The sequence below is a fragment of the Artemia franciscana genome, chromosome 17 (genome assembly GCF_032884065.1).
Source record: "Artemia franciscana chromosome 17, ASM3288406v1, whole genome shotgun sequence".
Taxonomy (NCBI): domain Eukaryota; kingdom Metazoa; phylum Arthropoda; class Branchiopoda; order Anostraca; family Artemiidae; genus Artemia; species Artemia franciscana.
Window position 1 is genome coordinate 3,567,967 of NC_088879.1, and position 60,948 is coordinate 3,628,914.

The 60,948-nt window shown below is 34.1% G+C and overlaps 3 long non-coding RNA genes across 5 annotated transcripts in view; 1 reads left to right on the plus strand and 2 right to left on the minus strand.

Annotated features, from left to right (window-relative positions):
* The window catches only part of LOC136037703 (uncharacterized), a 185,385-nt gene extending 171,320 nt beyond the window's left edge, over window positions 1-14,065 (minus strand). The window contains exon 1 of the long non-coding RNA XR_010620025.1: window positions 13,897-14,065. This is a non-coding gene — a long non-coding RNA (uncharacterized LOC136037703). The remainder of the gene's footprint in view (window positions 1-13,896) is intronic.
* Window positions 14,066-28,832: 14,767 nt separating this feature from the next.
* LOC136037701 (uncharacterized) lies at window positions 28,833-41,599 on the plus strand. 2 transcript variants are annotated; one of them, XR_010620022.1, is made up of 2 exons: window positions 28,833-29,323; window positions 41,331-41,599. It is a non-coding gene; the product is annotated as an uncharacterized LOC136037701 (long non-coding RNA). The 2 variants fall into 2 exon arrangements; XR_010620021.1 differs by lacking the exon at window positions 28,833-29,323 and adding an exon at window positions 38,299-39,422.
* On the minus strand, window positions 35,415-56,918 carry LOC136037702 (uncharacterized). 2 transcript variants are annotated; one of them, XR_010620024.1, is made up of 3 exons: window positions 56,811-56,918; window positions 45,218-45,395; window positions 35,415-36,531 (listed from the first exon to the last, which is right to left on the minus strand). It is a non-coding gene; the product is annotated as an uncharacterized LOC136037702 (long non-coding RNA). The 2 variants fall into 2 exon arrangements; XR_010620023.1 differs by lacking the exon at window positions 35,415-36,531 and adding an exon at window positions 43,018-43,459.
* Between the last annotated feature and the right edge of the window lie 4,030 nt (window positions 56,919-60,948).

The following is a 60,948-nucleotide window of genomic DNA, read 5'->3' on the forward strand; positions in this document are numbered from 1 at the left end:
ACTGGCTACTGAAATACGGTGGCCTTTTAACTGGAGCAGAAATAAATTTAAAAATGCTAACAGGTTGAGCGTAAAGAGCAAGATATTGAGGATGTGGCAACCCTTCACATATGGAATAAATCTGCTAAAATTTTTCAAAAGTGCGGTGAGCCAAATTCTAACCTGCATTAGTTGAAAAAAGTTCAGAAATTATATGAAAAATAAGTTTTTTTATTAAAAGTAAGGAGCCACATTAAAACTTAAAACAAAGAGAAAATATTACCCACATGAAAGGGGCTGTCACCTCCTTAACGCCTCACTCTTTATAATGAAAAAAGAAATCACCATTGCAATAGAACAAACACAGAAATGAAGATACACCATACAAAAAAAAAACAGAAAAAAAACATGTAAACAAAAAAGAAAGACAGAAGGAGAAAGGAAGACTGTTTTCCTACTTTAGTAATTAATATAGATCAGTACTTGAATGAGGCCTTAGCCCTACTCATCCATCCAATTACATAGGTCAAACAGCATAGCCAAACTCAATCAAATATAAAGAATAATTCATGGACAGGCAGTCATGTCGTAAGTAGGTATAAGTCGTCATTTAGCAAATATTAAAAACAATAAAAAAGACAGATAATTCAGAGGCGACAACCCAACGCCAATGCTCATCAGGAGAATACACACTTCCCTATAGGTTTTCGGCACTTTAAATTCCCTACCCAGGCAAGTGGCGTGCCTAACGTAAATTCCCCATGGTATCCCCGTGCTAGGTATCACCCCCAAATATATGCTTATGAAAAAAACACATCTAAAACAACGAAGTAACTCCAGAGCTAGCTTACCATACTGAAAGAAACTAAACATCAGGAGATGCAAGATCTAAAATATGTCATTAAGGAGGTTAATAAACAATCAAGAGAGATAAAACTCTAAAAAATAAAACTTCAAAAGAAACGACGGCCAGTAGAATTAAAAGACTGAAACAACGCGGATATTTCGCCTGTATAAAACAAGGCGTCTTCAGCACAAGATAGAAAATTAAAAGAAAACTAATCTAAAAACAAATAAAAACCACCACCAAATATAATAAATACAATTGTCGCTGCTTATCCACGTAGGGAAAAGCAGCTATGCGAGTTACTTCAATGAGAATCAAAGAGCAACTGAGGAAAATTTATGAAAATTGAAACTTAGTTAATTATTCTGTTGCGAAATAATCCTTTTGTTATCTAACATTGAAGCAACTCTTTTTGGTCTAGTGGGTAATCTTGTCCCCTGGTGATTGTGTAAAATTTTAATTCTCCCATCGACTATTGGTTCATTTTGTAAAAGAATATCATAAATTGGGTCAATATTTAAATTCCCTGTGTCTCTATTTATTGAAATATTAGCAAATATATGTTTTTTAATTTCTATAGCCTCCCTCGCCCACTGAGAAAAACCTCTATCATTAGAAATAGCTGTAGCCTCATCAAATTGTATAAAATGTTGAGGATAAAAGAATGTGTGTTCAGCTAGAGCCGAAACAAAAGTTTCGGGAGGCTTTCTTAGTTGTAGGTTTTTTTTTATTGAGTAGCGATGCTCAATAAATCTTTCAGTAAATTGTTGGTGAGTTCTACCAATATAAAACTTTCCACAGGAACAAGGAATTTTATATACCCCACTAACTAAATCCCCCCGGGTTAAATCCTTCCCAGAATTAAGAAAACTACCTAATGGTCTCACTGATTGGAAACAAGTATCAATGTTATGTTACCCAAAATTCTTTTAAGCATCTCCCCCAAAGTAGGTACATAAGGTAAAGAAATGAAACGTTTCGGTAAGTCTAATTCTGTGTACTGTGAAACCCCAATAACCCTATTGTTGTGTTAAATGCGTCTATCTTTTATTATTTTATCAATGAATTTAATCGGGTAACTATTACAAAATAAAACATCCCTCAAATATAACAATTCAGAATCTAAAAACTCCCGGGAACAAATTCTGAAAGCTCTATCCACCAGTGCAATCACAACCCCTCGTTTCACTGAGATAGGGTGGCAATAGTGAAAGTTCAAATACCTATCACTGTGGGTAGGCTTTCTATAAACTGAAAAAAGTAAATGGAACTCACTTTTGATCAATAAGATATCCAGAAAAGGTAGTTTATCACTTTCTTCAAACTCCACTGTAAATTTTACGTTTTTGTCAAAACTATTTAAATGTTTATGGAAAAGGTCTAAAGACTCTAAACCGTGTTTCCAAATGCACACCATATCATCCATGAATCTGCCCCAAAAACAAGGAGAGAGCCTAAAACTGTGTATGGCGGAGGTTTCAATAGATTCCATGAAGAGATTTGCCAACAAAGGGGAGAGAGATGCCCCCATAGCCAAACCAAACACCTCTTTATAAAATTCACCTCTGAAACCAAAATAAAGAGAATTTTCATTTGCAAGAATAACCAATTTCATAATGACTTCAATCTCCAAACTCGCCATGGTCACATCTTGTATCAAATCAAAGTGTTTTGTAATTTAATCCTTAATATATCCTCGCACTTTTTTACGTTACAATTTGAATACATGGACACTACATCAAAACTACAGAAGATTGAATTCTCCTCCAGTGTGAAATTTTTTAAATTATTAGTAAGATCAGTGGAATTTTGTATATATGATTTTTGTGTTCCTAAGAGTGGACGCAATGCCACCGACAACCACTTTCCTAATTTTGCCACTGGTGATGAAAAAGTTGATACAATGGGACGGAGGGGGACTCCCGTCTTATGAATTTTGGGTAGACCATAGATCTTTGGTGCGGAACAACCTCTTGGATAAAATTTATTATAAAATTGTGGGGTAATGTGTAAATTATTTTTCAGGGACTCCAATTCCTTTCTAATCGATTTTACATATTTATCCGTAGGATCGAAATCCAATTTCTTGTAAAAAGTGGTATCCGAAATGATTGTATTCATTTTACGATCATAATCATCGGTGTCCATAATTACAATAGTATTGCCTTTATCTACCCTAGTGATAGTAAGGGTCTTATCCTTTTTCAAATCAGAAAGTATTTTAATGTCATTTTTTATTATATCATTATCAATTTTTTTTCATGTTAAAAGTCTTAAGTTTTCTTACGATTTCAGCTCTAAGTTCTTGAGGAGCTTCGACTTTATCAATAGAAGCCATAATTCCTGACTCTACCTTAGAAATTATTTTTGAATAAGAAATTGGGCTTGGAAAATAGAATCTAAAACCCTTCGACAAAACTGCCTCTTGTTGACTACTAAGAGCTTTAGACGACAAATTCTTAGTAGCAGGACCCAGACAAAAACGAGGATAAAAAGTATCCGAATTCTGGAACTTTTCAAACAAAAGGCTATTGAACTTGTCGACCAAATGAACCTTTGACAAATGGAAATCATGATGGAAAGATCTAACGGCCATTTCCTTAATCTTCAGAAAAATGTCAAATGGAAGGTTATTCTCAAAGAATTTTCGACAAAATTTAAGTCTTTGGACAATTTAAAACGTCTTTGTTTTTGCTCAGAAATCATGTGATTTAAAGCCATGAGGCTTAATTTGTTTTTTAATTTTGATTCATTTTCAGTACCAAAACGGGTATTGATTCTAAAAGATTTAGGAATCACTGATTCCTTCTTGCAATTTTTTAAGAAAATTTGCTGATTTAACAAATTTGCATGTTTTTTAACCAAAGAAAAATAATAATTGACAGAAGCGGCTAATTGCTGCCCGTAAGCTTGACAAATGAAAGTTCTTAAGCCGAACTGGCCAGACATGACAATAAACAATCAAGAGAGATAAAACTCTAAAAAATAAAACTTCAAACGCGACGACGGCCAGTAGAATTAAAATACTAAAACAACGCGGATATTTCGCCTGTATAAAACAAGGCGTCTTCAGCACAAGATAGAAAATTAAAAGAAAACTAATCTAAAAACAAATAAAAACCACCACCAAATATAATAAATACAATTTTCGCTACTTATCCACGTAGGGAAAAGCAGCTATGCGAGTTACTTCAATGAGAATCAAAGAGCAACTGAGGAAAATTTATGAAAATTGAAACTTAGTTAATTATTCTGTTGCGAAATAATCCTTTTGTAAGCTAACATTGAAGCAACTCTTTTTGGTCTAGTGGGTAATCTTGTCCCCTGGTGATTGTGTAAAATTTTAATTCTCCCAACGACTATTGGTTCATTTTTTAAAGAATATCATAAATTGGGTCAATATTTAAATTCCCTGTGTCTCTATTTATTGAAATATTAGCAAATATATGTTTTTTAATTTCTATAGCCTCCCTCGCCCACTGAGAAAAACCTCTATCATTAGAAATAGCTGTAGCCTCATCAAATTGTATAAGATGTTCAGGATAAAAGACTATGGGTTCAGCTAGAGCCGAAACAAAAGTTTCGGGAGGCTTTCTTAGTTGTAGGGTTTTTTCTATTGAGTAGCGATGCTCAATAAATCTTTCAGTAAATTGTTGGTGAGTTCTACCAATATAAAACTATCCACAGGAACAAGGAATTTTATATACCCCACCAACTAAATCCCCCGGGTTAAATCCTTCCCAGAATTAAGAAAACTACCTAATTGTCTCACTGATTGGAAACAAGTATCAATGTTATGTTTACCCAAAATTTTTTTAAGCATCTCCCCCAAACTAGGTACATAAGGTAAAGAAATGAAACGTCTCGGTAAGTCTAATTCTGTGCACTGTGAAACCCCAATAACCCTATTGTTGTGTTTAATGCGTCTATTTTTTATTATTTTATCAATGAATTTAATCGGGTAACTATTACAAAATAAAACAACCCTCAAATATAGCAATTCAGAATCTAAAAACTCCCGGGAACAAATTCTGAAAGCTCTATCCACCAGTGCAATCACAACCCCTCGTTTCACGGAGATAGGGTGGCAAGAGTGAAAGTTCAAATACCTATCACTGTGGGTAGGCTTTCTATAAACTGAAAAAAATAAATGGAACTCACTTTTGATCAATAAGATATCCAGAAAAGGTAGTTTATCACTTTCTTCAAACTCCACTGTAAATTTTACGCTTTTGTCAAAACTATTTAAATGTTTATGGAAAAGGTCTAAAGACTCTAAACCGTGTTTCCAAATGCACACCATATCATCCATGAATCTGCCCCAAAAACAAGGAGAGAGCCTAAAACTGTGTATGGCGGAGGTTTCAATAGATTCCATGAAGAGATTTGCCAACAAAGGGGAGAGAGATGCCCCCATAGCCAAACCAAACACCTGTTTATAAAATTCACCTCTAAAACCAAAATAAAGAGAATTTTCATTTGCAAAAATAACCAATTTCATAATGACTTCAATCTCCAAACTCGCCATGGTCACATCTTGTATCAAAAATGACATTAAAATACTTTCTGATTTGAAAAAGGATAAGACCCTTAGCCTACTATCACTAGGGCAGATAAAGGCAATACTATTGTAATTATGGACACCGATGATTATGATCGTAAAATGAATACAATCATTTCGGATACCACTTTTTACAAGAAATTGGATTTCGATCCTACGGATAAATATGTAAAATCGATTAGAAAGGATTTGGAGTCCCTGAAAAATAATTTGCACATTACCCCACAATTTTATAATAAATTTTATCCAAGAGGTTGTTCCGCACCAAAGATCTATGGTCTACCCAAAATTCATAAGACGGGAGTCCCCCTCCGTCCCATTGTATCAACTTTTTCATCACCAGTGGCAAAATTAGGAAAGTGGTTGTCGGTGGCATTGCGTCCACTCTTAGGAACACAAAAATCATATATACAAAATTCCTCTGATCTTACTAATAAGTTAAAAAATTTCACACTGGAGGAGAATTCAATCCTCTGTAGTTTTCAAGGTTCAAGGTTCTTTTATTATAACCTATATATACAGAATATTAGGTAACTCAAGGCTGAGAGTATAGCTCGAATGCAATTGAGCTACCTTTAAGAAACACTAAATATGCACAAAATTAAAAATAAATACTTCTCTTAACCAAACTTGACAGAAATAAATAAAAAACAAATCCCGTGCCGTACGATACCACTTCCATCCTCCGCGTACCATCCTGAGACACAATTAAATTTACAACTTAAAACCAAGTGAGTCATAAGACATCTGGAGGCCTCATGGGCGAACCCCAGAGACCAGCCCAATACTAAAAAAAAAATATGAACATCCTTAAAAAAAAAAAAAAAAAAAAAAAAAAAATCATATTATTTAGATTTATAACTTTCAATCAGCACTCTTTTCAACTTCCGTCTTATAGCATCTATCCTTACATTAAAATCAATCTCATTTTTCAATCTTTCCCAATGTAGAGGAATCAAATACCTCAGGCAAAAACGCGACCTCTCTGTAACTACCTTAGGAGTCCGCAGATTATATTTACCACGGGTTTCAACTTGTGAAGATGAAGGAGAAGAAATAAGACCCATCGATGCAAAATTTCTGGGGAGCTTTTCTCGTTCAAGCTTAATCTTAAACATAACACTTAAAAATTGGATACTTTGCCGAACAGGAAGAATATTATGAAGTATAAAAAAGGTCTCTGTTGTGGATTTTAAGGGGAAGTTTGATGGCGATGGCAGAAAAGTTTAAGTATACGAACTGCTTTATTTTGGATAATCTGTAAAGGGGTAACATTACTTTTAAAAGTGTTCAAAAAAATAATAGATGCATAATCAAAATGGGATTGCACAAGGGAAAAGTAAATGGATTTAAGAGCGTAATATGGAAGAAGGTTTTTCAGTCTGCACATTATACCAACTCCACGGGCAGACTTTGCTCTAACCTGATTAATTTGCTCTTTCCATGACAAATTCTCATCAAACACAACTCCCAAATATCTTATCAATACAACCCTTTCAATAACAGACTCAGGTTCATTCGCAGAAAAGGAAACTGATTCTATATCTGGAAACTTGTGACCCGTCCTGCTGTAAACAATAAACTTCGTCTTCTTTCTGTTCAGAAGTAGTCTATTATCAGAGAGCCAAGTAGACAATCTATCATATGCGGATGTTAAATTGACCAATAGCTCTTCACGAGATTTACCAGAAACGGTAGCTGCAGTGTCGTCAGCAAACTGAGTGTCTATAGAAGAAACTCCAGTAGCTGAGCACAAATCATTAATGTAAACTAGGAAAAGCAGAGGTCCTAATACGGATCCCTGGGGAACACCAACCTTATCTGACTGCTGTAAAGAATCAGATCTAACATCATTATATATAAGTATCTGCTGCCTCCCATGAAGATACGATTCAAGTAACCTAAGGCAATTACCACGAATACCAGCATTCGAAAGCTTATACAAAAGAATTTCATGAGAAATGGAATCAAAAGCTGTCTGTATGTCTAAAAATATAGTTGCAGGCTTTTCTCCACGGTCAAGACAATCATTAATATGTTGGACAATAATAGCCATAGGATGATCACTGCAATGCTCTTTTCTAAGTCCAAACTGAAGTTTAGAAATGTAATCAAATTTCTCAAAAAAAGAATAAATTCTGTTATACAGTGCTCGCTCTACAACCTTCGAAAAAGCAGAGAGTATCGATATAGGACGATAATTAGCAGGAAGCCTCGGGTCATCACCTTTATGTGGGGCCACAATTCTTGCTGATTCAAATGTTGAAGGATAGACACCAGTTACAAATATAAGATTAATAATGTGGCATAAAACCGGTGATATAACTGGGAATATTTCTTTGACCAAATTAGTCGAAGATTCAAGGGCTTCAGATGAACCGTTCTTCATTTTAGATATGATCTGTTTTAGTTCAATTTCAGTAACCGGGGAAAGGAACATGCTTTTATCAGAGGGAGGGGGCTTGTGATCTTTGAATAAATCATTGTTATTATTTTTTGGAGAAAATGAGATGCATTAGCTGTTTTTTCACCGATGCTTACAAAATGAGCATTGAGGAAGTTCACTATTTCCTGCTTATCGGAAGAAAAAGTACCATCACCACGTAACATTTCATTCGGAAATGAAGATTTTTGAGACCTTCCCAACAGAGAGTTAATAAGTCTCCAAGTATGTTTTTGATCCCCACGAGCTTCTACAAATGATTTTTCAAAATATCTAACTTTTGCTTTCCGAATTAACTGTGTCAGGACATTTTTATACTTTTTAAACTCTTCCTTATTTTTAGTAGATGGGAATGACATAGATATTTTAAATAGCTTATTTTTTATTGAAATAGAGTGTAGAATCCCGCGTGAGATCCATGGTTTTTTAGGGAGTGTATATTTTTTTTTTAATGCGTCTCAATGGACATGCTTCATCCAAGCACTCACGGAAATAATTTAAAAACAGAGCCGTAGAAATCTCAGGGCATTCACATTCTAGAATTGCAGTCCATTCATTTAAATACAAAAGGTTCCTCAATTTATCCATTCCTTCTTTATCAATTTTTCGAGTTTGTTTAAATTCCGAAAATTTTGGTCTGTGATTAATTCCAACATCCGCAACTACCACACAATGGTGAGAAACATATGTAAATATAATATGCGACAGAGTAACGGGGATAGTAGAAAAAATATTATCAATGAGAGTAGCCGTATCTTCCGTAACCGGGGTCGCAGACCTGCATGATAGTAAAAAGTGATTTTGATAGGTTCATGCACAGAAACTCAAGCGATTTTTCATGCAAATGATTAGAAATTCCCGGTCTATTTGTCTGAGCTAACAATAAATTAATATTAAAATCACCCATTACCAGAACTTGTTCAGAATTCAAATTAGTCACATCTTCAGTGAAGCATTCATAAATTCGCAAAAACTCTTGTAACGAAGCCGATGGTGATCGATAAACAGCACAAACAAGAACTTTCCTATTATCAATCACACACTCAATGCAAATGCTCTCAAAGGTCATCTCTTGGTCATGCTTAGATAGTTGCTTCTTCACAACAAATGGAATATCATCCCGAACAAAAAGTCCAACTCCGCCACCCTGTCTATTTTCCCTATTATTAGATATAAATTTAAACCCATCACAATTCATGAATTCTGCATTTTCATTACTTAAAAACGTTTCACATAGGCCTAAGATACTTACCCTGTGGTTACAAAGTAACTGCGAAACAAACTAGTGGCTACTAGCCAAACCTCTGCAGTTAAAAAGTGCTGATCTTAAGTTCCCATCAAATACAGGTGTTCCTAAATCCCCTTCAAATAAAAAATCAGTAGCAGGAAGGCTAGCTAAATGATCATCATAAACACCTTTAGCAAAAGGGGAAAAATCATAATAAATATTTTTTAGATCAAGCTGATCATCGAGGCGGCTCCCCAATCTTCCCCCAGACTCCCTACTACTCACGTGCTATATATAAATTTAATCTTTACCTTATGTCCCAGGCAGGCACGACGGAAAAATGGAAATGGCATCGCACCACTAATCAGGCAAATCGGGTAAAAAAGTGGCAGAGAACAAACAAGACCTCGAAACCTGATTTTTTTCACTAGACCTACTAACACTAGAAAACTAAAAAAAAAGATCATACGCAAAAAACGAGGTTGTAGAACCCAACATGTACACAACACTGTGACAGAAGTGGCAAGAAAATCAATCAAAATTTCTATCACAATACTAATAATAATCACAAAGGGACAGCAATAACTAGTCCATCACTTTTTCCCAGGGTGACGAGGCCGTGGATTTGGATTCAAGCCAAAGCTTCGAGCCCTTCTGTTTAACACGCGTAAACTTTGCGGAATCTGATTTACGTAAATCCTTTGCTTTCGCAAGAAGTTCATTTCGAATAGCGTTTAGCTTGGGGGGAAGATCCGTGCACACACGAATGCCGCTCCCCTTCAATTTACGAACTGAGTTGAGAATCCTCTGAATGTTCTGTTCGTTTACAACCGAGATAAATATAGGTGCCGGACGAGGCCTTCGATTAGTAACGTTAACGGAACCACCAAGCATGCGGTAGCACTTCGTAATCTGAATGGGGTCGCTTATCTCCATTGTATTTCACATTTTCTTCCACTGTTTGAGACGGCCGCTCAGTAGGCATGCCATGAATTAACAAATTTAATTTGCGGTCCTTGATATCACTTTCCAGTACCTGATTCTCCAGTTGATCACACCTTAATTTTTGATCCTCCAACTCCTTTTCCAGTTGGCCAATTTTTATATCTCGATCGGAGGCATCCTTTTTTAGCGTAGCTATTTCCCCTGTAAGGGACTGAATGGACTTGTTGATGTCTTTTTGAGAACGGATTACGGCATCAAGTTTTTCCGTTAAAATCTTCACTGCTTCATCAAAGTTCTTTTGTGATACTGCCATAATGATTGCAATAAAGCCACTTCCTTATTGATTTAATGCAGCATGTAATCAAGCACAGGTAAACAGTAAATCTCCGGGTGAGCCAAAACCGGTTAGTTATTTCACTTTGCAATGCGACAATAAAATCCAGTCAAACCAGTCCAATTAGTTTTATCCTTTTTAGACTAAATGGTCTTCACACCACAAAGACGAATGAAAGACTGTAGTGTCCATGTATTCAAATTGTAACGTGAAAAAGTGTGAGGATATATTAAGGATTAAATTACAAAAGCACTTTGATTTGATACAAGATGTGACCATGGCGAGTTTGGAGATTGAAGTCATTATGAAATTGGTTATTCTTGCAAATGAACATTCTCTTTATTTTGGTTTCAGAGGTGAATTTTATAAACAGGTGTTTGGTTTGGCTATGGGGGCATCTCTCTCCCCTTTGTTGGCAAATCTCTTCATGGAATCTATTGAAACCTCCGCCATACACAGTTTTAGGCTCTCTCCTTGTTTTTGGGACAGATTCATGGATGATATGGTGTGCATTTGGAAACACGGTTTAGAGTCTTTAGACCTTTTCCATAAACATTTAAATAGTTTTGACAAAAACGTAAAATTTACAGTGGAGTTTGAAGAAATCTTATTGATCAAAAGTGAGTTCCATTTACTTTTTTCAGTTTATAGAAAGCCTACCCACAGTGATAGGTATTTGAACTTTCACTCTTGCCACCCTATCTCAGTGAAACGAGGGGTTGTGATTGCACTGGTGGATAGAGCTTTCAGAATTTGTTCCCGGGAGTTTTTAGATTCTGAATTGTTATATTTGAGGGATGTTTTATTTTGTAATAGTTACCCGATTAAATTCATTGATAAAATAATAAAAAATAGACGCATTAAACACAACAATAGGGTTATTGGGGTTTCACAGTGCACAGAATTAGACTTACCGAAACGTTTCATTTCTTTACCTTATGTACCTACTTTGGGGGAGATGCTTAAAAGAATTTTGGGTAAACATAACATTGATACTTGTTTCCAATCAGTGAGACCATTAGGTAGTTTTCTTAATTCTGGGAGGGATTTAACCCGGGGGGGATTTAGTTAGTGGGGTATGTAAAATTCCTTGTTCCTGTGGAAAGTTTTATATTGGTAGAACTCACCAACAATTTACTGAAAGATTTATTGAGCATCGCTACTCAATAGAAAAAACCCTACAACTAAGAAAGCCTCCCGAAACTTTTCTTTCGGCTCTAGCTGAACACACATTCTTTTATCCTGAACATTTTATACAATTTGATGAGGCTACAGCTATTTCTAATGATAGAGGTTTTTCTCAGTGGGCGAGGGAGGCTATAGAAATTAAAAAACATAAATTTGCTAATATTTCAATAAATAGAGACACAGGGAATTTAAATATTGACCCAATTTATGATATTCTTTTAAAAAATGAACCAATAGTCGATGGGGGAATTAAAATTTTACACAATCACCAGGGGACAAGATTACCCATTAGACCAAAAAGAGTTGCTTCAATGTTAGCTTACAAAAGGATTATTTCGCAACAGAATAATTAACTAAGTTTCAATTTTCATAAATTTTCCTCAGTTGCTCTTTGATTCTCATTGAAGTAACTCGCATAGCTGCTTTTCCCTACGTGGATAAGTAGTGACAATTGTATTTATTATATTTGGTGGTGGTTTTTATTTGTTTTTAGATTAGTTTTCTTTTAATTTTCTATCTTGTGCTGAAGACGCCTTGTTTTATACAGGCGAAATATCCGCGTTGTTTTAGTCTTTTAATTCTACTGGCCGTCGTCTCGTTTGAAGTTTTATTTTTTAGAGTTTTATCTCTCTTGATTGTTTATTGTCATGTCTGGCCAGTTCGGCTTAAGAACTTTCATTCGTCAAGCTTACGGGCAGCAATTAGCCGCTTCTGTCAATTATTATTTTTCTTTGGTTAATAAACATGCAAATTTGTTAAATCAGCAAATTTTCTTAAAAAATTGCTAGAAGGAATCAGTGATTCCAAAATCTTTTAGAAGCAATACCCATTTTGGTACTGAAAATGAATCAAAATTAAAAAACAAATTAAGCCTCATGGCTCTAAATCACATGATTTCCGAGCAAAAACAAAGACGTTTTAAATTGTCCAAACTTAAATTTTGTCGAAAATTCTTTGAGGAATAACCTTCCATTTGACATTTTGCTGAAGATTAAGGAAATGGCCGTTAGATCTTTCCATCATGATTTCCATTTGTCAAAGGTTCGTTTGGTCGACAAGTTCAATAGCCTTTTGTTTGAAAAGTTCCAGAATTCGGATACTTTTTATCCTCGTTTCTGTCTGGGTCCTGCCACTGAGAACTTGTCGTCTAAAACTCTTAGTAGTCAACAAGAGGCAGTTTTGTCGAAGGGTTTTAGATTCTGTTTTCCAACCCCAATTTCTTATTCAAAAATAATTTCTAAGGTAGAGTCAGGAATTATGGCTTCTATTGATAAAGTCTAAGTTCCTCAAGAACTTAGAGCTGAAATCATAAGGAAACTCAAGACTTTTAACATGAAGAAAATTGATAATGATATAATAAAAAATGACATTAAAATGATAATTGTAATTATGGACACCGATGATTATGGTCGTAAAATGAATACAATCATTTCGGATACCACTTTTCACAAGAAATTGGATTTCGATCCTACGGATAAATATGTAAAATCGATTAGAAAGGAATTGGAGTCCCTGAAAAATAATTTACACATTACCCCACAATTTTATAATAAATTTTATCCAGGAGGTTGTTCCGCACCAAAGATCTATGGTCTACCCAAAATTCATAAGACGGGAGTCCCCCTCCGTCCCATTGTATCAACTTTTTCATCACCAGTGGCAAAATTAGGAAAGTGGTTGTCGGTGGCATTGCGTCCACTCTTAGGAACACAAAAATCATATATACAAAATTCCACTGATCTTACTAATAAGTTAAAAAATTTCACACTGGAGGAGAATTCAATCCTCTGTAGTTTTGATGTAGTGTCCATGTATTCAAATTGTAACGTGAAAAAGTGAGAGGATATATTAAGGATTAAATTACAAAAGTACTTTGATTTGATACAAGATGTGACCATGGCGAGTTTGGAGATTGAAGTCATTATGAAATTGGTTATTCTTGCAAATGAAAATTCTCTTTATTTTGGTTTTAGAGGTGAATTTTATAAACAGGTGTTTGGTTTGGCTATGGGGGCATCTCTCTCCCCTTTGTTGGCAAATCTCTTCATGGAATCTATTGAAACCTCCGCCATACACAGTTTTAGGCTCTCTCCTTGTTTTTGGGGCAGATTCATGGATGATATGGTGTGCATTTGGAAACACGGTTTAGAGTCTTTAGACCTTTTCCATAAACATTTAAATAGTTTTGACAAAAACGTAAAATTTACAGTGGAGTTTGAAGAAAGTGATAAACTACCTTTTCTGGATATCTTATTGATCAAAAGTGAGTTCCATTTACTTTTTTCAGTTTATAGAAAGCCTACCCACAGTGATAGGTATTTGAACTTTCACTCTTGCCACCCTATCTCAGTGAAACGAGGGGTTGTCTCACCTTTTCATATTTTACAAAAAAATAGAACCCTAAAAAAATTTTCTAATCAATTTTCTTTTTTGCTCATCCTTCACCTAACGAATTTACTGCTCATTGAAGCTGTGCAATTATGAGGCCTCTGCTCCTGCCAAGGAACCCCTTCCTGACTCAACATTCAAGACCATTTTTTTTCCTTATTTTAATAGAAATTAAATCAATAAAATATTGCTTCTTTGCATTCTTGCAAACTACTTGTTGATCCTAGAGTTAGGGATAGTTCATAGGAACGGAGTACAAGACAGATAAAATACAAAACGGCGTTCATCAAAACAATTAATGAAAACCACTTATTATACACGAACATGTGTTGGATACTTATAAGTTTAAACATCCCCTTTTAAGATGGGGATGTCATAAAGGAAAACTGGTTTTGTGGTTATGTCTCAAAAACAGTTTCGACAGATCTGTTTCTGGACCCACCATTTTATATTTACGGATTAATGCTAAACTTAAAAAGATGTAGCTAGGCTTTTTTATTTATAGAGTGAACCTTGATAAAAGTTGGGAAGGCGATCTTGCTTGTCGTAATGCCAGAATTTACCGTATCTATATGCTTACTAACGGCGAAATAATAATAATTATGAAATGACTAAAATAATTCATTCTCTCAAATATGTTGAAAAACCGTCGGTGAAAGAATAATTTCTGTTGAAAATATGTTCCGTATTCATTAAAGAGCCAACACCACTAGTTGTTTGGGGGAGTTAAATGAGAGTTACGCAACTCATATTTATGGTTTTTTCGTTTTTGTTTTTTTTGTGCTCGATATCTTCATTCAGTGTAGTCTGTTTGGTTTAAGATTGTTAACTTAGAGGATTCGGTTTATGTATTTAATGGCAAAAAGTTGGCAATGCGGAACCAATGAATTTAATATGTTTTGATTATGGACGTCTATGCTGTATTGATAATCTCAGATGTGTTGTTGTCAAACTGAAAAAACCATTATATGAATATAATTCTGCCTTTTCTTGGGAGAAAATACATCGTTTTCATGTATTGGATTTCCAGTGAAATGATATTGCATATATTACTTTTGTGTAGCTTCTGGTGTATAGAAGAGCATCCTAACCCCCAAAAACCTTGGGGTATTTTCTTGGGTATCTAGGCTTGTATGAGAAGGCTAGAGGAATTTTTTCAGAAGCTAATAAAATTATTGATGAAGAATTTTGATCATCCTTCAAAAGATAAATACAGTGCGGCCGTGCGAAATACAAAAGGGATTGTATGACATTTTTGAAAATGTTATTGATTAAAGCGTTTCCAGTTGAGTCATAGCACATGTGAAAGCTTTTGAAATTGTTGTGAAAACTTTGCTCGGGTATATAGATAGAACATGACAAATAGATTCATTAGAATGTCAATAACCAGGAGAGTATTTTCAGTATCGTTATTTGATCTCTAACGCCAAAAAGAAGAAGAACAATAAAGAATTTTTTAAGACAGCGGGAAACAAATTAGAATGAATATTTCGGCCCTATGTCCAAGAGCCGTTCTTAGCAATACAAATAAGAAAAAACAGTTTACAAAAGGATAAAATCGATAAAACTAAAATGAACAGTTTTTAAAAACAGTCCCAGCATCCTTACTTCAGCGAAGTTCAACCAGGACTCTGGTTGAGGCGTTTCCTTTTTGCAATCAATGGAATTTTTTTTAGCGGCTTCTCACGGTAGGGTTTATGCCTGTCCACTCGTAGTAAAATTAATTTTTCATTGTCAGCAATTGTCATATTGTTGATAAATTTACTTAGATTGCCCTCAAAGTGCTGTTTTGGCAAAAGGACCAATTCTATAGGTGTCAGCTTGTAGGGATTAGCCATTTTTTAGGAAATAGTTTTTAAAAGTCCAGCAATTAACGGCTGTAAAAGTGCAAAGAAGCTCTTTTACAGCCGTTGGAATTTAGTGGAAGGAAAATTTCCCCCAGCCTCTTTTTCTTAAATGCGCCTCTTTTCTTAATTTAGACTCAAATATTGATTATATTAAATGTCAGCTGTGCTTACAGACCATTGTCTAAATCTTAAATCGTGAGTAATGTAAAACACTTTTGACTTATATTGCTGAAAGTGAAGGTAGAAAACTATTGCTGAAAGTGAAGTCTGTAGGGGTAAAATATTTGGACAGTGTAGGTGGGAAACTATTCTTACTATATAATACCATTGTCTAAATCTTAAATCGTGAGTAATGTAAAACACTTTTGACTTATATTGCTGAAAGTGAAGGTAGAAAACTATTGCTGAAAGTGAAGTCTGTAGGGGTAAAATATTTGGACAGTGTAGGTGGGAAACTATTCTTACTATATAATATGCAGAATAATTGTAACTAACACCTTAGGCATGCAAACCCGCTATACTTACCCCCCCCCCTCCCACCTAATGTTCAAATATATGGCCCGATTTTTTGAAGAACACTTTCAAGTGTTCAGGACAGCCTACATGAAGAACACTTTTCCTTTTAAATTTTTTCCCTTGTTTTTACCTGCTATGGCACGCACTAGTGAACAATTTAGCTTTGTCTGTTCCTAAAATACTTCTAGCAGCAGAACATCACTCTCAGTTAAATTTAAACAAAGCTCTGATAAGAGATTATTGAATTCTTTTTCATCCTCACGTTTGAGTGTAGCTTTCCTAAGCCTTGGTTTGGAATTACCTATGACTTAAAATAAATGTCAGTTTTCTTGTAGTTTCTTCAGCAACTTGATGTCAACTAATGACCTTTTACTGTTCACTGGTAAAAATAGGGTAATTTTATTGTCAAAAATGTTGGTGACTACAGTCAAATGCTTGGGTGTTTTCTGATTGAGATGCAGTACAATGTAACTATAGGTCTATTTTAAGCCTGATTGTGTGCTGAGAGTAGAAATTTCGATTCACTGGGATATATTTGTTATTTAAACTTATGAGGGAATGTTAATCACGAACAGTCCTGTAGGTAATATATTTAGTACAATTCAAAGCAAGTGACCTCATAAATTTGTTCTGATGAAAGAGTTTGTGGAGGACAGCTTTTACAGATATATTTTCATGATGAGATTGGACCTTGAATAATTGTAACATCTCTTGAGACCATTCTTCAATTGATTCAGATAAATTATTTGGTTCAGTTAATTAGTTTGGTTCAATAACGTTAAATACATCAAGCCTTTGTATGAATTTTGTGTCTGGTGCAATGGTCTTTATTTTATCATACGACTCTTGCCACACGCTATAAAAATAGCAGATATTTTTCGAATTTTATAAAATATTTTTTTACGATATTGAATGATTTTCGTTAAAAATCTTGTTTTGCCAGATATTGATGGCCCACAAAGAAATGATCTGAATGTAGAGTTTGCTCTTCTCAATTTTAAAATACAACTAACTCTAAAATGCCTCAATTCGTTGAATAAATATTAATTTCCTATGTTTGAGAATACAAAAATTAAGAATAATAAATGGTTTCTTTATTGACAAAAAATTCACTACAAAAAATATAATGACATTCGAATATCACATTTATTTTTAATAACACACAGTAGGCACTTGGGAAAACAACAAACATTTTTATTTAGATAAAATAGACACTTAGGAGAAAAATAAACAGCGACACGATATAAAAGTTCTTGAAAGGGGACCTTGGAAAGCACGGCGGTCGTCTCGGTGGCTAAAGGACGGAGCTAGGCAGTGGCAGATTCCAGGTAAATAATAGTATAATAGTAAACACTTTATGTCAAGATATAGAAAAATGTACCGACACATAAAAAACAACAATAAAAACTCTGCCTTACACGGAACAAACATACACATGTAAGAAAAAGCACTGGTGGAATGAAAAAAAGAACTCCGTCCCGCCTACTACTGAATTTATTCCAGACCCAGATGTTGCCTGTATTTGACACATTCATCTCGGTTCGAAGTAAAGTAGTGTCCATGTAGAACTTTCCCACCATCCGCACACACACTGACTTTGTCCGATATGGAATTGGGATTTTTCTCTAGTCTAATCATGTAGTTTTTAAATTTTAAAGAGCAAATTGCCCTGACTCACTCTTGGAACTAGATTATTTTCTACACAGTTTCTATAAACAGTTACACCAAAATTCTCCTTCACATAGAGTATTGGTACTTTCTTAGAGAGTGTGTGAATTTTCTCATCGTGTGTTTGCACAGAGTACACCTTCGAACCTGCAAGAACAGCGTGGAAAATCATCACTCCGCGTCTCAAATTTTACAAATAAAACTTTATTTGGGCATGGTGCTTAACTAGCTCCCGGTAAATGGACTCTTTCCAGTGGGTAAAGTCCATTCGAGAGCTAATTTCCCAAATCATCGTATATAGTGTCTGTTTTAACTTTTAACAGTAGTGAATCAGTGTCTCCATAATATACTTGAGCTTCCCCTCCCTCAGCTATTTGAGCCTACACATATTTTAATAAAATTAAAACACGAGTTTTTTTTGGAACATATAAAATGGCCACGCCAGTGGCAATATTTTTATTTAACGAAATTTTCTTTTTTCTTTTCTATGTAAAAGGACAATATTTGAGCCTATGCTGGAAAACAATGTAAAGCTCAGCTCAACAGTAATTTAAGCACATTCCTTTGAGTCGCTTACAACGTCACAGCAACTGCTATTCCGTACACTCTCGCACCTCTTACCGAAGGCTGAACTGAAAATGAGCTTAAAGATATTTTTTTTCAACCTTCGTTGTGTGCTTAAGAACTTTTAATGACGGAGGTATTACTAAAAATTTTCATCTAGGGCTATTGGTCAGATTATTTGGCCTTATGAATCTTTGTGACCTTGAAACTGTTTCCTAGCATCCATCTCCAAAGAACTTGGTGTAAAAAAAAAATATTCTGTTTCGGACGAAGGTTGGCCATTAATTTTTGTTTTGAAGGTTTCCAGAACATACCCCCATCCTTTAACGTAGACTCAGGGGGTCCTCAGACACCGATTTGTTTTTACACAGGAAAATAAAATTCTTTACCGAGTCATGAAGTTCAAAAGGCATTTCACTATCAATTTCAAAAACTATCCTTGTGGCCCATTCATCTCAACAGTGGCAATATACGGAAAAATTTGGATCACAAAGACTGTTAAGCCATTTATACTTCCCACATGGCAAAGAGTAGTGAGACATTACCGACATATGAAATAAGTTCATATTATTTGCATATAAAAAAGTTAAGGCTGAATACTGAAAAGAGAGAAGTTGTTATTTTAAAAAAAAGGAAGGTTGGGGACGATGAAAAATACACATTTAAATTTAATAATAAGAACTATTTATAAGTAAAAGAATAAAATATTTAGGCTTTATCTTATCGGAAAATGGAAGCCTAAGGAGTCATGTTGATGAAATAATTAAGAGAGGTAGGGTGGCCATGTCAGCTATATTTAGAAACCCGACGATAATGGGGATCAAAAACCTAAAAATGCATAAAAGAATATTTAACACAAAAATTTTACCCGTGATAGAATATGGAGCAGAGGTATGGGGTGGAGAAACTGTACAGCAACTGGAGTCCCTTCAGCTCCAGTATTATAAAAGAGTGTTTGGTCTACATCAGACAACTCATTCACAGATTCTGAAAGGTGATATGGGCCTGTTTTCTTTAAAGCTACGTAGGTATATTTTAATGCTTAGATTCTGGTTGAAGTTAACTAAGAGTAATGAAGATAGACTAGTAAGAATGGCATATGAAGAGATGTTGAAATGTGGTTTAAAAATCTCGTGGCCATCCCAAATTAAATCATTACTAGAAAAATTAGGAATGCCTTATTTATGGATTAATGGTCTTTGCTCTCGCGATGTACCAACAAATTTAGAAAGCCAGGTACGATTTATATTAGAGAGTCAGGAAATTCAGCATTGGCAAGGGCTGGTTCTTGATTCTACAACCCTACAACATTATAATCAGGCAAAACCTAGTTTTGGGGAGAAATTTTATTTTAAATTTAATTTACCGGCTATGATTCTACGTCGTTGGAGCTTAGGGCAAATTGTCTTCCAATCCAGAACAGGCAAAAAACGTTCGACAAAAATAAAATGATAGTTGGTCCTGATAGGCGGTATGTTTGTCCCCTTTGTAAAGATGATGATGAAGACTTGGATCATTTTCTCCGGAAATGCCCGGTGCTCTTGGATTTACGGGAAATTTATTTGCATGGGATTAATTTGATGCTTCCGGGTATTCTACAAAATAGTAACCCAACCACAATATTTTGAGTGGGAGTATATATAGATAAATCTTTATTAAGAAGAAAAAGTTTTATATGATTAATTTCTTTTGTAGTTAGATTAGGTACTTTTTGCGTTGAATTCTGTTTTTTTTTGTGCGTGTTCGTACTGTTGTTAATTTCCTTGCTTGTTTGTTATTTATTTATATTTTTGTGTGTATATGGCCCACGGGTTTTTGAAATACAGTTCTCTATCTATCTATCTATTACGAAAAACTATGTCAAATTTTTCACTGGTGCGTTTTCCGGTCGGGTCAATTTCCATGATACGATTCCCATGGAAAACATACCCTCCTCTCAAGTACTTCTCTACAAATAAGTTCTTATTCACAGCGGTGGTCAAACCTCTTTTCTCTTTGCTAATTTTAAGAATTAAATCCCTTACACGTTAACAAATATATATGTCCTTACGCAGTAACAAATCATGCATTTCATCATCTGGAGAGCGCTGTTTCATGAGGGGAAAACTATTAAAATCATTGCTTTTCTGTGCTTGAATTAATAGACTTACAGATTTGAGGGGAAAAAATAGGAATCTAAAGAACGGATCATATTCGAGCACGTATTATAATAATGTTTTGTTTACCATTTTAAATCTAAATGTAGCAGCTTCTAAGGAGATTTGGGTAAGATATTATAAGAAATAGAACCATCCATCATGTGCCATATTCAACCTCAGCTCTCTGCAAACGTGCCAACGCTGGCAGTATCAAAAGTAAAACAGTTCAAAATAGGGATGATACCTTTTTATTGACAGTGAAATATAAAATTATTTAACTGGATATTTCGAACACATATACAGTGTACTGCTGATGATGAACACTGTATATGTGTTCGAAATATCCAGTTAAATAATTTTATTTTTCAATGTCAATAAAAAGGTATCATCCCTATTTTGAACTGTTTTACTTTCGTCATGGAAAGGCAGTGTGGTCTTCGAAGTTATCTATGCTGGCAGTATGAATTTCAAATCGTAGTTGGAATTGTGTATGTTAAACGGTAGAATAACTATTGCTTAATGCTTAAATTACAAGATTTATGGGCCAGTCCGAGAAAGTTATTACCACGATAAATTAAGATTGTGTAAATGATCATGAGCGTGAACTGGTGTCTGCCCAGGACTCTCAATAAATTTCAATTCAGACACTGAATACATTTTCTTATTTTTAATGGCCAACTTGTCCTCTGATTAAAGGGTCATTGGATAGGCTGTATTGCCCACCTATGAAATTGACTAATTATGAGTTTTAATAAGTGCAATCATGGCTGCAACCACAAAATCTTTCCCGCCCAATGCTTCAAAAATCTACCAATTGCATCGTATTTCTCGAGTCTCTTTTTCCATATGCAAAAGAGGCAGCAATGGCTTCATGTTCTTTGACACTATTTAAATTTGATGTATCATGTCCATCTGTGAGTTTGTCCTCGTAAACTAACGCCATCTTGTCACTAGTGAATTCTAAAAGTTCTTGAATCACGAGATGGCATTGTCGCCCGAAAATGTCTCCACAGATTGATACTCATGACGCTTATAGTGCTTAAAAGAGTGCTTTGATATTAATTTGGTGTGGAATCTAGACTGACACATTAGATAATAGTAGCTCGTCCCTCTCCCCGAAAAATATGTATTATAGAAAAAATGTGGAACTGAATTAGCCTCTTTAGCAAGCTCGAAAAGAAGTCATACCCAGTGTTTCACTGATTCAATGGACAGAGCCCTCACTGAATATACTACCCTCTTTTTATCCTTACATCCCCCTCCTCAAACTCTGTATCATACTGTAAAATAGTAGCACCAATCCTTAAATGCTCATTGGCCCGCTTAAAAATATTTACTCCTTTAAGTGTTACTGATATTGACCATTTAAACAGTTAAAGTTTACCTTAGGAAAATCTGCCCCTCTCTGGGCCCATTTACTGCCAAATCACCCAAATCTACCCTACTAGTACCCTTTTGCAATTTGTTGTGGGCTGCTATGACAAATGCGCATTGAAGCAATGCAACCTTGTTTCAAAACAAATTTCTTGAATACTACTACACTTCCTCAAATCTGAATTGTATTTTGTACCTGCCTTCCCCTCCCACCTCTTAAACAAAATCTATTTTGAAATTACTCAATATAAATTCTCAATAAATAATACCTCTGACCCACTCCCCTTTCCATTACAGCCATCCTATTTATTCATAATACTATCTACCCAACCCGAAAGTACCCCTTCAGAATTGTGCAAGTCCGGGTCAAGTGATTTTCAGTTTGCATGCAATACTAATACAAATCACCCGATTTTTGGTTTAATTAAAAAAAAAAAATGTGAGATGGATGGGTTGATCCTATCCCTACCTCCCCAATCCTGTATCTGTTTTTCAAGAAGGGCTCGAATCCTGCCCCCATATGAGAAGACTATGTCTGTAGAATTCGTGATTCAACAGCCCACTATAATTAAGTTAAATGGATCCCAACGTCTGCCCTATAGACATATATTTTGCAGAATGCAGAGTTCAACAAGTAGAAGTATAGTAATACAGGGGATGAGCCACTTTCACTTTGTCCCACACCCCCAGCTTCTCCTTTTTACGGTCACTGTGAGTGTTTAGGAGGGATAGCCACTCTATCGTCTCTGGACTGAGTCTCTGGACTGTGTTGGTTGTTAACTCCTCTTGTACCCAATCCAAAAATTCTGCATTAAGACCAAGATTGGCTGGAAAACTATCCAAATCAAAGTTGGGGGATTTATACTATCTAGGATCATCTCACAAAATATGTTTAATCCCTCTCGTTCACTCTCCTTTGGGGCCTTCTCTGTCTCAATTTGGGCACAGATACTGTCATAAAATGCTGATGGTGCAACAAGACAGGTGTCTTCATACCGTCAAAGAGATTGTTGACCCTTTAAGTTGATGGCGCTGATAATGTCGCTCGCTGGAAGAAAAATAATACTACCAGCTTATTTTTTTTCAAATCTATAATTTTCATCGTTTTAATAATCTATTTTATTTTTTGAAGGCCAGGGGCTCTCAAACCTCCCCCCTGTCTCCCCAATACTATCGAACAGGGGTGGGACCAGCAGTCCAAATTATTTGGATATGATTTTCGTTTTATTAGTCTGAACGAGAATATATTATTCAGCAGTATTGAAAAGCCTATAAAATTATTTTTTTAGGGGACTTGGTGGAAGGGGCAGTAGCTATCTGACAGGGGGTTACTCAACATCTGTTTGAAATGGGATGGTTTTATTAAATTGAAAAAAGAATGAATTCACCATGTTGAAAGGCTTGTAACTATTTTTAGGAGTGGTAGAATCCTCGATAAAAAGCCCCAACATAATTGTTTAAAGGTTTATAGCTTTATTTTTTAGAAGGGGCAGAACTCTTGAACAGGAGGTTCCGACATCATGTTTAATAGTCTGTCATTATATTTTTAGTGGAGCAGAACTCTCCAACAAGGGCCCCAACATAATATTTAACAACCTGTAACTTTATTTTTTAGGAGGGTCAGAACTCTCGAACAAGAGGCCCCTCGATACCCAGGACCGGACATACGCAGGACCGGGTTGTAATTTCTAGGCAATTCAAGATTTTATTTTCCTCTGGACTTTCCTTTGAAAAAGCCTGTTTTCTTCAAAATTAAATTATACTCATTCTCCATCATATCCAGGACTATCCAAAATATAAGGAGTGGAAGCTCTCTCGGATGTCAATTCACAAAAATGTAGGGGGATAGTAAATGTATTTGCAAAACCTAAAGGGAGGAGGGAATTTTCTCTATGGAATTCATAAGCCTAATATTCTTTCTCTGTAAAATTCTAATCTCTGGTACATTTCAAAACCCAAGGGGGGAGAGGAGCAAAAATTATAGGGGGCAATTTTGCCCTACTGCCCCCAATTTGGGCTTTTCGGCGCGGGTACATATACAAATGTTGTCTGTTCTTTTACACTCGAAAAAGTTCTGTGTTAATGTATTCGTTGTCAGTTTTTCAGCCCCCCGTCCCCAGGGGCTGAATGGTCAAAATTTAAATTTTTGTAAATGAGGGAAGTTTGTTTGGAAAAATCTTACTGTCAGAAATACCTCTACCTCTGCGTGGGTAATTTTATGAATGTTATATTTTAGTTCATACTCAAAGAAGTTATGCGTCTATGGATTAGCTATTACCCCTTCAGCCTTCACATTGTAGGCTTAATTCAAGTAGGCTTGAGAGGTTTAATCTCTCCGCTTCTTTGACCTGCAGGATAACCCAGAAAACTTGTACAGGAGTCCAGCCCCCCCCCCATTAGACAACAAAAGGATATACAAACTCTCCCGTAATAGCTGGTGCACATTTAATGCAGCTGTGTAATAACAATTCATAAATTTAACAAAGCGAATTTAAAAACTATTTTATTTGACATTAGTCTTATGATTCGGCATTACCACTAAGCTGACCCAAATAATAATTAATGCTTCTATTTGCCCCTCGAGGAGCCCTTTGAGGAGGGTATTCCCACCATATTCGCTGTAAGCTTGGGTGATTTACATAGAAACTGTTTCATTTGTTCTTGAAATAGAATTGACCCATGTATGTCACCTTTCATGCTTATTGCCCTATCTGAAATATAGCTATTGATCAAACAGTTTGTGGTAATGAACTGCAAGTGAGAAACGACCCGGCTCAATAGTAACCGAAACTCTAAAAAACAGAATTTTGATACAAACCGATATATCAGTGAAATTGGCTTATTATCCTGATATTAAATATATAATTAAGCTTTCATTATGCTTAGTCTTACCAAATAAAGACTACGAGAATGAGAAAATATGCCTGATTTTCGAAAAAAGAGGAAAAGACCCTTTAAAAGTACTAGAATCTTAATGAAAATCACACCATCAGATTTAGCATATCAGAAAACCCTACTTTAAGGGTTTCAAGCTCCTATTTGCAAAAATGTGGAATTTTGTATTTTTTGCCAGAAGAAAGATCACGGATGCGTTTTTTTTGTTTTTTTTTCAGGGGTGATCGTATTGACCCAATGGTCCTAAAATATTTTGAGAGGGCTCATTCAAACGAAAGTGAAAGTTCTTGCGACCACAAAGAATGGAGGGTATCCTGTCCCCCTCCCCCGCCTTTTTTTCTAAAGTTGTCTGATCAAAATTAAGTAACCAAAAAGATCGGAGGCTATCCTGTCCCCTTCCCCCACCTTTTTTTCTAAAGTTGTCTGATCAGAATATTTAGATAGCCATTTTGCCCAAAATAGTTGAAAGGCCCAATAACCATGCCTTTGGATATAACATGACCCCCTCACAGCCCCAGGGGAAAGATCTTTAAGTCATAAAATTTGCCCATTGTTTACACATAGTATTTGTTATTCTGAAGTGTGTATACATTTCCAGGTGGGGGGGGGGAAGCAAATTGTTTGATGTTTATTTTCCACGGGGGAATTTTTTATGGGAAGGGAAGTTTCAAGGGGAGTGAACCTGTCAGGGGTTCACTCCCATTATGCACTGGGGGAATTTGGTGGAACTCCTATACAAAACGCTTTTTATATGTCTTACATTCTCTTTTCCGTCTCAATTTTACGCGTGGGGTTGTTAAGGGTAATAGTCCGGGGTAAATTCAAACCGGGATTCAATTTTCTAGAGGATATTTCTGTTGGGAAGGTGAATGAAGATGAAACAACATTTTTTTTTCTAAATTTAATTAACTTCAAGGCCGACAAAATTAAACATATAGCAATTGCTTTGTTTTCTTAGTTTGCTATTTTATTTTATTTTGTACGGAGTCGGTGTAGACCTATTGGGTTAGACAGTCTATTACACTTGATGTATTTCTTATCAATGTACTATTTATAAATAGGATGTAAAACAAAGGAGTGAAGTCACTTGGGGAACAGGGACTTTACTTTACTAACTGTGTTTATACTTTAATTACTAACTGTGTCTTCAATAATCATTACCGAAAGTAACAAATTCAATTTTTGTTGCTAAATTCTAGGAGATCAAATCTCAAAAGCTGTCATTAATCTGGACTCTATCCAGCTCAACTCCCAATTCATAAATTTTATATAGATAGGGGCAAATTTAGAGAATGGGACTGGTCTTGAAACACCCCACCCCACATATATATATATATATATATATATATATATATATATATATATATATATATATATATATATATATATATATATATATATATAAATCAAAAGTAGATCGTAAAATGCAAGGCTGTTTTTCTAATAAATTGAAAATATTTCTTTGACTCGTAGGTTGGTCTTAAAATGCAGGCACAAAAATCAAACCCCCTTCCCCAAACCCCCTCATGAATTTCCAGGTAATTTCCAGGACATAAATTCCAAATAAAGTCCTGCGATGGACCAAAAGTATAATGAGGCCTTCACCTGTTGGGTTCTGGATAAGTGAAGTAGAAACGAATGATTTATCAAGGAGACAGGAGGAGTCTGTAAAGCGCAGATTACGTTTCCATTAGCTACCTGAATTTGTGTAAAAAATCAGTAAAGGTTCAAGTGTCCTGTGGTAAATTCAATGGAATCAATGGAAAAAGTAAAAGATAGACCTGTACTGCAGAGTATGCCGACAATTCAAGTGACTTCTCCGCTTAGTGAGTACGACTGTGAACCGGACCTCTGGGATGTCGATAGCGATTCAGAAAAAGAAGTAAGTAGCAATTTCTTCATTAAAGAATTTTTTATATTATAACTGTAACGAGCGATTAGGCTCAATAGTCACCGAAACTCTAAGAAGCGGAACTTTTGTATCAGTAGATGCGTCAAAAGAACCATATTATTATGCTGATTCCAAATATATAAGATTCATCAAGTTTAGTGTTACCCATCAAAAGTTACGAGCCTGAGAAAATTTACTTGATTTTCGAAATAGAGGGGAACACCCCCTAAAATTCAAGAAATCTTGAAGAAAATTCAAGATTTCAAATTCAAAATTCGTAGATTCAGCGTACATAGAAATTTAAAAACCATTTTATTTGGCATTAGTCTTATGATTCGGCATTACAGCCAAACTGACCCAAATAATAATTAATGCTTCCATTTGGCCCTCGAGGAGCCCTTTGAGGAGGGTATTCCCACCATATTCGCTGTAAGCTTGGGTGATTTACATAGAAACTGTTTCATGTGTTCTTGAAATAGAATTGACCCATGTATGTCACCTTTCATGCTTATTGCCCCTATTTGAAATATAGCTATTGATCAAACAGTTTGTGGTAATGAACTGTAAGTGAGAAACGACCCGGCTCAATAGTAACCGAAACTCTAAAAAAACCGAATTTTGATACCAATAGATATATCAATGGAATCGGCTTATTATGCGATTTTAAATATATAAGTTTCACTAAGATTAGTCTTAACAAATTTTTGAAAAACGAGGAAAAGAACCTTTAAAATTATTAAAATCTTGATGAAATTCACACCATCAGATTTAGCTTATCAGAAAACCCTACTTTGATGGTTTCAGGCCCCTGTCTGCAAAAATGTGGAATTTTGTATTTTTTGCCAGAAGAAAGATCACGGATACGTTTTTTTTTTTTCAGGGGTGATCGTATCGACCCAATGGTCCTCAAATATTTTGAGAAGGCTCTTTCAAACGAAAGTGAAAGTTCTAGCGACCACAAAGATTGGAGGATATCCTGTCCCCCCCCGCCTTTTTTCTAATGTTGTGTGATCAAAATTAAGTTACAAAAAGATAGGAGGGTATCCTTTCCCCCACCCCCACCTTTTTTTCTCAAGTTCTCTTACCACAATTTTTAGATAGCCATTTTGCCCAAAATAGTTGAAAGGCCAATAACCATGCCTTTGGATATAACATGACCCCCTCACAGCCCCAGGGGAAAGGCTTTTAAGTCATAAAATTTGCCCATTGTTTACACATATTATTTGTTATTGTGAATTGTGTATGCATTTCCGGTTGGGGGGAGCAAATTTTTGCTGTTTTTTTTTTCCACAGGGGAATTTTTTTCAGCTTTTTATATATTTTGCATTCTCATTTCCGTCTCAATGTTACGCGTGGAGTTGTTAAAGGTAATTGTCCGGGGTAAATTCTCACCGATATTCAATTTCCTAGAAGATATTTTCGTTGGGAGGGGGGGGGGGGGTGAATGAAGGTGAAAAAACTTGTTTTTTTTCTAAATTTAATTAACTTTAAGGCCGGCAAAATTAAACATATAGCAATTGCTATATATTTTCTGCTTTTTTTCCCTTTCATTTTTAAGAAGCTATTATTTTTTTCATGTTTTTTTAATAGTGATCGTTTTTTAGCATCTTTGTTTTCTTAGTTTGCTATTTTATTTTATTTTGTACAGAGTCGGTGTAGACCTATTGGGTTAGACAGTCTATTACGCTTGATGTATTTTTTATCAATGTACTATTTATAGATAGGATGTAAAACAAAGGAGCAGTCACTTGGGGAACAGCGAATACTTTAATAACTAACTGTGTCTTCAATAATCATTACCCAAAGCAACAAATTCAAATTTGGTTGCTAAATTCTAAGAAATCAAATCTCAAAAGCTATCATTAATCTTGACTCTATCCAGCTGAACTCCCAATTCAAATATTTTTTATTGACAGGGGCAAATCTAGAGAATGGGACTGGTTTTGACACCTCCCCCCCCCCAAATATATATATATATATATATATATATATATATATATATATATATATATATATATATATATATATATATATATATATATATATATATAAATCAAAAATAGATTATAAAATGCAAGTAAAAAGACTATTTCTCTCATAAATTGAGGATATTTCTTTGACTCGTAGGTTGATCTTAAAATAAAGGTAGAAAAATCATAGCCCCATCCCCAAACCCCCTCATAAACAGAAACTCCGGATAAAGTCCTGTCGATGGACCAAAGGTATAATGAGGCCTTCACCTGTTGGTTTCTGGATAAGTGAACTAGAAACGAATGATTTATCAAGGAGACAGGAGGAGTCTGTAAAGCGCAGATTACGTTTCCATTAGCTACCTGAATTTATGGGAAAAATCAGTAAAGGTTCAAGTGTCCTGTGATAAATTCAATGGAATCAAAGGAAAAAGTAAAAGATAGACCTGTACTGCAGAGTATGCCGACAATTCAAGTGACTTCTCCGCTTAGTGAGTACGACTGTGAACCAGACCTCTGGGATGTCGACAGCGATTCAGAAAAAGAAGTAAGTACTAATTTCTTCATTAAAGAATTTTTTATATTATAACTGTAAGGAGCGACTAGGCTCAATAGTAACCGAAACTCTAAGAAGCGGAACTTTTGTATCAGTAGATACGTCAAAAGAACCTTATTATTATGCTGATTCCAAATATATAAGATTATAAGATTCATCAAGTTTAGTGTTACCCATCAAATATTACGAGCCTGGGAAAATTTACCCGATTTTCTAAATAGGGGGAAAACACCCCCTAAAATTCAAGAAATCTTGATGAAAATCACACTAGTAGATTCAGCGTACCCGAGAATCCTACTGTCGAAGTTCAAGCTCCTAAATACAAAAATGTAGAATTTTGCTATTTTTCCCAGAAGACAGATCACGGATGCTTGTTTATTTGTTAGTTTGCTGTGTTTTTTTTTTTTTTTTTGTTTTTTTTTTTCCTCAGATGTGATCGTATTGAAAAACTGGTTTTAAAAGACTGGGAGAGGACGTATTCAAACCCAAACTAAATGTTCTAGTGCCCTTTTTAAGTGACAGAAAAGATTGGTGGGCAATTGGCCCCTCTCCCACGCCCATTTATTTCCCAATATTATCTGATCAAAATTTTGTGATTGCCATTTCGCTTATTGTAGTCGGAAAAATTACCCCTCACAGTCCATGGAGAGAGGTCTGTACGTTATGAAATTTGCCCATTGCTTACGTATAATATTTTGTATTGGGAAGTATACAGATAATTTTTGGTGGGGGGATTTTATGATTGGAGTGGATTTCCATTTGGAGGATCTTCCTTAAGGAGGGAAAGTCCTTGGGGGGGATACAAATTCCAGGGAAAATTCTACACTGGAGGGGGGATTTGAAAGATTAATACACAAAATTTTTGTTAATTGACTTACATTATCTTTGTCAATTGAATTTTGCATGCGGAGATCTTTCGAAGAAACGATCTGAGGACCATTTTTGCGTGTTTTGCTTCCCGTTCCCGATTCGAAAGGAGGGATTTCCAGAGTGATCGAGAAACCCATTATAGACTAAAGTCTTTTTCAAATGAAAGTATACTAAGAATAATTTTTCAGGCTGAACCATCCGCAAGAAATTGCGGACACAACGCCGGATTATGATGTATGTGGTTATACTGCAAGCGGATAGTAGCAAAAATTATCTGTGCCAGAGACTCATTCGTGGGGTTCAAAAATGACTATACAATTGTTCCAAGAAAAAAAAATTCCTGAAATCTCATAAATGACGACTTATCAAAAAATTAGCAATGAAAATCTTTTGATTTGGAACGGATTTGATGATATATAACCTGCCCTCGGTTTTTTCTTTTCTGCAAGTTTACCAATTGTAAAAACGGAGGAATTATTTGTCCAAATCAATTTCGATTAAAGTCATTTTAGACGTTCTTTTAGGCTTAGGTGAACAGCAGGCATATACTCAAGAGAAAGGAAACAACAGTCCATCTCCTGGTTTGTCCATTTCCCTGACAAATCAAGACGTGTACGACTTCCCAAATAATTTCCTATATTTATCAAATACATCACCCGTTTTTACCGGGCTATAGGCACATGACTCGCACATCGAAAATATAATAACTAAAAAAAGATCGATGATTTTCTTACTGAAAGCAATTGTTCTTTACTTAACAATCTTTATTTTCTGTATAGTTATGGTCTGTTATTTTATTACAATATTTCTGTCTTTTTGCTGTGTGAATTTTTGCAATACTGTGCATTGGGAACTACTTCTTGCAATTATATTAGCACCTGCAAAATACTCATTGTAGCACCAAGCCACTCAGGTTGTATAAATTTTTAATCACCCTAATCTGTTCAAAGCTTCACTCTTTACCATTTCGATGAAGTTTCAATCTCCATTCCATTTTCTCAAAATGAAACATAGGATGATTGTTTAAAACTAATTTCCTGTCTTGTGTTGTCCTTGTTTTAATTCCAAATGATTTCAGCAATTCAGGGATATAACTAAGAAGCATAGATATTGGCAGGAATAAAAGCAAAAATAATTTTAAATTTATATCAAAATTCAATGAATAGGTTCATAATTAGCTCTTAGAAAAATGCCCTCCAATATCCCCACTCCCAAAAAATCTATATTTTTTAATAAAATTCTGATTACTTCATGTTTATTAAAAATTATTGCACCTTTATAAGCAGATATCACCTCAACCAAACTTTAGTGTTTCCCAAAATTGGATTGGAAGATGAATTAACTAAAAAGGTAAAATCGCCAAATTTTGGTCACAATATTTATGAGATGCTAATAACTCACTTCTTTAGCCCCTTCATCCGTAATCCACAAATATACAACAATCTTTCAGTCTGCTAGCAATGATTTCTATACAACATAGACAGATGAAAAGGGTTATTTATTTAAAATATTTGGGCCCAAGGGTTTGTGACGTTTGTCATTCGGTCTTATTGTGAATTCCCAGAGGCCTGCCTTCAAGTCAATTTTGAATACATGTCTTTTCATTTAAATGATAGGTTTTAATCATTAATATAACTTTTAACAGACAAAAAAGGGGGAGGGGACCACTATTTCATATCATTGTTGGTTTTGCATTCCTCTGAAAAGTTTCTTCACTAATTTCTAGTTCAGTTCTTCAGCCTTTTTAATACATAAAAAGGTGTATTTTAATTGTGTGACAAGCTTTATATATATATATATATATATATATATATATATATATATATATATATATATATATATATATATATATATATATATATATATATATATATATATATATATATGTATATACATCTGCACTTGCTCAGTTTTCTATTTTCAAACAAAATTGCTTTGCCTTGATCTTAATTTTAATCCAGATATTGTAGAAATTCAGGTTTACGGCCCACTTCTCACTACCACTTAATAGCGTCAGCGTAAGTGAAAATGAACGTCAAAGTGAAGGCTGACGTGAAGTGTCAACGTTTTGGCTATAGTAGCAAAGTTTTCAGAATAGTTTTTGCCTTAATTTACTATTTTGCACGTAGCATTAAGTAATACAACTGATGCAAGAGAATGTTAAAAAAAAAAAATAAAACAGGCATTTAGGACTCTAAATACACTGTTTTATTTTGTCAATGTATTTTATTGATGAAGATGACTTCGAAGACCACACTGTTTTTTCATGATGAAAATATAACAGTTCAAAATAGGGATGAAACCTTCTAATCGACAGTGAAACAAATATAAAATTTTAACTGAATATTTCGGACACATATACAGTGTCCATAATCAACAGTGAAACAGTAGGAGTAACATCATCAGCATATATAACAATTTTACTGCTGATGATGAACACTGTTTATGAGTCCAAAAAATTTAGTTAAAATTTTATATTTGTTTCACTGTCGATTAAAAAGTTTCAACCCTTTTTCAAATTGTTATATTTTATTGATGACTATGTACATTATTATTACTTTAGTTCATTTAAATATTTTGACTCTTTTTTATCATATTTCCCTTTTTATTTAGTGTTTTTTTTTTACAGTTAGTCCTTAAAAGACACCAACTCGTGCACAATTAGTTGTGAAGTTTCAACGGTTTGGGTCAAAGTTAACAAAATCACTTATAACAGAAAAGAATTGTAGAGTATATGGAGCTAAAATTATAGCAAAATTATAGCAACTTCTGCACTGAGACCATATCATCAGTGTTGCACCACTAGTAGGCACATTTTAGTTGTTTAGAAGAGATTATCCAAAATTTGTTGAAAAGGGGTATCTCCCTGGCATTTGGTTCAGAGTAGGAAGAGGGGGTCAAATGCTAAAGCGAATTGCTTAAAAGTACTGTAGTTTTTATCTATATGTATATATATATATATATATATATATATATATATATATATATATATATATATATATATATATATATATATATATATATATATTACAAAACAAGAGTATAATTTGTTGCCGAAAATGATGCCCAGGTATTATAAGAAATACCGAAGCCGATCAGCCACTAAGCATAATAGCTGCACACTATATGCCATCCCCTATTTCTGTCAGGTATTACAATATATTTAAATGAATAAACACGCGCATTAAATAAACCAACTAATTTTAATATCCAATATCTACATTGAACAAGAATAATTGATAATAAACATTTCGGGTTACTTAACACATAACATATATTAGGCTAATTTCTTGATTCTTTTTTGTAAATTTTAATTTTTTGGAAAGAAAATTTAACTATTAAACTATTCTGAATGTACTTTTAAGTTCGTTTTCATATAACTATATTATTTCCTTCAATAGGACTATTTGAATTAGAGGCAAATTTGTGCTCAAATAGGATAAACATTACTTATTGTAAGCGAATGATGGCCAAACATATTTGAACTGTGACTTCCACAAGATGTAAAGTATTCTAAAAGAAAATATTTTGTTGTAGCATTTACATTGACTCAGGTATACTGCCATCATATTTCACTGAGAAACATAATTCGCAGAAGGTGTTTTGGGAATTACAACAGTAAGATTCTTTCAATGGTGCTTTATTTATATTTCCTTAAAATTTGGTAAATCTAAAATAACAAGGTTATAAGATGTTGAGCGTATGTTATCAGTCCAAGAGTAGCACCGTATTTACCAATTAAATAAAAAAAAACGAGTTTTTTTAACTGAAAGTAAGGAGCGACATTAAAACTTAAAACGCACAGAAATTACTTCGTATATGAAAGAGGCTGCTTCCTCATCAACGCCCTGCTCTTTACGCTAAAGTTTGGCTCTTTCTCTCAATTTTTCTTTTTAAAACAGTAAAAAACTTTAGCGTAAAGAGCGGGGCGTTGATGAGGAAGCAGCCTCTTTCATATACGAAGTAATTTCTGTGCCTTTTAAGTTTTAATGTCGCTCTTTACTTTCAGTTAAAAAAACTCGTTTTTTTTTATTTAATTTCTGAACGTTTTTGAATCAATGCATGTTTTGATTTTGGCTCTCCGCAGAGGAATAATCAAAACAAAATTTGCATATTTTTTGGGGGGGGCTAAATGGCTTTCTCATAATTTTGCTCGAATGATTTTGAGAAAAAAAGAGCGGGGGCGAAGCCTAGTTGCCCTCCGATTTTTTGGTTAATTAAAAAGGCAACTAGAACTTTTAATTTTTTACGAATCTTTTTATTGGTAAAAGATTTACGTAACTTATAAATTAGCTTACGTAAAGAACTTTTGTATTCTCATGTTTTTATTACATATATGAGGGGATTCGCCCCATCGTCAGTACCTCGCTCTTTACACTAAAGCTTAAATTTTATCCCAATTCATTAAGAATGACCCCTGAATCACAAAAGCCGTAGAATAAATAGTTGAAATTACTAAAAATACTTTAGCGTAAAGAGCTAGGTATCATAAGGAGGTGAGCCCCTTATATGGGTAATAATTTCTGTTTGTTTTAAGTTTTATTGCTGTTCCTTACTTCCAGCTGAAAAAGCTTTTTCACATTTATTTTTAATTTTTTTTTTAAATAATGCTAGTAAATCCTGCTCTCCCTTCATGGAAGTTTTCTTCTCCCATGACAGATTCTCGATGGAAAGTTCCCCCAGCATATCCCCCTCTTCTCAACCCCTCCCCCCAACCAAAAAAATCCTCCTGAAAACGCCTGTATACTTCCCAATAACCATTACTACATGTAAGCACAGGTCAAAGTTTGTTACTTGTTGCCCCTCCCACGGGGACTGTGGGGGAGTAAGTCATCCCCAAAGACATAGTTATAAGGTTTTTCGACTACGCTGAATAAAATGGCTATCTCAGAATTTTGATTCGTTGACTTTGGGAAAATAATTAGCGTGGGAGGGGGCCTAGGTGCCCTCCAATTTTTTTGGTCACTTAAAAAGGGCACTAGAACTTTTCATTTCCGTTAGAATGAGCCCTCTTGCAACATTCTAGGACAACTGGGTCGATACGATCACCCCTGGGGAAAAAAAAACAACAAAAAAACAAAAAAACAAATAAACACGCATCCGTGATCTGCCTTCTGGCAAAAAATGCAAAATTCCACATTTTTGTAGATAGGAGCTCGAAACTTCTACACTAGGGTTCTCTGATACGCTGAATCTGATGGTGTGATTTTCGTTAAGATTCTATGACTTTTAGGGGGTGTTTCCCCCTATTTTCTAAAATAACGCAAATTTTCTCAGGCTCGTAACTTTTGATGGGTAAGACTAAACTTGATGAAACTTATATATTTAAAACCAGCATTAAAGTGCGATTCTTTTGATATAGCTATTGGTAGCAAAATTCCATTTTTTAGAGTTTTGGTTACTATTGAGCCGGGTCGCTCCTTACTACAGTTCGTTACCACGAACTGTTTGATATAATATTAAAGTAACAAAAACGCAAAAGATTTCAAATGTAAACATGTTTCAACCGATAGAATACAATACCAAAACTAAATAAATAACTCAAATCATTATCTTAAAATATTTTTTATCCCAATAAATTGCTTCCAGAATTCCAGTTCACGTGAATATAGCAGATGATTATGTAACACCATTGTACAATTTATGAGCCTCTAACGACACCACACAAAATATTGTGATAGAAAATCCGATAGAGTTGTTTTGTAAAAACTTCAAGTCTGTGATGGAAAGCAACCCTCGCTTCTTATGCTTCCCCATTAACTAGTATCCCAAAACCCTCTAATTGGCCATTTAAGGCTGGAAAGCTCCATGTTGATCGTGAGCCACAATATGGCCTCAATAAAAAACACTATCTTCGAATATATAACTAACAGCTAGGTAATCATTTCGGTTACTTTCATCATTGCATTGTGATCTAATTGGAATAGTATCTAGTAATAACTACCATAAGGGTTATACACTTGCGGATTTTGAGGGTAAGGGTGTGACGGTCGTGGCGCGTAAGGGGTGGGATTTTGTAAGGCATAGTTCTGATAGTTTGGATAATTAGTTAAATTCTGATAACTCTGATAACCCATTCGACCTTGTATATGAAAGCCGGGACTTGGAGATGGCGTTGGATATGCCAATGAGGTTTGAGTTAATGGAGTAGGAGGTGTACTTAATATCCTAGATAAAGAATCATTTGTCAGATGTTGCGATGACGGAGTAATACAGCGTGAAGGATCAACGGTGGGGGTTGTTCTCATCCGTGACTGTAAACTGAACGGGCTGTGCAGCATTGAATGTGAAGGCTGAACACCGCAGTACTGAGGCATGGATAGGTTTGTCTGGAAGTAAAAAAAAGAACATAATGATAATATTGTTTAAAGGTAATTCTATTCAATATCGTAATTAAAATGATTTGTCTGTTAATATTTGTCATCAGTTACTATTTATTTGGAAATGTCTTAGTTCATTAATATCTTTTTAGGGCCTTAAAAAATTTTGCCCTCTGTCTTTCAAATGGAGTTTGAAATCAATAAAGATCTATTAGATTGCTTTTTCAATTTCTTAAAGTTTAGCCTACTATTTAGACAATTAATTTTAAATTTGAATTAGCATTAAATACTAGGATTCTTACTGTTAATGAAAGATATAGGCCAAAACAGGTCGAAAGCTTTTTCATAGAATTGTTGTTATATTTTCATAAGGATCGGCAATGAATTTTAGTAAAGTATAATTTTAAGTGGATTAAGTCAATCCGGTTTAAGCAAAGAAAACAAATTAGCAAAATTTAAGCCATGAATTCAATTCAAGATTATTCTCTCTATCTTTAACATTTTACATTACTATTTGTTCTGGTAAAAACTCTTCATACAAAGACATTACGGAGAACAAACAAAAGGAAAAACTAGAAAATAAAGCAAGTACCTCATAGTACCTTTTCATAAAAAAGGTAATAGTAGCTTATACAAAAATTTTCCAAGGTCGGCTTGGAGCGTGGACCCATTGAAACCCCGAATTTTAACGAATTACTGAGTGCTTACTATTCAAATTTATCAAATAAGATATGTTCTCAATTATCCTGAAGCAATTCTGCCTCTCCCCCTGAAGCAATTCTTTCATGCGTGTCTGATCTGACCCATGTCTTCTCTACCTTCAAATTGTTGGTTGCTCTTCCTTCCACTCCTTAAATGAGAAGTTTAATCTTAAACTATGATTTTATCCCCCCCCCCCCCAGTTCTATAGACTGTGAACATGGGTTATAGTCTAGTTAAAACTCTAACCCAGCTAATGCGTTGCTTTTGAGTGTGTCATATTTTCATGTCATTGTGCATTGCACTATTGATAACAGTTCAGGAACCTTACCAATAGTTGTGCTAATATGCCCTGGTCTGTCAGCGTAATGTTTCATAGCTGATGAAGTCTAAGACTATAAAGACGAAAAAGGACCTTTTTGGTAGGTATGGGATCAACTTTTATTTACGCTAAACTGTTGGTACATTCTGGGCACGGAAGACATCAAAAATTTGTTTATATGCATTTTTGTTAGGTTTTTACAAGTTGGACAAAACATTCTGTTTTTTTTTTTGGGGGGGGGGGTGAATCTCCTCCCCCTCAGATACGGCCTTTATTCTGGGTTTGTAAGCTGTTGTAACTTTACAATAACTATAGTTACTCATTTTTGACATCCGCCCAGAATGGTTGTGAAGTAACTAGGGGAATAATTAAGCTCATAAGGGAAGACCACCAGAAGTTTCAATTGTGTCCATCTCTCTTTCACTCTAATAAATATTTTCAATACGTTTCGATATGGTAGTAAAACTATGGTGATCATGAAATTAATTTACCAAAGATGTCTATGAACTATCTTTTGGAAAAGTTACCGAAAAAGCAAATTTGAAGTCACCTTTCTGTCGTTCATGTTTCAACTGCAGCTGCAAGGAAAAGGTTAATTTTTTTTTACTGCTTTTAAACCTGGAATGCACCCTGTATAATCTAAATTGGCAAAGACTAGCCTAATCTTTAGTCAGTATTTATTCCTTAGCCTCTGTATAGTTTTGGATAGTTTAAACATTTTTTTTTTTTTTTTTTTTTTTTTTTTTACACGAGAATCAAACCATCCTTGGACTGCTTGTAGCAGTCCAAGCCAAAAAGTACAGGAAACGAAAGAGTAGAAACCGGTGTTACCGTTTAAAAGAAAATTCACCAATGCCATCTAGCACTCGGTAGCTTTGTTTGACTCAAAACCGCTGGATACCTGTTTTTTTAGGTACTTGAAAAGGCAGGGTGTAGTAAAGAAAAAATAATTCTGTCATCAGTCGGCCTAAGGGCTTACAAGTCAACTTTCCGAGCTATCCTAGATCCACCTTATGCAGCTCCAATCATTCTTGAAAATAAAATTACTATGTTAAAATGGGTAAAACACCACCTAGAATCTAAGCAATTGCTATTCTTTGCGTCAAAACTCAGTTAATACAGTCCATTTTTATGATATAAAGAAAAAATCTGATATAAAGAGAAAAATAATTAGGCCCTTCTTAACGTTAAAATCATCGAAAATTTTGACATGATTTCTGCTAACGTTGAAAATTTCTTATTTTCTTAAAAGGTCTGGCACATGATCTGCCTTTTTATTATCTTTCTTGGAATTCATCCCCCTACCTCTTCCCTCCGTCAATAATAAATTTTCCGTGAATAATTATGCTACCTAGTGATAATTTGAGCCTATGTCGTGGGAGTTTTCATTTTAGGGGGACTTTCTTTTTCATCTTTTGAGTTTTCTGTGTGACTTTTGTGTTTTTTTTACGTTTTCTGTGCGTTTCCCTGTGTCACCTTTGTGTTTCTAATCGTGTTCTATATTCTGACGCGTCTGTTGATGTTATTACAATGATTGTGCAATTATTTTTATTAACATAAAATTACATTTGAAGAATCTTGGCTATAATATTAAAGTATTTTAATTGGATTTTAAAATCTAATTTTTTACCAGCCATGGATAAAAAAAAATAAGAAACAAAACGTTTTCATTTATAATTACAAGTATGTCAAGACCTTTCCAATATATCAAATGACGAATATTCAAAAACGAAAACAAATTTCTCCCGTTACCAAGCTCCAGTCGAAAGAACAATTTCTCAACAAGGAGAAATCTTCTCAGAAATGGGAACTGCTAAGAAATCCAGGTCTTGGCATGGCAACCTCAAAGATACCGATCCTAAAGTGGAAAATGAAAATGGTAAGTTTTCAATAATCCCAAGAAAAAGAAGGGCATTGATAAAGAGTATTAATATTAGTAAATCTATGCTTTTTTTCTCGACATAAATTGTTGGGTCCACAGATATGACAACTTAGACCCTAGTACTATGCAAATAATAAATTAGAGACCTTGTGCTTTCCACTATGTCAGTGCTGCTATATTGAGTATGTCGCTAAGTATACATCTAAGAACACTAAATCTCACAATTTAGCTTTCAGACCGCGGTGTAGAAGCACTTTATATAAGCTATGGACCAAGTTAAATTGGGATCCAGTGTAATATTCATCCTCCAAACATGAATTTGTTCTTGTTTTTATTGTATGTCTTGAAAGTTTTATCCATTTGACGTATAGCCCTATTTGATAATAATTTCATAGATGACAATATTTCTATTTATAGTTATATTTTTAATTCTATTTATATTATTATTTATTATGCACAGTATACCGCTTATCTTACACGGTGGAAGAATTCAGTCATACTCCATAAAGTCTTATAAAAATACATTGGTCCAAAAGTAGTTCGTCCGGGCCGGGGTAAATATAGCTGCTAACGCTCTTCCTCCACCCAGTTCCAATTAGAGCTTCAATGTTTTCTCCCATCCAAGAATATCCTACTTTCTTTAAGTTTGTCTTCAGAATTTCTTCCCACTCCATTTGAGAAGGACCTAGCCTTTATAAAGATGACATCCATAAAAGAGGAATTAATCCTCACGTTTCATAAAGCTTAATCTTTGGTATACTGTCGTTCAAAGGATCATCTTCCATGGCCATATTTAACAGCTCCCACTATTGTCATAATCAAATACATCATAACCATGGTTATAAGACCATTGACTCCCACTATTGTCATAATATAATAAAATCATAACCGTGGTCATAAGACTATTGACTCCCGTTATTGTCACAATCGAATGACATCATAACTGTGGTCATAAGACTATTAATTCCCGCTTTTGTCATAATCAAATAACATCATAACCGTGGTTATAAGACGATTGACTCCTACTTTTGTCAGAATCAATTAACATCATAACAATCGTAATACGACTTTTCTTTCAATTCTTCTATACTTTTTTAACATCGAAAAAAGTCCCCACGTCTTTCCATTTATTACTAAAAATAAAATATAATAAAGGATTATATTTAATAGGTCTTATTTTTTGGCCCCAAAGAATGGCCAAAAACACAATCTTTAACAATCTGTCATCTATATTCTATAAAACATGGTCTGCCCATGTTAGTGTTTCTTCCATTATTGTCCCAGCTAGTGGAGTTATACCTCGTTTTTCATACAGCTTAATGTTAGGTATTCCTTGTCAAATAGACTACCAACCTAACCTCCAACCTTAAAAGCAGCAAAATAATTTCTGTATATAGCTATGATCATTTAAATTTAATAATCGATAACGTTTAAAAAGATAGGGCATTCGCTAAAGCCTCTCTATCAGTTGAATCAAATAAAATATAAAGTTGAAGACTACACTCACCTGATGAATGAGAATTTTCTGAATTATTAACCTAAGAGTTAAAATATTGTTGAGATATCCTCCGAAAACGACACTGTCTCTCTCAAAAGAACTTAATTCACAATATTTCTTAGTCTAATAAGTGCCATTATGCCAAGTAATTTACTTTGTACAGAAACGGAAGAATAAACCATTTTTAAACTTTACAAAAAAAAACTATAAGCAATTATCTTATTATTCAAAAACCTTCATTAAGATATTGATCCCTTGATTATTTTTTATGAAGAAAAAATTGTTTTGGCGAAGGTACAGGAAAATTTTCTTTACAATGAAATGACTAAGTCAATTAAAATATAATAAAAATAAAACAAATTCAGCTAAAAATAATCTTTTTTATTCTATTTTTTTCCTTTTTGTAGCTTCAGTTCATATCAGTGATACGATATCCGACAGCAACTGTACATCTCCTAAAACAGTGTTGTCATATCAGAATCCGCAACTCCTCTTTCTGGGGCAGACGACGAAATGTCTGATGTGGAATCAGTTAAAGCCCAGAATTGGCGGATAAGCAGCGTCTTATTAGTTCCTGAGAAAAGGAGTCGCCACTCACGTCGTCATGAAAGAGGCAATTGCAGCAACAGTTTTTTGTTTTGTAAGTTATTTTTGTAAAATATACCTGTTATAATTATATGTTTCGTTTGGAATTAATATCGATTAAATCATCTGTCATAATGATTTGGTATCCTAACTTCAAATAAAACGACTGATGTGCCTTGCATATTGATATATGAGGTCTGAAGTAACGGAACTTTAAGAAATTTCACATATTTTATTGATTTTTCTGAAGCTTTCTGCTCTTCACATAACTCATGTTTTTTGTATTTTATACAAATATTTCCTTCCTCTACCTTGAAACAGTTTCCATTCTACGTGAACTAATTGAATAGCCTGAACGATACTAGAGATTAGATTTTATTATATCAAAAGCATTCTCGTTCTAAAACATCAACCACTGTTACTCGATAAACCAAGTTCAAAAAAAAATTCGAATGGAAGTAAGGCGTAACTAAAAAATTGAAAGAAAAAGAAGCCATACTATATATGATAGCGTGTACCACCCTTTTCCCTTCCCAAAACACTTCATTCTTTACTCTACGGCGTGATCTGGAAGCAGCTAAAAAATTAGTCAGACAACAATGAGGAACGAAGCCGTCGCTTCCACCTAAGGCTAAATTTTAAAGAAACCTCTTACTGTTGTACTTCAGCGGTCTTTTATCATTGTTTACAAAACTGAATTTCACTTAAGTACAAGTATTTGGAGATATTCAGCTAAATGACGATCTTAAGTGGAGAGGCGACAATCCAAACAATCTGAAAGGTTGGCTGGAAAATGCTTATAAGATGAGGTTTTTATTTCTAAAAAACGTCTATCACAAACCCAAGTGACCGGAATTCGCACTTTAGTGTCAAAAAATACAAAATAAACAAGCAAATATAATAAGTCTGGAAATGTTTGTTTTTTCCAAAAAGTTGAAAAGTTGTAAAAAATAACAGTTGTCAAAACAGTAGAAAATGTCCAAATAGTAAGAAACATGCAAAATTAAAAAACGAATAAGCTAGATAAAAAAACACATAAGAATAATTTAGTCTTACACTAAAACATACAAAATACAACTCAATTAAAAAATATCTAAATTTGTTAGCTAAAAATTTAAGAGTTGCAAGGTAAACAAAAGAGGGGGGAACTCATGTATTTAACATGCTCACTATGTAGAGGATGAAAGTCTTTCTGTGTCTCTCGGTAGACAGTATAAATGGGGTAAAAAGGGGAATTTTTAACGAAGTAGAACGAGGGAGGCGAGGACGAAGGGGGAACTAAATAGGGAAAAGGTACTTTTCCCAGAGACTATGAAGGGTATTGTTGGCGAAATAAAGGAAATTTGTATTCTGGGTGACAAGATCAGTTCTTCGAAGAATGGAGATATAAAGGATTTTAACCTCATTCAAAATATTGTTTTGATGAACGCCGTTTTGTATTTTATCTGTCTTGTACTCCGTTCCTATGAACTATCCCTAACTCTAGGATCAACAAGTAGTTTGCAAGAATGCAAAGAAACAATATTTTATTGATTTAATTTCTATTAAAATAAGGAGGAAAAAATGGTCTTGAATGTTGAGTCAGGAAGGGGTTCCTTGGCAGGAGCAGAGGCCACATAATTGCACAGCTTCAATGAGCAGTAAATTCGTTAGGTGAAGGATGAGCAAAAAAGAAAATTGATTAGAAAATTTTTTTAGGGTTCTATTTTTTTGTAAAATATGAAAAGGTGAGAGAAAGAAAAATACACGCGAATTTTACTGAGATTCTATTTAACTTAAGGTTTAGAACCCTTGATTTTTTATTTATTTAAACTTTAAAATTATAAGAAACCAGTTCTGCTGCACTGTCTTTTTATGTAAAAATAAGCGTCTATACACAAAAGACGAATGCAACAGAAAACAGGCTTATACAGAGACTTTGAAATTTACTGCCCAGCAGCTACTTCATTACCTAGAAAAGAAGAGGAACGTCAATCATTTACAGACAATAAATACTATGTTTTTCCGACCTAAAAAATTTATAAAGGGGATAAATATTGAAGACTGGCTAAATATATTACAAGAGCGAAAACCTCAAGGTGGTTGGGATGCTAGGTCAAGACCTCTTTTCCCTTACTATTAACAAATCCCTTTAGACTTTCCTGGCTCATTTTGTTATGTAGAAAAGCACAGAGACAAATGCGTTCCTTCAAATTCAATTAGCAAATACAAGAAAAATGTTTAAAAATGAAAATGTGTATAAAAGCTCCATTTGATAAAGTTGATCCACACCATATTTCAAGAATTTCTGTGCTCAGAGGCAAGATATTCACCTTCTCTTCTGTGACATCGCAAAAGCCTTTGATCGTGTATGGCACAAGCGACTTCTTTGTAAACTGAAAGCCTATGGAGTTGATGGTCGACTATTTAACGTGCTTGCTGACTTTCTTCGTCAACGATCATTGCAAGATGTCCTTGACAGCTTCATATCAAGAGAAAACTCAGTCTTATTAGGAGTACTCAAACGAAGCATTCTTAGCCAACTCTTTTCTTGGTGTTCATAAACGACCTAGGGGACAACCTTGTGAGGAAATCTCACCACTTTGATGATGACCTGATTATAAAAGTATCAAATGCAAAGGAGGAAGATCCCAGCAAACCCCACATGAGCTTCTGAACTGGAGAGAATTTTGGCGTGGGCAGATATATGTAAGTTTAAACGCATCGTATACGAAAGAGCTCCTAATTTCTAAGCCGCGTAATATGGGGGGTCATCCTGATTTCGTCTCCAAAGGAGAGGCAATTACGCAAGTTGATACACTGCACCTACTTAGAGTTAACTTCAGTTCCCTCATGGACTGAGTATCTCAGTAAAGTTAGATCCTCTAGCTACAAGAAGTTAGGAGTTATCCTAAGACACAAGAGTCCCCTCCCTGATTATCTATTCTGCCACTTTTCATTCGTGCATCAGACTTATCATGGAATATGCATGTCCTCTCTTCGCTGGTAGCCTGTAATAATAATAATAATAATAATAAAAAAAGACAAACCAACTGTTTCTACGATTCCAACAGGAATTTTTTATAATAGGAAGGAAGAGTTGATTTCGAGAATTTTCAAGTTTTCGCCTCCTTACTTGCGACCAAGGACTCCTTTCAAACCTTGAAAAAGGATTCATCAAAATAGATCTATTACCCAAATTAAGTTTGTAGAAGGTGATATCGGTGTCGGCAGAATATTGAATCAAACAGGTCTTCAATTTCCCAGTTTTGCGGCATATTTTACTGTCAAGCTAATTTCTATAAGGAGACGGTAAGTTTGTCAAGCAAAAACATCCAAGAGACACCACTATTAAATTCCGGATCGCAAATTCTTCGTTCTTATGGAAAAGTCAAAAAAAAAAAAATCTAGTTGAAAACCCATCAAAAAGAGAACACCAAAAGTAAGTTTTTGTGGGAGAATAGAGAGAAAACTACTAATAATTTTTAAAGGGAGTTAACACTATTTTAAAATCAATCTTTGAATTCTAATCTGAAACTGAAGCAAACCGAATGTTCACATACGGGAATACATTTTTTGTCAGCCAATGTTGAATTTTAATCAATATACTAGATCATGGGCCTGAGGCAGAGAATTTAGAATGATAAAAAATTTTCTTTTGCGCTAAGTCTTAATTCAGATTATTTCTTCTTGCCAAGAAGTTTTGTTATAACAAAAATGAGAAACTTACCAATAAAATAGATTCCTCCAGTTTGTTTCTTTTTCCAAAGATTGTAAATCTTTTTGAACCTCATCATCAATAGATTCAACCAATCTTTCATATTTATTTACTTTCGTGTCTGGCAAAATCCAGCCAGGGAAATAGCCCTCCTTTGTCCAAATTCAAAAACGTCGTTGGAAATAGTTTCCTAAAAAAAAGAAGCAAGCTCACATTAGAGAAAACTACAAGAACGACAGTCAAAAAGAAATAAATAAAAAATCGGAGGAATTCAATTTTTTTTTAAGGTGAGTTTAAGAGGAATATTAAGGTGGTTTGTGTATTACAAGCTGATTGTTTCAATCTTGAAGAAAATGAGTATATTTTATAACGATAAAAATCATGAATGCTCATTTTCCTGTCAAGTAAATGGATGCATGCATGAAGTGTGCTTCATTTGATATGTGAAAATGAAATACCAAAGGAATTACTAGTTGGAATCTTTGGTCTTGAGACAGTGGTAGTTACGAGTCAATTAAAATTTAAGTTAATTCAAGTTATCTCCAAAAAACGTTTCTTGAAGAAGGATATTTGTGTTTTCGCTCACTAAGAATTGCACACATCTGACAATCAATTTTGACCTTCAGGATTTTCAGAGATTTTCCTGGGGAATATATTTTACCAGTCTCCCATGTTTGCTTCTTTAGATATATATTTATCAGATAGTCTTCTTCTTCTTTTTCTTCTCATAGTAGTAATAGGCTATTTAGTTTGTAAAATTAAGCCCTGTTCCTTTTTCCACTTTAAATCAGTGAATATGTACATGGTTTATGCCATTCTAAAAAAAAAAAAAAAAAAAAAAAAAAAAAAAATACTGTGGATTGTCAGTTTAAAATACATATACTGATATTTATTCCTTAAAGTTTTGATAATTCTTTATTTATTAAAGTCAAAAAAGGGAAAATGTTTAAAATGTATTTTGTTTTCATTAAAGTTCGAATTATATTCTGGTCTTGAGAGGCATGGGGGTTGCCAGCCAAACTCATGTTAATTTTTGCTTGTTTTGAGTTTGACTTGGTTATTTATTGTAATTTCTGTTCGTTATGGGGTTTCATTTATCAATTGGAGCTCTTTACTTTTCTTTAAAAAACTTGTTTTGTGGAGACATTTTTCTAGTTAATTTTAAAAATCTACAATAAACAATTTTTTTTGACTTTATTTTCGAAAAATCAACATTATCAAAAATCTACCAAGTGTAATGATCTGAGTATCCTAACAACTCCAAAAAGCAGCAACAGCAACTTTTTTGTATCCCTGGCCCACTCAAAAAGCTCCTGCATGCCTGCCGGGCCCAAAAGTATATTCATAGGTTTCTTTTGCTCAAACTGAAAGTAGAAATGAATTTTGAATGGTCTAGTTGTAGCTGTTTATGAGAAGGATTATATGCACAGATTAGAAAATATCATAATTTTACTACAATACACATGTTGTTTTTCTTTCGTATTGGCTTTTTCTAAATAGAGAAAACAATTTATTTTTTGGCACTGGTTAAAAATTCACATGGGTTCACTCCTCAATATGAAATCAATGGAGTAATATTTTTAGGGGAATATTCATTTTAAAAAAACATAATTTTTAATACAAATTGCTGGTAAATGGTAACTAAAGAGCTAATCAAGTGTTTACATGAAGAATAAGCGGAAAATTCACATCATTTCAGCTGAAAAAAAAAACATCTAGAAAAATTGTATGTGAAAATAATCACGAATAGAACTTGACTCTTAGACCAACAGAATGGAAACAGAGTGTGCTTTTCTTTTATCTAGAACCTAAGAAAATAACAGAAAAGACTGGGAGCCATCTTTTTTTTAACAAAAATAAGAATCAAACTCAATTTGGACATCTAGCATGTTTTTTTTATATTTATAAATAATAGATATTTGTTCCTAGACAAAGTATCTTGCATTAGGTAAACAGAGTTTGGTGGATAGAAAAAAAAATCTGCATTGACCGAACAAGTCTCTAACTAGCTATGCTCCAAATTCAGATGTCTCAAAACACTTTTTTCATCATGAACAAACAGTTGGATCCAACATTCTCTTTCTCTCTTTTTTTTTCTTTGGGTTCCAAATAATAAAAATATAACAAAAATTTAAGTATTATATATTAAAAAAAAATTCTTGGGCTGATTTAATAATTATAAGTTGTCATCCTTTGTTTCATGGTCATTTTTCTGTCCAAAAATCCAGATTTTCTAAATTATAGTTTTGATTCAATTTTAAGCACCAATTAGAACATTATGCATTGGAAAATATCTTTCAAAAAGAAAATTGCTAATTAAATTAATATCAAAAGAAAGACTCAAACACTATTAAGGAAAGCAAAAAGTCATTGCATTTTGCAGTAAATCTGTGCAGAATTCGATTTTTTTTTTTACCTTTCTTTATTCAATGAAATGGTTAGAAGACATATGAGAATTTACCCCAAATGCATCTTTAATAAAATCAGCGTCATCTCCACCCTGTCACGTTTTTTAAGGACATGAATACTTTCTGCAATATTCACTTATTCTAAGATTTAATTATAACCAAAGACTTTAGAATGCAATTGATGCCAAATAATACTATTTTAAGTGATCTCTGTGCGCCTTTTTATTGGAGTAGAGCACTCCATATATACAAGCCCTAGAAGAGGGAGTCATAGAAGGTCATAACAGAAGCTAAATGCACAAAGAAAATATATTCTGCTTACGGAGATCGAAGTCCCCTCGAGTTTGCCAATATAATTTTACAAACACTTGAAGTTCAGTAATATCATTATAGTTTATGCTCTTCCCTATTTACATTATTTCTTCCCCTAAGAACAGATAGTATTGCCCCTTGGGGAACGGCTGCATTCTTACATGGATTCGACTGACAATATATATATATATATATATATATATATATATATATATATATATATATATATATATATATATATATATATATATATATATAATATATATATATATATATATATATATATATATATATATATATATATATATATATATATATATATATATATATATATATATATATAATATATATATATATATATATATATATATATATATATATATATATACTGGCATTCGGTTTTTTCTTCAAAATACACCATACTCCCTATTTTCACTTGCAGAACAATTTGGAAAATTTGAACATTTGACCCAAAAGTTGCGTTTCCCATCCGAAGTTCCTTGTGACTTTCTAACTTTCCTAGAAAATTTCATTAAAACTTTCCTTGTGGCTTCTTGCTACCCCATTCGAGAACGTCCTGTTTTTCCACTAGTCCTAATTAGACAGCCAAAGAGCTCAATTTTCAGCAAACCATCACCCCATATCTGTAAAACGAAACCCATCCTTCTCAATCACTCTATAATAGCCCTAGAAGGTAGGATCGAGCTATATTTTTGATACAGTTTTTTGTTTAATGCCAGGTAACAATAACATATCATTAATATCAAACAGTTCGTGGTAACGAACTGTAGTAAGAAGTGACCCGGCTCAGTAGTAACAGAAACTCTAAAAAATAGAATGTTGATACCAATAGTTACATCAAAAGGATCGTATTTTAATGCTGATTTTAAATATATAAGTTTTATTAAGTTTAATCTGATCCGTCAAAAGTTACGAGCCTTAGAAAATTTGCCTTATTTTAGAAAATCAGACCATCAGTTTCAGCATATCAGAAAACCCTACTTGTAGAGTTTTCAAGCTCCTATCTACAAAAATATGGAATTTTGCATTATTTTGCCAGAAGACATCACGGATGTGTGTTTATTTATTTTTTTGTTTATTTTTTTTTCCCAGGGGTGATCGTATTGACTCAGTGGTCCTAGAATGTCGCGAGAGGGCTCATTATAACGGAAATTAAAAGTTCTAGTGCTCTTTTCAAGTGACAAAAAAATTGGAGGGCACCTAGGCCCCATCTCACGCTCATTTTTCCCCCAAGGTCACTGGATCAAAATTCTGAGATAGCCATTTTATGCACCATAGTTAAAAAACCTATTAACTATGTCTTTGGGGCCGAAATAATCCCCAAAAGTCCTCGTGGAAGGGACTGCAAGTTACAAACTTCGACTAGTGTTTACATATAGTAATGGTTATTAGGAAGTGCACAGACGTTTTCAAAGGGATTTTTTGGGTTTGGGAAGGGGGGAGAATTTGAAGTGGGATTACATGGGAGGATCTTTCCATGGAGGAATTTGTCATGGGGAAAGAAATTTCAATGAATCGGGCGTAGGATTTTCTAGCATTATTAAAAAATAAATAAAAAATAAATATGAAAAGTTTTTTCAACTGAAAGTAAGGGGTAGTATTAAAACTTAAAGCGAACAGAAATTACTACGCATATGAGGGGTTTAACTTCTCGTATTACCTCGCTCTTTACGCTAACGTATTTTTAGTAATTTCAAATATTTATTTTACGGCCTTTGTGATTCAGGGGTCATTATTAAGGAGTCGGGACAAAATTTAAACCCCCTACTTCCCAAAAAAAATTAAAGGCCAAATCTCATTTATTAGCAAAGCTTCTTTCTTTTAAATCTAACTTTTCTTTCTTTAGTCTCGGCAAAAGTATCAATTATCTAAGACCATAGGTAGGCAAGTTTTGTATAGGTAGGTGTTCCCATATCAATTTTAAATTCTTAGTCACCCTGCCCGAGACTCTAGGCAGGCGTGACTTGCTAAAAAAAATAACAAACAAGGATTGGTCCAATAAGAGAGGCACAATTAGTCCCGCCGTTTACCCGTACCATTTAACCAAACACTTGGAAAACTACAAGTTCTGTGACTACCTTAGCTCTATGACAATCTACTTTAGTTCTATTGCCCTAGGAATGACGCATGGACAAATAATAGATTGACCTATCTATCTATTAACAAGTGAACTAACATCATTTTTAATAAATCCTAATAAGGGGGGTTCATGCCAGAATTGGCTCTCACTCAATTGGACTATCTGTCTTGGCTTTTCCTACAATTAGCCATGACTTGATGACCATAACTCTTTGATTTTAAACCGCAACAGCAACGCTTAAAGAAATTTATAATAAAATTTCTTGTGATATTTATCTCAATTTATCAGCAGTCAACTCAACCAATGGTGGACCAAACCAACTTCTGGACCACACCGTGGTTTTTGTGGATAGTGAAGTCCTCCCTTTGTAAGAGTGCAGACAGTCTGGTATTATAATATTATTTTTGTTAGTATTAAACCTTATTCCAATAGGCAATGCATAGAACACCCCCCAAAAAGTCCCCCCTGGACCTTACCCAAGTATTATCAAAAACGTTCAACATCTTGGCTGGTCAAGCTCACTACCTCAAAGCTCAAATGATGAATCAATGAATAAGATATTGGTGAAAGTGGGGGCGTTTGTCACTATCCATGACGAAAATGAAATTGAATTTCAAGAGGTCCTATCAAGGAGCTCCAAAAAATAAAATAAAAAAAATCTGCCTGATCAAAAATAACCCCATGTCATGATCCAATTCCTCCTTCACAAAGGGTTGCATTCTTCAAATTGTTAAAATCATTTTTCTCTTTAAACATTAACCATGATGGATCTCTGCTAATAGCCCTCCAAAATGCTAAATCAGCAGAAATATTTCTGAATTTAAAATCTCTTCTTAACATCCCAATAAAATCTGTTCTATGGACTCCAAACCATAATCCAGCAAAAATAGTTGTGTATCCCTCCAGAAATACCTATTCTGGAGCTAAATGAAGGGCTCTCTGACAGAACTGGTAACCTGTTCCCATTTGCTGATGTCACCCAAATGAGTAAACCAGATGTCAATGGCGAAAAGTCAAGCAAGTCTTTCTTATTCACACTCAGAGAAGAATGCAATATCTTGGCCCAGATATTCCTTTTTGGACAAAGGAAACTCCATAAGCCCTACAAGCCAAAACCAATCCAGTGCCAAAAATATTTTAAACTAGGACACACAAAAAACAAATGCAATAAATGAATTCATATCCAAAAATAATATCCTAATTGCTGCATTACTAGACTTTGAAGAGGCATATGACAATGTTAATCACCAGATTCTATTGGTTCAACTTGCAAGTCTTTGATTATCCCCCCCCCCCGCTTGTATCCTTTATAAAATCTTTCCTAGAAAATCGAAGTTCCATTGTTTTTGTAGGTTCACCCTTCTAACCAAAAACAGCAATAACCAAAGGTCTTCCACAGGGTACAGTCCTGAGCTGCCTCCTCTTTTCCATATTTCTCTAGGACATGAACTTCCCACACACCAATTTACAATATGCTGATGATCTGGTATTTTGGGCAACTGGCAAAACCTTTGGGATTGGACATTCAAAGTTGCAAAAATCACCTTTCCAATTTGAAAAGTTTTCTCAAAATTCTGATTTATCCATTGCACCGACCAATTTGAAAATCATCCAATTCCACCACAAGCAAAATAATCTTAATGCAAGGCTAACTCTAAATGGAATAATTATTCAAGAGGACAATCAAATAAATTACCTAGGCCTCATGCTTGACCCAAAACTCAATTTCCACCTTCACATCACAAACAATTAAAAATTATCTTAGAAAAAATAAGAATAATAAAAAGACTACTATCAACACCTTGGGGCTGTCATGAGAAAACATTATTCAAATTTTATAAATCACCTATAAGACCCCATATTAATTATGGCTTCATTGTTTATGGTGCTTGTGCTAATACCCATATGCAAAAATTGAAACAACACAAAATGATATAATCCATCTCACATTTGGTCTTAGGAAACCAACAAACACCAAGTTTCTCCTTACTGAGAGTGGACTATAAATCAACTATAAATGAAAGAAATTGATTTATTTTGATTAATTATCTTACAAAAATTGAACTAATAGCTATCATACTCTGCACAACTGGTTAAGAAATCTATCCATGTATAGAGGCATTGCAAATGATTATTTCAATACCCCAAAGAATTCCCAGTGCCAAACCCCATTAGGGATATTCACCAACGGAGATTATCAGAGATGTTGTTACATAGGAATAATCCAATCCTATTGCCTTTCCCCAACAAGCACCTTTCCAAGATTTATCATAGAATTTTGTCTGGCTCAAATGGGCTAAATTTTGAGGTGTTATCATATCAGTTCCCTAATTCAAGTGTCACAGTTCCCTCTTTGCAGGTTTTGTAATTTTAAAAATGAAACAATTGACCATTGCCTATTTGAATGTAATAGGCTGACGTCCGCACAGAATATTCTGCAATGTCAACTCTTAAAGGGCTTCAAACACCACAAATTTTCACTATCAGCCAAGAGTCTATCTCACTATACATGCCCCCAGAGCTCAAAAATCAGTATTTATCATCTTATATTTCATCTACTTTTATCAAAAGATCTACTGAAAAAAATCTGAGCAAATTTTAGATAAATAAGAAGCAGCCAAATCAGTAACCCTGTCCATCACAGAGTGAATCAAAAGAAAAATGGCTGAGTAGTCTTGACTGAAAAGCATGCATCTGCCAAAGAAGAAGATTTCAAATATGCAAAATTTTTTACTTTCAATTTAGGCATCAAAGTTAGCTTTAAATTCAAGGCCCTTATTGGTTATTTGTTTGGTCATCCACTGAGATTTGACCAAATATATGACTAAATGACAGCTGTTATTCTCTGACTAAGATATCACAGTGACAATCAATTATCATATCTAACAAAAGAAACCTCTTGGTCAATTTTGTCTAATCATCTATAAAGTGATCCATACTCAGCTGCTGTTTATATTATCTTATATCTTTGAAGTGTATTTTTATCTTTTTTATCTGGATTTGTAATTTTTTAAAACATTTGAAAATAAAGATTATCTTGCATGGAATATCTTGCATGGAATTTTCTTGCATGGAATATATATTTCAATACATTAGAAAATAAAAGTAGTTTTTACAAAAAGTAAAATAAATTTTTTTAACATAAAGCTTCCAATAGTGTCTCCTCATTCATGCCCAAAGGGTCAAATAAGATAATACATAAATCATTGGTGGAACTTGTTGCAAAAGTTTGTTGCTTTTCTTTTGAAAAAGTTAATACCAATAATATTAACAAAAATTCAGAAGTGATTTTCAAAGAATGCAGATCTGCTAATATACCATTTTAACCATACTGCCAGTCAAGGAGCACCTACAGGTAAAGGAACACACTAAGGATCCCAAATCTTTGCAGCTTGAGAAAAAACAAGTTCTACTTTTAGCTGAGAATCAAAATGTTCAACATTCATATTGGATACCATTTAAATTTTAAAATACACAATGAAAATAAATACTTGTTTCAAAAATTGCATATCTTTCAAAGGTATTAAACAAGCTTAGATTAAGATAACAGATAGACAAGATAGATATCTATATTCAAAGATGACAAGACATGCCTATGGTTTAAAAAATTTCTTTGTGTAAAATATACAACACAAGTTATAGGCAATCTTTCAACATATACTTTTAAAGAAAATTATAGATGCTACTTTGTTTCAGAAAATTGGTTAGAAGCAATCAAATGTCAATGCATTGTTTCTTGCATTGTTTTTCAAATCCAAAGCCACCCTATGTTAACAAAAGAGAAAGTGTATTTATTAAAAGAAGCCTGATTGGAAGTGGTACCATATTGAATATTGATTTCTTAACATGTTTCTTTCTCAAAAGCCCCACATGTGCACTAATACTAGGGGTCATGATAAAATATAGCTTATAGAGGCAATAAAATCTAGTCAAAATAGTCAAATGAAAAAAAAGCTTACTAGTCCAAAAACTGTCCTTACTTTCATTGTTCAATGAAATTGTTTCATCATAAATTTTTATACATAAGATACTAATAATAATTGAGTTTGGTCAATATCCTTCAAATTTAAATGAATCCTCTCATTATCTTGTAGGCTAGGCCTAGCAATTGATAAAAGGAAAGTTAAGATTGAAGTTTTATGACAGTCTAAGATAATGCCTCCAGTACTTAATAACTACCCATTTGGAAAAATTTTCATTGTTCATATTTTTGACTTATGAAGAGTGAACATTTAGGTGCTTGATGCTTTTTTTAAACTTTATACAAATACAAAAATCACTTATTTGCAGATTCAAATTTAAGCCCTTTAAACCAAACCTAACCTGAATTTGCTAACATTTTGAATATCTGTAAATTTAAATACTGCTTTGGATTGGAACCTCATGGGATATTTATCTATACCTTCTTTTGCTGGCTTTCATATTTCTAATATTTTATAAAAAAAAAACCATATTTGAATTGAACATCAAGCATCAAGGAAAAAAACTAGTTTTTTTAACTGAAAGTAAGGAGCGACATTAAAACTTAAAACGAACAGAAATTACTCCGTATATGAAATGGGTTTTCCCCTCCGCAATCACTCGCTCTTTACGCTAAAGTTTATAATTGTTTTAAAAATTAGAATTGTGGCAAAGAGTCAAACTTTAGCGTAAAGAAAACTTTAGAGAAAATTATAGATGCTACTTTGTTTCAGAAAATTGGTTAGAAGCAATCAAATGTCAATGCATTGTTTCTTGCATTGTTTTTCAAATCCAAAGCCACCCTATGTTAACAAAAGAGAAAGTGTATTTATTAAAAGAAGCCTGATTGGAAGTGGTACCATATTGAATATTGATTTCTTAACATGTTTCTTTCTCAAAAGCCCCACATGTGCACTAATACTAGGGGTCATGATAAAATATAGCTTACAGAGGCAATAAAAGCTCTAGTCACAATAGTCAAATGTAAAAAAAGCTTACTAGTCCAAAAACTGTCCTTACTTTCATTGTTCAATGAAATTGTTTCATCATAAATTTTTATACATAAGATACTAATAATAATTGAGTTTGGTCAATATCCTTCAAATTTAAATGAGCCCTCTCATTATCTTGTAGGCTAGGCCTAGCAATTGATAAAAGGAAAGTTAAGATTGAAGTTTTATGACAGTCTAAGATAATGCCTCCAGTACTTAATAACTACCCATTTGGAAAAATTTTCATTGTTCATATTTTTGACATATGAAGAGTGAACATTTAGGTGCTTGATGCTTTTTTTAAACTTTATACAAATACAAAAATCACTTATTTGCAGATTCAAATTTAAGCCCTTTAAACCAAACCTAACCTGAATTTGCTAACATTTTGAATATCTGTAAATTTAAATACTGCTTTGGATTGGAACCTCATGGGATATTTATCTATACCTTCTTTTGCTGGCTTTCATATTTCTAATATTTTATAAAAAAAACCCATATTTGAATTGAACATCAAGCATCAAGGAAAAAGAAAACAGCATAATATTGTAAAATTAAAAAATTGATGCATAATGAAATATTAAGTTTTGGACCGATGTTCTAAACCTTTTTTATACCCAGAATCTAGAAATATTTTGGTCATTTTCAAAACTTCAAAAAGTACAGAAATTTGAATTTGCAACAGAAGCAATAATTATATTTGTAAAGAAAATGTGAAAAGAAACATTTAGAGGTAGTTTCACTTTATTCTTAAGTCAATTTATGAACAACAAAAAATTTACTTCCCATTCTTGGAAATGTTTATAGGCTATTAACAGACTATTTAGGTAGATAAGAAACAAACTTACCTCTTGAATCTCTGAATTGTATCCTGAAATTAAATTTAATATTCATTTGCATCAAAAGTGAACTTTTACTGCATACCAATACAGGGTATAGGCTATATTTGCAGATTAGGGGGATGGGGTGGGAATAAAGTTTATTTATGATTAAAGTACATGTTAGATTTGGATTCAGGCTGCAATTTCAGCTATAAATGTAAGTTTCAATTAAAATTGTCAATAAAAGTATAAGTTATTGCTTGTTTTCCACAAAAAATATTATATTTTGTCAGCACCATCTTTTCTTGGTCATATTTGTTAAAATAATGCTACATTTTCTCAGATACAAAATTATTTGTAGCAAGCTAAGGTTATGTTAATAAGTGCTTAAATTTGAATTTACAGTAAAAGAAATTAATATATTTGTAAAGAACATAAAAAAGGCAACAAGTGGTATGTTCACTTCATTGGTAAGTCAGTTTTATCACTGTCACAAATTTACCTTGTTACATATTTATGGGGGAATAAAGTTCATTTCTGATGTAAATGTATGTTAAATTTGGATCAGGATGCAATCCTGAATATAGAGGTAGCCTATGTTTGTTCCTTAGCTACCTGTATAGTCTGCTAATATAAACATTAACCAGACATTTTCTATTGTTGCAAATACTCTCCTACCAGCTGGCAAAAATGTAAACGGTTTAACCCAAGCAAGAACAATAAATTACAACTATAGCCTATGATTGTTATTTAAAATTACCTTCAAATTTAGGCTAGATATCAAATGAAGTCAATAAAGAATAATCTCATTAATAGACATCATATGCTACAGGCTTCACATTGAAAAGGCAATTTTATTAGCCTACTTAACATACTATCCATTATGCATAGCCTAGTAATTACCTTTTCTTTTGATTTCTATTGTTACTTAGAGTTGCAGACTAATTTAAAGAGACCCACCTTGTTAAAATATGGGTCTACATAAAGTATTCAAGCAAGTTCACCTATTACCTTAATGGAAATTTTCAGGTTCCGGTTCAGGAACCTGAAAATTTCTTTCACCAACCCCTTCTGACTTCTTTTAATATGGCCGGCGGAATTTGAGAAGGTTGATGATGAAAATAATACACAAGATCAGGGTTTCAAACTTTCAGTTGCATGAATGTGTCCCCTAAGCACCCAATTATTTGTCATTTTCAGCCAGATTTTGTCCATACTTTGTCTAAATAATATATTATCCATAATATGATATATTTTGTCTATAGTTTGTCTACAATACGTCAATTTTGAAATCTCAGAATCTTTTGTTTTTTAAGACTTATTTTTGGAGCTGGAACTTGTGCTATTGACCAAAAGACGGTTTGTCAAACTCTTTCAAAGCGGCCAGTTAACATTAAATATCTTTTGCATCAAAATAATGATCCTTTGAACTTACAATAAATTCATGTCTATTTTACTGTCAATTTATGATAAAACGTATCCCTAACGAGCTGTCAGACAGAAGGAGGATGAACCACGAAAGCCATGGATTACTGACCAAATCTTAAGTGAGCCAAAACTGACCAAATCATTTCGCCGTGGAAATTTCATCCAACGTAAAGTGCAAAGCCCCGTCCAATTACCTCAAGAGATTTCCACCCTCGCTGAAAATCTCTCCTCTCCGTAAAATTGCTTGCGGCTGATTTAGCCAGAAAATTTTCCATAGTGTTCTTTCATTTGAATAGGACTCAAATCTATAATCAGATTTTCGACAACTCCAAAAATGCCCCTTCCGGGGAAATTATAATTATAATACTAATCCCTGGTGAGCCGGGATTAGTGAATCTGGCTCACCCTTTATGAAATATACCCCCACCTCATGGAACATTTAGCCGTGGAAATTTCATCCATTGTAAAGTGCAAATTACCTCAAGACATTTCCACCCTTGCTGAAAATCTATCCTCCCAGTAAAATCGCTTGCGGATGAATCAGCCAGAAAAATTCTCCATAGCGTTCTTTCATTCGAATAAGACTTTAATCTACAATCGGATTTTTGATCACTCCAGAATGCCCCTTCCTTGGAAATTGTTTCCTGGAAATCAAAACAGGCAGAAAATAGCCCCCGAATAATGATCCAAGAACTTCTCACATGTACAATTTGGCAAAGAGAATGTAATACAATCAAAAAGAAAGTTAAGACCCCCCTCCCATTTAATTCCATGGAGACTGTGCCACCCTCACTGAAAATCCCCCATCCTCGTAAAACTGCTTTCGGAAGATTCAGCCAGAAATAATCGCCTTGCGTTATTTCATTTGAATGCGACTTTAATCGCTAATCGGTTTCTCGATCACACCAGAAATACCCCCTTCCGTGAAAATTATTTTCTGTAACTCAAAACATGAGGAAAATAGCCCGCCAAATAATTCCCCCGGAACATCTCCACATGAAAAATTAGAGAAGAGAATGTAGGACAAATAATAAGAATTTCGGATTGTAATTCTGTCAAATCTTCTCATTGTATCAGTTCCCTTTGAAAATTATCCCCTCGCAAATTTTCCTCCTCTAGGGAGAGTCTCCCTATAGAAATCTACCCCAAGAACACCCCCCAGCCACAAAAAAATGCTCTTTATACTTCCCAATAACAAATACTATACGTAAATAATGGACAAATTTCAAAACCTAGAGGCCTCTTCCCACGGACTGTGATGGGTCATTTTATACCTAAACACAAGGATATTTATTCTTTCAACTATACTCAACAAAATGACTGTCTCAATATTTTGATCAGACAATTTTAGGGGGAAATGGGCTTGGGAGGCGGCCAGTTACCCTTCGATGTATTTGGGCACTTCAAAAGGGCACTAGAACTTTTAATTTTGTGTTCGAATGCATCCTCCCCCTATATTCTAGGCCCGTTATTTCAATATCATCATTCCTTGGAAAAAAAGACAAATTAACATACATTCACGATCTATCTTCTGGCAATTATAGCAAAATTCCTTGTTTATGTCTGTAGGAGCTGGAGAATTCTAGAGTAGAGTTTTTTTGGTGCGCTGATTATGATGGCGCAAGTTTCATTAGGATTATTTGAATTTTAAGGATGTGTCCCCCTGTTTCAAAAATCAAACACATTTTCTTAGGCTTGTAACTTTTGATGGGTAGCTGTGTATCTCCAGAGAGGATGTTACCATTTTTTAAATGGGTCAATGTTCTCGTTCTTCAAGTGCTCCATGAATGATTCTTCTAATTCCTATGTAAAACAAGAGCTAAGAGCTCATATGGCACTTGTGACGAGGCAAGAAGAGCTAAGAGCCAAGAGATCATATTGTATGAGCTCCAACAAAATTCTATGAATCAATTGATTGATTTAAAAGGAAAATAAGAGGCTTAATACCGATCAGGATTTAAAATAAGAGCTCTGAGTCATGATGTCCTTCTAAATATCAAAATTCATTAAAATCCGATTACCCACTCGTAAGTTGTAAATACCTAATTTTTTCTAATTTTTCCTCCAGGAAAACGACTATTTATAATTTAATCTGGTCCGGTCCCTGATATGCCTGCCAAATTTCATCGTCCTAGCTTACCTGGAAGTGCCTAAAGTAGCAAAACCGGGACCGACAGACCGACAGAATTTGCGATTGCTATATGTCACTTGGTTAATACCAAGTGCCGTAAAAAGGTATTGAAGAGGGATTTGGTGGCCATCTACGTCATCTTACAGTAACACAATAAACAAAAGTGAAGACAATCTTAAAAGTTAAAGAAGTTTAACTTTGACCAAATGGATTAACAAATTTGACCCAATTAATGGTCCACCCTCAGCTTTGGCGCAACTTTGTGGTGGCCCCTTTCCACAAAGAGACTTGATTTTTCCTTACACAACTGGGGATAATTCAGAACAATCATCAGAATTTTCAGAGATTTTTAAAACACCTTTAGGTTTGTGTTTTGCACAAGTTTTATAGAACCCTTTTGCTTACAGGTGGTTTTACAAAAAAAAAGTTGAGGAGGCACCACCTACGCGCGAAGAAACCTTAGGGGCGTAAGCTTGAAACAACAAAAAAATCTAAAATTTATCCTGATTTTATAGTTCTTAAAATTTTCTCTCTATTAAAACAATGTGGAGGTCGTAGTTGGCAGTAAGTTACTTATCTAATGTAATGCTTATATAATAACACTTAATATTTACTGTAGGTAAAGGCAACTTGAAGTGGTGGGAACCACGATTGCTTTTGCGTAATTGCACTGCATATATACAAAGCGAATAAAACCAAAATATGGCGGAAAATTTGGACTGTACCGCAGTGTACCATGACCTCTTTATTCTGTCAAAATGGTACAATTATACCGCAATGGCAGCGCTGGTCAATAGCTTTTTATGGCACTTGGTATTAACCAAGTGACATATAGCAATCGCAAATTCTGTCGGTCTGTCGGTCCCGGTTTTGCTACTTTAGGCACTTCCAGGTAAGCTAGGACGATGAAATTTGGCAGGTGTATCAAGGACCAAACCAGATTAAATTAAAATTAGTCGTTTTCCCAATTTGACCATCTTGGGGGGAGTGGGGTGCCCGCTAATTCGGAAAAATAGAAAAATTGAAGTATTTTTAACTTACGAATGATTGCTCAGATCTTAATGAAATTTGATGTTTGGAAGGATATCGAGTCTGAGAGCTGTTATTTTAAATCCTGACCGGATCTGGTGACATGGGGGGGGGTGAGGAGTTGGGAGGGCGAAACCTAAAATTAAAACTTTTAAACTTTCAGAGTTTTTTAAAACTATCGGAAAACTTAGAAAAAATGAGGTATTTTAACTTACGAACGGGTGATCGGATCTCAATGAAATTTGATTATTAGAAGAATATCGTGGCTCAGAGCTCTTCCAGGTAAGCTAGGACTATGAAATTTGGCAGGCGTATCAGGTAAGCTAGGACGATGAAATTTGGCAAGTGTATCAGTGACCGGACCAGATTAAATTAGAAATAGTCGTTTTCCCGATTTGACCATATGGGGGGAGTGGGGGGCCCTTTAATTTGGAAAAAATTGAAAAATGAAGTATTTTGGCAGGCGTATCAGGTAAGCTAGGACGATGAAATTTCGCAAGCGTATCAGTGACAGGACCAGATTAAATTAGAAATAGTCATTTTCCCGATTTTACCATCTGG